Raw genomic sequence first — 72,089 nt, forward strand, 5'->3', positions numbered from 1 at the left:
TATTAACTTTATTTGTTTTAATTTTGTGTGTATGTGTGTGTGTAGTCTAGAGGGTTTTCTATATATAAGATCATGCCATCTGCAGAGACATCTTTACTTTTCACGTTAGAGTTTGCATAAATTTGATTTCTTTTTCTTGCCTAATTGCTCTGGCCTAATTGCTTCAGTACTCTGCTGAATAAAAGTGAGCACATTTGTCTTGTTTCTGACCATACAGAAAAAGCCTTTTACCTTTTTACTATTAAGTTCAATGTTAGCTGAGGGCTTGTCACATACTGCCTTTATCATTTTGAGGCATATTCCTTTTATATTCAATTTGTTGAGAGTTTTTCTCATAAAAGGATGCTGAATTTTGTTAGATGCCTTTTCTGCCTCTGTTGAGATGCTCAGAGGATTTTTACCCTTTATTCTGTTAATGTGCTGTTTTACATTGACTGATTAGCTATGTTGAACCATTCTTTTTTTTTTTATTAATTTATTTTTTCAGCGTAACAGTATTCATTGTTTTTGCACCACACCCAGTGCTCCATGCAATCCATGCCCTCTCTAATATCCATCACCTGGTTCCCCCAACCTCCCACCCCCCCCCCCTTTCAAAACCCTCAGATTGTTTTTCAGAGCCCATAGTCTCTCATGGTTCACCTTCCCTTCCAATTTCCCCCAACTCCCTTCTCCTAACTCCCCATGTCCACCATGCTATTTGTTATGCTCCACAAATAAGTGAAACCATATGATAATTGACTCTCTCTGCTTGACTTATTTCACTCAGCATAATCTCCTCCAGTCCCGTCCATGTTGCTACAAAAGTTGGGTATTCATCCTTTCTGATGGAGGCATAATGCTCCATAGTGTATATGGACCACATCTTCCTTATCCATTCGTCCGTTGAAGGGCATCTTGGGTCTTTCCACAGTTTGGCAACCGTGGCCATTGCTGCTATAAACATTGGGGTAGAGATGGCCCTTCTTTTCACTACATCTGTATCTTTGGGGTAAATACCCAGTAGTGAAACTTCAGGGTCATAGGGAAGTTCTATTTTTAATTTCTTGAGGAATCTCCACACTGTTTTCCGAAGAGGCTGCACCAACTTGCATTCCCACCAACAGGGAAGAGGGTTCCCCTTTCTCCACATCCCCTCCAACACATGTTGTTTCCTGTCTTGCTAATTTTGACCATTCTAACTGGTGTAAGGTGATATCTCAATGTGGTTTTAATTTGAATCTCTCTGATGGCTAGTGATGATGAACATTTTTTCATGTGTCTGATAGCCATTTGTATGTCTTCATTGGAGAAGTGTCTGTTCATATCTTCTGCCCATTTTTTTATATGATTATCTGTTTTGTGAGTGTTGAGTTTGAGGAGGTTCTTTATAGATCCTGGATATCAACCTTTTGTCTATACTGTCATTTGCAAATATCTTCTCCCATTCCGTGAGTTGCCTCTTTATTTTCTTGACTGTTTCCTTTGCTGTGCAGAAGCTTGTGATTTTGATGAAGTCCCAGAGGTTTATTTTGGCTTTTGTTTCCTTTGCCTTTGGAGACGTATCTTGAAAGAAGTTGCTGTGGCTGATATAGAAGAAATTACTGCCTATGTTCTCCTCTAGGATTCTGATGGATTCCTGTCTCACGTTGAGGTGTTTTATCCATTTTGAGTTTATCTTTGTGTACAGTGTAAGAGAATGGTTGAGTTTCATTCTTCTACATATAGCTGCCCAGTTTTCCCAGCACCATTTATTGAAGAGACTGTCTTTTTTCCAAATGGAATTGATTAGGGCCAAGCTAAAAGCGATGAGACAGGATGTTCACGATGTTAGGGCAGAGCTAAAAGCTACCAGGGCTGAGGTTCACAATGCTCTCAATGAGTTCCAATCTAATCTAAATTCTCTCAAAGAAGGGTAACTGAGACAGAAGATAGAATTAGTGATCTGGAGGACAAACAGATAGAGAGAAAGGATCAAGAGGAAGCCTGTAACAAACAGCTTAGAAACCACAAAAACAGAATCAGGGAAATAAATGATGCCATGAAACATTCCAATGTCAGAATTATTGGAATCCTTGAAGGGGAGGAGAAAGAAAGAAGTCTAAAAGATATAGTGGAACAAGTTCTTCATGAAAATTTTCCCAATCTCGCTAATGGAACCAGTGTTCATGTACTAGAGGCCGAACAGTCTACACCCAAGATTATAGATTCCAGAAAAACATCAAGACACCTGATAGTCAAATTGAGGAATCATAATTGTAGGTATAATCTCTTGAAAGCCGCTAGGACAAAGAGGCCCCTAACTTACAGAGGAAAGCCCATCAGAATAATGCCTGACCTGTCCACAGAGACCTGGCAAGCCAGAAAGGGCTGGCAAGATATATTCAGGGCACTAAATGAGAATAACATCAAGCCAAGAATACTTTATCCAGCAAGATTGACATTCAAAATGGATGGAGAGATAAAGAGTTTCCAAGACCCGCAAAGCTTAAAAGACTATGCAACCACCAAGCCAATACTGCAGGAAATATTAAGGGGGGTTCTATAAAAGAGGAAAAATCCCAAGAATATTATTGAACAGAAATATAGAGACAATCTACAGAAAGAAAGACTTCAAAGGTAACACGATGTCAATAAAAACGTATCTATTAATAATCACTCTCAATGTGAATGGCCTAAACGCACCCATAAAACAGCACAGGGTTGCAGACTGGATAAAATGACAGGACCCATCCATATGTCCACAAGAGACCCATTTTGAACCTAAAGATACACCCAGACTGAAACTGAAGGGATGGAGAAGCATTTTTCATGCCAATGGGCCTCAAAAGAAGGCTGGAGTAGTGATTCTCATATCAGATAAATTAGATTTTAAACTAAAGACTGTAGTCAGAGATACAGAAGGACACTACATAATCCTTAAAGGGACTATCCGCCAAGATGATCTAACAATTGTAAATATCTATGCCCCCAATATGGAAGCATCCAATTACATAAGAAAACTGTTAATCAAGATAAAGAGTCATATTGATATGAATACATTAATAGTAGGAGATCTTAACACGCCTCTCTCAGAAATAGACAGATCATCAAAGCAGAAAATCAATAAAGACACAAGAGCATTGAAGGACACATTGGACCAAATGGACCTCATTTATATATGTTGAACCATTCTTATATCCCAGGGTAAATGCCATATGATCATGATGCATGATTCTTCTGTGATGTTGAATTTAGTCTGCCAATATTTTGTTGAGATTTTTGAACCTATGTTCATCAGGAATATTGGACCTGTAATTTTCTTTTCTTATATTGTCCTTGTCTAGTTTTGGTATAAGGGTAATCCTGGCCTCACAAAATGAGTTCGAAGTGTTGCTTCTTCTGCAGATTTTCCACAGATATAGAAAGAACAATCCTAAAATTGATATGGAACCATGAAATAACCTGAGTAACTAAAGAAATCTTGAGCAAGAATAATGCAGCTGGATATATCATACATCCTGATTTCAAATTATATTACGAATCTAGAATAATCAAAAAGGTACAACATTGGCAGAAAAATAATCATATCAACCAATGGAATGGAATAGACAGCCCAGACATAAACCCAGGCATATATGATCAACTAACTTTTGAACAGAGATGCCAGAAATATATAACAGGAAAAGGATAACCTTCTCAATAAATGGTATTGGGAAGACTGGATATCCATGTGCAAAAGAATGAAATTAAATTATCTTCCATCATATACAAAATCAACTCAAAATTGATTAAAGACATAAACATGAGATCTTGAATTGTAAAAGAAAATATCGAGAGAAAAGCTCTTTGACATTGATTTGTTTTTCTCTTTTTAAAATTTGTTATATTTTTTTACGTTGCTCATGACAATGGTATTTTAGAATGACAAAGCACAGGCAACAAAAGCAAAAATATATAAGTGAGACTACATCAAACTAAAAAGTTTCTGTATAGCAAAGGTAACAAAATAACAAATCAACATAAAATAATAATCAACAAACTAAAAGGCCAACCAAAGGAATGGGAAAAAATATTTGCAAATCATAAATAAGGACTTAATATTCAAAATATAAAAGGAACTCATCAAACTTGACAGCAAAAGAACATATAAGTCAATTGAAAAAATGAGCAAACAACCCAAGTAGACAACTTTTTCCAAAGAATGCATATAAATGGTCAACAAGAATATGAGAAAAAGCTCATTATCATTAGTCATCAGAGACATGCAAATTATAACCACAATGATATACCACTTCACACCTCTTTAGGATGGCTGCTATAAAAATATCAAAAGATAGCAAGTGTTAAAGATAAGGAGAAACAGGAACCCTTAGACATTGTCAATTTGATTTGATACATCTGTTATGAAATACAGTATGAAATTCCCTCCAAAAAGGTACAGATATAACTACTGTATTATCCAGAAATCCTATTCTGAGTATATATTCAAAGGAAATAAAATCACTATCTCAAAGAGATACACATATTCACATATTCATTGCAGCATTATTCACAGTAACCAAGATATTGAGACAACTTAAGTGTTCAAAGTATTCATTAACGGATGAATGAATAATGGAAAACACACACACACACACACACACACACATAGAATATTATTCAGCCTTAAAAAAAGAAGGAAATTCTTCCATTTGCACATGGATGGAGCTGGAGTACAATATGCTAAATGAAATAAGCCAGACACAGAAAGACAAATACCGCATGATCCTACTTACATGCAGAATATAAAAAAGCCAAACTCATAGAAACAGAGAATATAATGGTGGTTACCAGGAAGAAGGAAGAGAAAGGAGCTGGTGGAGCAGAGAATATTTTTAGGGCAGTGAAACTATTCTGTAGAGTTCTATAACATTAGATACAAAACATAATCCATGTATCAAATACATAATGCCCAAATCAGAACTGTAAAACAGAAAGTAAACTATGAACTTTTAATTAAGAATAATGATTGCAGTCAAATGCTCTACCACTGAGCTATACCCCCAATTAAAAATAATGATTGATATTGGCTTATCAATTGTGACAAACATATCACTCTAACATAAGATAATAATAGAGGGAAATATGTGGGAGGGAGGAAGAAGTATATGAAAATTCTCTATATTTTCAACTTCTATAAACCTAAAATTGCTCTTGAAATATCTATTAAGTTTTTTAAAAAGAGGGGTCTGAGGCACAAAGAAATTAATATTCACAAGTGGAAATAATATTTACAAGAAATTAATACTAAAAGACATACTGAAGCCATTGCATTTTAAAGAAAGTAAGATCATTAGGAAATTGTGGTATTCTTGTAGGCAATGGGACAAAAATTGGTTCATGAGAATAAGCAGGGTTGTAAAACCCATCGAAGAAAGAGAAGGATGTCCCAGACACAGAGGAGAACATAAAATTTATTATTAAAACGATTAAATTCTAAAAAAAAATCATTTAGTTCTATATACTTTATTTTTTAATTTTTTTGAGTATAGTTGACACACAATGTTACACTAGTTTCAGGTGTACAACATAGTGGTTTGACAAGTTTATACATTATGCTATGCTCACCACAAGTGTAGCTATCATTTGTCACCATACAGTGCAATTATAATACCACTGACTATATTCCTTATGCTGTGCCTTTTGTTCCCATGCCTTATCCATTCCATAACTGGAAGACTCTATTTCCCACTTCCCCTCACCCATTTTGCTCATCCCCTCACCTCCCTTCCTACTGGCAACATTTGTTCTCTATATATAGGTCTGATTCTGCTTTTCATTTATTTATTCATTTGTTCTTTTAGAGTCCACATGAGTGAATTCATATGGTATTTGTCTTTCTCAGTCTCACTTATTTCACTCAGTATAACAACTTACCCTCTAAGTCTATTCATCTTGTTGTAAATGACATTATCTAATTATTTTTGTGGCTGCATAATATTCTTCTCTGTGTGTGTGTCTGTGTGTGTCTGTGAACCCCATCTTCTTTCTCCATCTGTCTAGCAATGGACACACCTTGGTTGCTTCTGTACCTTGGTTATTGTAAATGATGCTGCAGTTAGCATAGGGATGCATCTACCCTTTCTAATTAGTGCTTTCATTTTGTTTGGATTAATAACCAATGGAATTATTGCATCATGTGGTACTTCTATTTTTACTTTTGTGACAAAACTCCATACTGTTTTCCACAGTGGCTGCACCAATCTACATGCCCATCAACAGTATATGAGGGTTCCCTTTTCACCACATCCTTGCCAACATTTGCTAATTTCTGTCTTTTTTATTTTAGCCATTCTGATAGGTATAAGGTGATAGCTCACTGTGGTTTTGATTTGAATTTTCCAGATGATAAGTGATGCTGAGCATCTTTTCATGCGTCTCTTGGTCATCCATTGTCTTTGGGAAAATGTCTATTCTGGTCTTCAGCATATCTTTATTTTTGCTGTTGAGTTGTATAATTTTTTTTTTACATAATTTGGATATTAACCACTTGCCAGATATGTCCCAAAGAAAATGAATAGCTAAAGCAATCTTGAAAAAGAAAAACAAAGCTGGAGCTTTCACAATCCCAAATTTCAATGTACATTACAAAGCTGTAGCAATCAAAATAGTATCGTACTGGCACAAAAATAGACTCACTGATCACGGGACAGAATAGAGAGCTCAGAAATAAACCCACGCTTATACGGTCAATTAATCTATGACAAAGAAGGCAAGAATATACAATGGGGAAAAGAATGTGTTTAATATAAATGGTACTGGGAAAATTGGACAGCCACATGCAAAAGAGTGAAACTGGACCTTACAACATACACAAAAATAAACTCAAATATGGGACCTGAATCCATAAAAATCCTAGGAAACGTGGAGTAATTTCTCTGACATTGACCCTAGCAACATTTTTCTAGATATGTCTCCTGAGGCAAGGGAAGTAAAAACAAAACTAAACTAGTAGGACTTCATCAACATAAAACACTTTTGTACAGCGAAGGAAACCATCCACAAATCCAAAAGGCAATCCACTGAATGGGAGAAGATATCTGATTTGCTTTATTTTACGCATAGTTACGAAGCAATACACTCAGCCTAAAAATAAACCTGAATTTCAAAAGTATGCTTTGTTATTTTTTAGTCCCAATCTACTGGAACTGAATGTGTCAACAAAAAATTTTGCTCACTGTCTTTCTCCAGAGTAGATGTAGTACAAACATCTCAGGGTGTATACTATTTGGAATATTAGAACAAATTTTTGGTTTTTCCTATGTTCTCTTCTCTTGAGTGGATGGGATAGAATTTGAAGAGAACATCCATATATAAACATGGAAATAAAATGCATTACTGAGGAAGGTAATAACAATTTTTAAGGTGTTCATTAAATGTGTAGCTTCTACATAGGGGAAAGTTTGATATCAACACAGGTACCATAGACTGGTCATATGCTTGATTTAAATTAAACATTGAACTAAATAAATAGATGTGGAAATATAGGTTTAGTAAATATATTTGTATTCATTTTGGCCCTAACAATAGTACATTTAAAAATATTCACAAAATGAACACAATTAATGTGACTGCATTTTACCATTTGAATCAGATTAATGCTGGTTACACTAAAGAACATTTCTTGATCTAATGTAAAAATCAAACATGAGAGAAACTGCAGTCATCAATACTTTGCTATAATTATATTCCTTTAAGATATTAATAATATAAAATAACAAAATATTGTAAAATCAGGGACTCAGATGACAGCTAACATCATTTTCATTCAGTACTCTACTAGATATCCTAGCAATTGAAATAAGACCTATAAACTACAGACAAGGTGAACAATTTGGAAAGGAAGGAAATACTGTTGCTATCCATAGCTGATATGATTACTTACATTAAAAATAATCCATAAGATAAATTATTTAATTACAAAGAAAGTTCTAGCTCTGTTGCTAAATTAAAGATCAGTATGAAAATTTAATTATACTTTATATACCACCCACAGTTAGAAAATGTTATTAAAAATACATACCAATAACAATATTAGTACATAATATAAATTATCAGGAATGAGTCTATCAAAGCTATCAAGACCTTTATGTAAGTACTACAAAATTACTGTAAAATATATTAAAGGAAGCTTACATAAATATATGGTATTATATATGATTATTCCTGTATATTATATTATATTCTGTTACATATAGTTTATGAATAGGGAGATTCAATATACTAAAAACATTTCACCTCCCCAGATTCATTAAAAAAAATCAATGCAATCTCAATTAAAAAGGACATTTTTTGAACTTATCAATCTGATAATGAAACAGACATCAGGAATCTAAGGTCTGAGAATAGTAGAAACACTCCTATTATAGAAGAACTGGGAGGGGGGCCCTGGGTGGCTCAGTGGGTTAAAGCCTCTGCCTTCCGCTCAGGTCATGATCCCAGGGTCCTAGGATTAGCCCCACATCGGGCTCTCTGCTCGGCAGGAAGCCTGCTTCCCTTCCTCTCTCTCTCTGCCTACCTGTGATCTCTGTCTGTCAAATAAATAAATAAATCTTTATAAAAGAAGAAGAAAAGAAGAAGAAGAAGAAGAACCAGGAAGACAAACTCTTCTTGATTTCTAGAATTATGATAAAGTTGAATTTATAAAACATCTGTCTGATCTTAGCAGAGACAAAGAAAAAGGACCAGAAACCAGCACAGAAAGCTGAGAAATAGACCTAAATAAACTCAGAAGGCTAATATGTAAAGATCTGACACTGAAGAACAGGGAGTAGATTATATACCTTTTAATAATGCTGGGACAACCGATTATCTATACAGAAACAAGTTTTTGTTGTTGTTGTTGTTGTTTTTGTTGTTTTTGTTTTTTTTTTAAAGATTTTATTTATTTGTGAGAGAGAGAGAGAGCGCACAGGCAGACAGAGTGGCAGAGGGAGAAGCAGGCTCCCTGCGGAGCAAGGAGCCCGATGTGGGACTCAATCCCAGGACGCTGGGATCATGACCTGAGCCGAAGGCAGCCGCTTAACCAACTGAGCCACCCAGGTGTCCCTATACAGAAACAAGTTTTAAAAATTCCCCACTCTGCGTCTTTAATAAAGACCAATTCTAGATGGAACAAGGTGGGATTTATTTCATCTAGATTAGATAAATGTAAATGAAAAAAAACCACTCTGAAGCTAAGTATACAGGACATATTTAGCAATGCGGGTTGGGATGATTTTTTAAAGCATTATACAAAAATAAAAAACATTAAAAAAGATGTTTGATACATTGAAGAACTTCTTTTTATTAAAAATAAACAACATAGTAAGTGTAGAAAGACAAGCCCCAAACTGGGAGGTGATATTTGCAATACATTGAGTGAGAACGTTGAGTTCGGAATATAAAGAACCCTACAAACCAATGGGAATAAAGTCAGTCTACACCAAAAATGACGAAATGTTTTATAAATATGAGGAAAAAAACCCAAGAGGAAAAAAGACGCTCTGTTTTATTACTAATCAGGGAAATGTAAATTAAAACCACTTTTAGTTTCATTTCACCCACGAAAAATTGGTAATATTCAAAAAGTCAAACAATATTGGTTTATTAGTTGTGAGAAACGTACCACACTGACGTAACATTTTATAAAAGAGAAAATGGGAGGGGTGGAGTACAGAGCATTCTCTGTACTCTCTCTGCAATCTTCTTATTAATATAAAACTATTCTAACATAAGTAGTTTTTAAAAGTGGAGCAAAAAACCACCAATATGAAGGACATGAAGGCTTCCTTGTTTGATTCTATTTTCATTGAACATGAAACAGTTCAAACCATCACTTTGTCAGGGAAGCCTTTCCTGGCCTTGGAGGATTTCCACTTATTCTGTCATATCCTCTCATAGCACAGTATTTTCATGGTATACTTTCAGCTTCATATTTATTTCAGTAATCAATTGATTAATATTTGCTTTATCCACTAGATGGTAAGCGCCAAGAAATCAGACATAGTAGTTGCTATCCCTCACCATGAAAGCTTCAGGATCTGGCACAGACCCTACTTAATAAAGATCTGTGAATGAATGTAAGAACCCAGAAAAGGGAACAGAGTGATTTTAAGAGCAGAGGTTTTTGTCTTGTTCATTCAGACGTGTAGCAGCCGATGTTTCTAGGGAAGAGTACAAAGAGCTACAGAGAGAAAGTTTGTGCCTGTGCCAGATGAAGCAGGGCAAATGCTAAAATGATTTTCACAATTCTTTTGTCCCCTGTAGGTTAATTGACTTTTGGTATAGTCGCACTGATTGCCCTCAGACTAAAAAGTTGAAGCAAGAAATACCAGGTTCCAGGACATAGTCCTTGAGTGGGGAACTAATGCACAAGTAAGACACAGGTTTCCATTACATTCTTGGATAGATATTATTAATGGACAGGAAGCTATAACACTATAGCTTGTTGTCATCTCAAAACTAAAGGTTGTCACCTCCATAATCTTCGAGGAACCACCCTTAGGAAGCACAGTACCTATTTTTAGGATGCTTTATCCAAACATTCTAAAATTTCATTGATTAGCATTGGACTTTTTTTTTTTTTTTAAAGTGAGCACTGTATGTAAAATTAGAGTTCAAGAAACTCCTTTGTAGTGGACCTTAGGATGTAAACGGATGGAAATATAAATGTGTGATCCTAAAAAATACTATGTCTTGGTTTTGGTAGAAACTCTTTTTATCTACAGGCATGTTTGCAATTAAGTTGTATTTGAAGTCATTCTGGTGACTTCTCTTGCCGTTTATGGCTTTTAGTGTAATTCCGAAACATAAATCCATCCCCTCAACAGTACTTGAACAATCCTAAGAATTATTATGCATTTTCACTCTCTACTCATAAAAAAATGGAACATAAACAGCTACATTTTTTTATAATTCATAGTAACTACATGAGACTAGTATGCCTTTAAATTTAATCGGGATTCACTTTCTCCAGGACACCCTTGTTGGAAGGCAAGGAATTTGCATGTTTAGAAATGATACACTGTGCTAAAGCAGGAAGTGATGTTTTATGCCAGAAAATCATTCCAGAAGTGAACCGTTAAAGGCATTAGGGTCTGTAATACGAGTCATTGCCTGATGGATCTTTAAGCTTCAAAACCCTGTTTTAAAGTTGCGAAGGCAGTTTGTGGGTTTTCTTTTTCTAATCCTTGGACTTCAAAATGAATTCAGCTTCTTTGGGGGCTATTGAATTTGGAACTGTGTCCTGTTCCCGGGGCACACCTCAGTTCCTAAAGTGTCTGCACATACACACATGTGTGCATGACTCTCTGTGTTCCAGTAAAGATGCTGAGGATTTCTACTATTTGTGATAGTAGAAATCCAGGTCAACTCTGCTTTCAAATATGCACATGTAATCTTTTGAACAGGCATTGTTATTTGAGCATCACTGATTCAGAAAACATCAATTGAATGTTGCTGCAAAGCAAATCTTCTTGCTTTCTGTGTCCCATCAACCAGGAATGATTAGTTCTCCAGGTCTGCAGACTCTTAGAAATAGGATACAAATTCAAGGAGTAGGAATCTTCTTTTGAAATATAATCCCGATCACAAACCCATCTCTCCAGACAATATTTAGTTCAGTGGGGGTCTGTTAAATCTAGCTGTGTCTGCAAGGCTGCTCCAGGTTGAATTTCTGCTGCTTCGAAAAGAATTCCGATTAGCACTGATTTCCAATAACCTGAAAATCTATAACGCCTCCCTACAGGCTCAAGTCGAGGGTGGCAAACCTTGGTTAGCTTTTCTGCACCTGGCTTCTTTTAGAAGCCTAGAAAAGCATATTTCCATAGAGTGGGAAGAAAGCCAAATGCACCCTAAGCAAGTCATAAGGGTAAGGCTTACTATTTCCAGAGGATTGGAATTTTCTATGACCTGAAAATGAAAATCAAAATAACATCTGAGCATCCTCACGCGTTTGATAGTAACACTTGGCTAGTCTTTGATGGAATTGGGTCACTGCCCTTAAGGATTAACTCTAAAGTGGAGACAATATATATTCAAAGAACTTATATATCTTTTTTTTTTAATTTGTTTTTTTTGGGGGGGGTGCAGATTTCAGTGAAACTGAATCTATGGGAAATATAATTTTATTTCTCAGGCTTTGAAATCTAAATCCATACCTTATAAACTGAGTTCTTTAAAGTTTTAAAAATTGACAAGATTCTAAGAAATGAAATGCAGCTGAAACAAAACATCTCTCTTAATGCAGGCTTGGCCAAGGTAGTAGCAATCGATAACACCCAAATTTAAAAGCTTTCTTGACAATGTGTAGGACCTACATTTTATCTCTCTTATAAACTTGAGGTGCTATTTAATAATCCCTGTGCCAGCTTTAAAAATATCCATTAATATAGGATCAAAAGACTTTCTTGCTCTTATATATTTTTTACTTCCTTTCAACTATTTATTTTCCTTAAGAAATGTCTTGTGTTTCATCAGTGAATGTATTCTTGTCTGCTTTCCTCTAACAACACATTAACAATGAATTTATGACACATGAATAAATTCTAATGACTTCTTTGTTGTTGAATACTTTGACTTAAGTCATTTTATTTCAAAGACCATAATTTTCTGATACCAAACTAGGAAAAAAATGTTAAACTTTAAAAAAGAAAGATTTATGAAAATATATACAAAAAAAATCTTTTTTTTTTAAATTATTTTATTATTTTTTTTTATTTCCAGCATAACAGTATTCATTATTTTTGCACCACACCCCGTGCTCCATGCAATCCGTGCCCTCTATAATACCCACCACCTGGTACCCCAACCTCCCACCCCCCGTCCCTTCAAAACCCTCAGATTGTTTTTCAGAGTCCATAGTCTCTATGGAGGACATGGGGACTTAGAGTACAAAAAAAATCTTAATCCCGATCTAAACTGTAATATGTCCTGTGCACTGAAATCCAGACTCATTTTTCCAACTTCCAAATCATAATCTCCATACAAATGCAATTTATCATGTCTACAATAGAACTAGAGATTTCTAAGCCAATAGCTATTTACATTTACAACTCACTAAACGGAACCAGTATTCTTTGTTTGGAAATTTGGGGTATTGTTGTTGATTTCTCTTTGCTCTTTAGTCCTTCTCAAGTTCTGTCAAGTTTATTTTCAAAATGTATCAAGGTACCACCATCCCTCTAGGAGTGATGCAGTTCTCTTCCAGTTAGCATTTCTGCTTCTATCTCTTTTAGACTCCCCCTTATAATCCATAAAATCTGCAGGAGCCAAGTGGCCATTTAAAAATATAACTCAGATCATTTCTCTCCCCTAATTGAAATCGTGCACCACCTTCTCATTGTATGTGGAATAAGATCTACAGTCCTTAATCTGGACCCAGACAATTTCTCAGTCTACATCTTACCACAGTCCTCCTCAATAACCACTCTGCTGACCCCCCAAAAGTTTAGCTTCATTCTCAGCTGAGGGTTTGTGCTGCTGTTGCTTGGTGTCTAGAGCTCTCTTATCCCAGCATCATCCCAGGTGGTTACTCTGTAATTCACCCCACATAAAATAAACCCAGACTCAAGATTCAAATAAAAACCAGGGGTGCCTGGGTGGCTCAGTGGGCTAAGCCTCTGCCTTTGGCTCAGGTCATGATCTCAGGGTCCTGGCATCCAGCCCCACAACAGGCTCTCTGCTCAGCAGGCGGCCTGCTTCCCCTCTCTCTCTGCCTGCCTCTCTGCCTACTTGTGATCTCTCTCTCTGTGTCAAATAAATAAATAAAATTAAAATAAATAAATAAATACCACATGGAGATATCACCTTACACTAATTAGAGTGGCCAAAATTAATAGGACAGGAAACAAGTTGGAGAGGATGTGGAGAATGGGGAACCCTCTTACGCTGTTGATGGGAAAGCAAGTTGGTGCAGCCACTATGGAAAACAGTGTGGAGATTCCTCAAAAAGCTAAAAATACAGACCCTGCAATTGTACTACTGGGTATTTACCCCAAAGATACCGAGGTAATTAAAAAAAGGGTCATATGTACCCCAATGTTCATAGCAGCAATGGCCACAGTCACCAAACTGTGGAAAGAACCAAGATGCCCTTCAACAGATGAATGGATAAGGAAGATGTGGTCCATATACACTATGGAGTATGATGCCTCCATCAGAAAGAATGAATACCCAACTTTGTATCAACATGGACGGGACTGGAAGAGATTTATGCTGAGTGAAATAAGTCAAGCAGAGAGAATCAGTTATCATATGGTTTCACTTACTTGTGGAGCATAAGGAATAACACGGAGGATATTAGGAGAAGGAAAGGAAAAGTGAACTGGAGGAATTCGGAGGGAGAGAAGAATCATGAGAGACTGTGGACTCTGAGAAACAAACAGGGTTTTGGAGGGGAGGGGGATGGGGGATGGGTAAGCCTGGTGGTGGGTATCAAGGAGGGCACAGATTGTATGGAGCACTGGGTGTGGTGCATAAACAATGAATCTTGGAACACTGAAAAAAATTAAATTAAATTTAAAAAAAAAAAAAAAAGCCCAGACTCCTTCCCTGTCCCCCTCAATCACATCTTTCTGTTATATATTCCTCAGCACATTGCTGGCTTTCTAAAATTATGTTGTTGTTTTGTTTATGTGTTTATTTGCCATTTCCTTTCAGCCCTTGGAATGTTTTCCTTTTAGCCTCATTAGAACAGAATTTGTTTTTCTAGTCCACTGTAAATATGATATCCATGTGCCTAGCACAGGGTCTGACATATTAAACAATAAAAACATGCTTGCTAAATACATGATGAACTAATAGGATACCTTGTCTTTAATCCCAAGAGCAAGTGCTACATATAAAGGCCCTTAATTAATTTCAGAATTCACGATTCTGATTTGAGTAAATTCACAGTAACTTAAGACAATTTTCAATTAGCTTATGGGTGAACATTTTCTTTCTTTTTTTTTTTTAAGATTTTATTTATTTATTTGACAGAGAGAGAGATCACAAGTAGGCAGAGAGGCAGGCAGAGAGAGAGAAAGGGGGAAACAGGCTCCCTGCTGAGCAGAGATCCTGATGCGGGACTCAATCTCAGGAGATCATGACCTGAGCCAAAGGCAGAGGCTTAACCCACTGAGCCACCCAGGCGCCCCTGGGTGAACATTTTCTTAAACACTCTTTCTCCTGCTTGAAAACACTAATAAGTTTGAGTTCTCAAAATAACTCCCCCTCAAAATGAAAATTTAAGTAACAAGGTATTATAATGCTTACATAGTTTTGTTTTGTTTTGTTGTTTTTTGTTTTTTTTTAACAAAACAAGGATAGCATTAGATTCTGAACTTTCTTTATAAACCGAGAATTTCAGGTACTTAAGTTAATATCCATTAACTTAATGCCCACATTTCCCAATTTTTATTTTGTGGAAAATCTTTGTTGCCCTGCGTGTCTGGTTTCTGTCTGGAAGCTTGCAGAAAGCCCCCACTGGTGGTGAGAGGTGATGAGCCAGTCCACAGCCAGGTGACTAGACATCTAATGGTGGCCTCCACCAACCAGAAATAAGACATAGCTACACTAACAGAGTTTTGTATTTCCACTACACCAAAGAAATCAAAATACATTTTATTATCTGAAAATAAAACTCATATGGAAAAAAGTTTACAATAGAGAAAACTGGATATTGATTTGGTTTAAATATTGCCAATCAGGCTCTTTAAAACAGATATTATCAATAAATACCACAAACTAGGACTGTCACTGCTTTAGAAGATTGTATCTTATTCTTTGTTTCCTCCAGTCTACTGATTCAGGATTCACAGATGAAAGTTCCTAAGTTCTTAAACGTATATTGGAACAGGGCCATTTATGTTTCAGTGGCTGAGATATTGAAAGGGAGGGAGATTGTATGGGAGCAGGGGGCACATAGGAACTCTGTACTTTCCACTCTATTTTGCTGAAGCTCCAAAACTGCTCTAGAAAATGAAGACTACTAAAAATAATAATAAAATAAATAATAAATAAAATTCAAAATTAAAAAATAGATAAATAAATCTTGCAGATCAGTTAGATTTGAAGAAATAGCTTATGGCATATTGGAAAATACTACCGCCTCATACACACACATACACATAGACACACAGATATCTCTAATTTTCATGCCAAATTTAGCCTCTACCAGGACACTAAATTCTTACAAAACAAACAGAAGTTGGGTTCCAATTTCCAATTGATTCATACACGTACACTCCATTCTCTGCACCATTTATTCTTGAGATATATGTCTCAATGTCATTTATACCTGTGTTTTATTTCACGTAAAACTAATTCTTTTTACTAATTCTTTTTACTCTTCTTAGACTGAACAGATATCATGATTGCTTCTTACTCTGACTATTAAAAGACTAGCTTTCTGATTTTTTTCCATATCCTTTTTTAAAATTATAGACAGAAGACAGCAAATTTTTCATTTACACAAGATTTTTTCTTTAAGTAAGCTTCTTCTAACTATTACTGGGCCAAGACTCCAAGCTCTACTGTCTGTGTAACTTTTTTTTTTCCTTAAAAATGAGAGTTCCCTTTAATAGGCCATTTAGCTTACCCATAGAAAGTATTAGAATTTAAACTGTTGAACAAAAAGTAACTTTTTCAGAGAAGACTGACTGTAATATTACTTATGTTTGATCACCAAGGTGTTTTCTTAGGATTTTCATATCTGTATAAAGAGGCTAAAATAAAGTTTTCTCAAAGAAAAAATTAATGGGTAAAAATATTTCATAAGGAGGTGCTTTTATAAAATCTACTTGTATCATGAGAACAAAAGAATAAATCTTTACATAAAGAAAACATGTTAAATGTTTTAAACTCATTAAATTCATATCATACCTATTATAATCAGGCCAAGAAGGAAACTCACATGTTCCCTTGAGTGGATTGATTTTCTTATGATATTTAAATGAATGGGTGGTGTTTTATAGTCATAAATAACATCAAAGTGTACTATTCATGTCCTGGGATTAAAGTTCTGCTGTTAGTGTGAAGTTAATCATCTTCACAATTATATAATCAAATGAAGAACTTTGAGTATTTTTATATAGGGAGAAGAAAAACCCCTAAGGCTCCTTTTCTTCACACTTGTGAAAAGAATATCTGTGAAGAAAAGAAAAGGAACTTTTTAACTACACATCCTTAGGGAACCCTTTGGACACCATGGGCATTTAAGAATCACAGTGAAAATGAAGAAATTAAAATATCCTGGATCATAGACATGGGTTTTTCTTGAGGGTTAAATTGCTAAAGGAGGATAAAACCAAAGACAAGCAAAAATTAGTTAGGATAAGGGATCCTTACATTCCACAATATATCAACCATACATAGACTATATATTTCTACTTTTCTGATTTAGAAAAATGATGACTAAAAGGGGGGGAAAAATAAGTCTTTGTCATTTCCTCTCCTTCTGGATGATTAAGGGGAAAATAAAGCATAAAGTTGACTTAAAGGCTCATTTCCCATTCAGAGTTAATTCATTCTTCAGATAAGAAGGAACCGCTTTCATATTCAGTTCATAAAGTAAATGTCCTGGTGATACCAAATTAAAAAAAAGGTATATTGGATACTATGAATTATTCACAGGACATTCTAGAGTGCTGAAGAACACACTATTGAGTCAGCTTTAATATTGCAATCCACTGCAGTAAACAAGCATCCTTTGTCTATATAACTATGTGACCAATAACTTATCTTTAACAAAAGAATTTTCTCTAATTTAAAACTATTACTCTAATTTAAAAATTGAGGATTAGGCTGATCTCTCTAAACATTTAAAAAAAAAAAAAAAAGCAAATTACCAATCTGCTTGAACCATGTATTAAATTCTCTCTTCAATTTAATGCATACTCTGTTTAACATAGGATGTAACAAACATGGCCCTTTATCAAACCTACTTAAAGGTACAGAATCTGAAGCCAGGAGCAGTTGAGCTTGTCTACATGAAAACAGTATCTTTTGAATTCTTTCATTCCCATGTGCTCATCTTTTAAAAGAGTATTCGCTTAATTAAAATTTTAAGAACTGGGTAAAAAGAACAGTTACATAAGTACTCTGAACATTGACTTTGCCGCTGTTAATTCTTTGGGGTCAGATTCATTTCCAAGCAGGCTGAGACCCAGGGCAGGAGGCCTATTTGCATGCACCACTACAACACTAACCCTCTTTTCCTTCACTCCTTGTATTGTTCTTGCTCCCTAGACTCTTAAGTACCTTGCCAGCTGATTTGCAACCCAAAGAAAAGAAAGTGAAGAATTGTGAAGAGATGTATCACTAACAGGGTAACTAACCAGGAAGCGACTAGATACACTTGCAAAGGTGACCCTCTGTTGGGCAGTGAAGAAGTTCCATCTCCTAGCCCAGTGTTGCAGCGCCTCCCTTAACATCAGATGGAAGCATATGGTGGGAAATTGCCCAGGATTTCAAAAGATCTGTGCTTCCAGAACACAGCTAGTGATGCCTGGAAGAAGAGCCAAGTGAGACCTAGCTGGTGAGTCTCTTTGAAGACACCAACTCGTGTGCTGTCCATGCCAGTCATGTAAGGTTCATCCCAAAGACCTTCAGCTAGAGAATGTGCTTAATTAAGACCCACCATGATGGGGAACATTCCATTATTAAAATGAAACAAAAGAAAACAAACCAGAAACTAAAACAATGTATTTTCCTCTCATATCAGTAAGATTTTTATCGTTGTTCAGAGCCAAAGGATAACTAACTGTATGTATGATAACAAGTAGGAAAATAGGAGAGAGAATCATATATTGTGATTTTTTTCATTTAATTTATGTATGCATTTTTAATATAAATGTGGAGCCACAAAGCACTAGGATAAGTCAAAAATATCTTAGTAAATAAGATTGAGCAGTTCAACTTCAATAAAATTAGAAATAAGCCTGTTAAATTTGGGGAGAACAATGTCAGCATGTGGATTTTTAAAAGCAACCTAAATTTCTTATCGACTAATTAAATGGTGTTTGTAGTTATGTTTATCATTAGTAAATTGCATCTATTCATTCTACTATTCTGAGTAGTCCTACACAGAAATACATATTTTTGAGGTTTGTTTATCATCTATGCCCCTCCATTATTAAAATACATTGGACTACCAAAATACTTACTCCATACAAATACCCTATCAGGGCAATACATAATATACAATTATTACACTTCAATAGTTTGCTCACCTCTTTTGTCCTCTCCCCAATTCTCTGATTCCCAGATTTAATTCACAGTATATCTGCACAGTTCAAAACAATGCAGAGATAGGGAAACTGGTGGCTGATTCACCTAATATTTATTAAAACCATATGAACAGTACCCCACATCCGTAGTTGTAACAAAGAAAAATACACACACACACACACACACACACACACACACACACACAAATAATTTCAAAACTATGCTTAGCATAAGAGTTTTAGTCTCAAAAAAGAAAAACAAAGAGTTTTGCACTCAAAAGTTTACTTAATTTTTAGGGGCACCTGGGTGGCTCAGTTGGTTAAACATCTGCCTATGGCTCTGGTCTTGATCCCAGGGCCCCGGGAACAAGACCCACTTCATATTCTCTGCTCAGTGGAGAGGCTGCTTCTCTCTCTCCCTCTGCCTACTGTTCCGGCTTCTTGTGCTCTCTGTCAAACAAATAACATCTTAAAAAAAAAATTTTACTTATTTTTTAACAATATATTGTTACACAAAAATAGAGTTATATGTTGTTAAGTGCAAAATTAATTACATATATATGGTATTCAGAAGTAAGTGCTACTTTCTTGATAGGACTGGAAAAGAAATTTTTTTTTTTTTTGCAAAGCGATAAAGTACAAAAAGAGTTAAAAGTAAAGCATAGATTAAATAATTTTAATGTTTTTAAGATGAAGGATTTTTGCAACTCTTAACAAAAAAGGCAGCTCATCGTAGGGAATAATCAAACATTGGTTAATGGGATGTTTATGCTGTTAACATAATGGAACACTGGTTAAAAGGGAAATTGATGAGATGATACTTTAGTATGGACTAAAATTAGTTAAAAGGAATTTAATTTATTTTATAGTTATTTATATCCCTCCTTATTACATAAAAATGAAGTCTTTAATCTTGGATGTTCTACACAATAGACCGGAGACAGAAAGAGATTGTGGAACCAAAAAAACCCAAAAAATGCTAGAAGATAAAATTCACTTTACCCATGCCAGAGTTCTGGGTAAGATTCTCAACAGCAACAGTTATCATGGGAAGAGTAAAGCATTAATGAAGCCAAGTTTTACCAAGGGACAACTGACTCGACCGGAAGACTGGGCAGATATGAGAAACAAAAGAGAAAAATGAGCCAGGGATGGTGCTGAAGTTTCAAGCGTGCGTGATGATCTGTGGGAAGATAGTTCTATTGGCAGATGGGAAGTCATCCGGAAAGCCAGCTTAAAAAGGAACATGATGAATTATGTCTGAGATATGCTTGGCTTGAAAGAACAATGGAAAATCCAAGGGGATCATAGCACAATATTATCTCTGAGTTGCAATGGCCTTTAAACACTATAAGGCTCTATCCTCATCTGATACATAAATCCCTTTAAACATGATCCCTAACAAATTGTCATTCAACGCGTGTTTGACATTCCTTTAATGACAGGAAAATTCCCTATTTTCCTATCAATTGAATGTTTTTTGCCAAGTCAATTTTTATAAATGTCCTTCTTGTACCAATCCAAAAAAATGTGACTTCTTAAAATGCTAGGCTTTGGTGCTGGCTGTTCCCTGTGGAAACACAAAATAAATTTAATCCTTCTTTCACAAAATGGTCCTTCAAATAATTGAAGGCACTTTTCATGTCCCATTGAACTCTCTTCTCTAGGTTAAACAGCATTTGATGTGCTTTCAATCCTTTCACCATGTCTTTCTTTAAAGTATAGGGTGTAGAACTAAACCAAGATTTCAGAGAAAGAATAGAGTTAAGTGTTAAAAAAAAAAAAAAAAATTAGAACTGCTCCTTATGAAGATTCCTGAAGCTATGACACAGCAAAGATTTCTTGAGGGGAAAACCAAACAAACAGACACCAGGAAGCAGAGCAGAGGGCAGGAGGTTAAACCTTGGTAAATGACACAGAGAAGTAAAGGGAGGAGAATAAACAATCTGGGCAAAAGAGGGTAGGTAGGCACAAAGAAAGCCAAGGCAGGGCAGAGCCAGCCAACTAAAGAGGAGAGTTTCATGATGGTTGGAGTTTTTAAAAAATACAAACAGCTACAGAGGAACTGATGGTAAAAAAGATAGCTAAGCAAAGGTCATTGAGCCCTTTATTAATTAACCTATAAGTGGTGGGTTTTAGAACAATTCTGTTCAAGGAATCCAGATAGTAGAAGCTGAAATTATCAGAGTATTGGAAATTTTTGGCCATAAAGGAATGAGAAAGATAATGAAATGACTAGAATAATCCTGTTCATGTTTCACATTCCATATCAAAGGGCACTTGTTCAGAGCAATAGAAAAGCCCTCATACCCCTCTCCATAGTCAACTAGGATCCTTTCTTTGTGCTTCTAGAACTCTTGCATGGTAACCTATTTATAGATTTACTTGTCATTCTGCACATTTCTTGCTCCTTCTCTGTTTCCACTAGATTACAAATTGTTCAGTGACAGAAACTTGTTCTTAACAATCTCGGTGTCCTCAACATTCAGTGAAATGCCAGGCACATAGCAAAGAGTCTATAAATATGTGTTGAATCACAAAATGAAGGATCTCTGATCCAAGAAGTTCAAGGGAAGTTTTACTGGACACTCTAGGCACTCTGCCCAGCTTGACGCAGATCTCATGTCCTGTTCCTTTGTGAACTAGGGTCAATGGTCCCACATTACTCATGCTTGGAGAGCAGGAGTACATAGAATTTACATCCCCCATGGGTAATCCTTACCCTTTGAGAGCAGGTGCAGGAGCAAGAAAGACCTGAGCCATGGCCTCTTGAAGAAGTAACTCTGAGGCATTGGTTACACTACCATTTCCTTGAAGAATTAAACCAGAACTACCAGCTGTGGGATTTTGAGTGAAGTCACATCCAAGCTTGGCCTCTACCACTCCCTTGTCTTGCTTCCCCAACTTCTTAATAGTTGGTTTATACCATAAATATTTTCTCAATACCTCACTTGGACATCATTTCTTGTTCCAGATCTGCATCTGGTAAACCTGACCTAACAGAATCCCTTTTAAGACAGTTTATAACTAGTTACATTTAAGAGCAGTGTAGGTGGGTCCAACTGAGATAAATGTCCAAATTAAATATGCCATTGTGTAATCTTTGCATCAAAAAGAGTTGCAATTAAAGCCAATTACAAGGTTAAATCTTGAGGAAAAGGCTTTCCACCGAATATCCCAAGCACTGATTTTAAAACAGGAAAAAATAAAAGAAAGAATGAACGAAAGAAAAGAAAAGAAAAGAAATTGTTAATTAGTAGGAATATACCCTGTCATTGTTTGGGAATTTTGAAGGATATGAAAATTTCCCTGGAAAGACTCTCAGCATCAATTAAATAATCCCTTACATTCTGGTTCTCCCCAGGCCACAGAGGTTTAAGGATCCCCGGCCAATCATCATTAACCAAACTGTTATCTCTATATGGATTTGTACACCTTCAAAGCCAGTCACATCTCCCATACTTCCATGTGCTCTCTAAATGCTTCCAGAGGGTCGTCTGGAATATATTTGTCATCAGCTCATTTCCTAAATCCTTAAACTTTGCTCTGAACTTTCTCATCTTTTTTTTTTTTTTTTCCTCATCCCTAAAATGTAGGTATCTCTGGAGGCTGTTGTCACCTCTGAAGCCCACTAAAATGATCATCTACACTCTCTGCTTTTAAAAACATAAGCTCCTCTGAAGCTTGTGGCTCCAGAATAGACTCATCAGACCCTTCCTTGTATTATCTCTATTTCTCTGTTCCTTTATTTATTTTTATAAAAGAAAATGGTCCCTCAGCACTTTACGTAAGCTCTAGATCTACTCCAGTTTCTCCTAGTACAATTTTTAATAGTAGAATTTCTACTGCAGTAAAGAACTTAACTATACACCGTGCTTCTTGAACTTCCAGTAACCCTGTTCACCTATCCATACTAATACATTCGGTAAAGCTGATAATCTTGCTTCTCAGTTCACTGAGAATACTGAAACCATCCACTGAAATATCTCTCCTCCAACTCCCATACACCTACCATGGTTCTGTATAATACAATGACTTCGATCATGCCAAATCTAGTTAGCCATGTTTTGCTCTCCTCTAACTTCAACTTGCAGGAGTATCTAACCTCGTATATCACCCCTCCTTTTTAGAATGCCTTTCTCACTTGTCATTCAATTTACTCACAGATTATTCTAAATTCATTGGCTGATGCTACTCATTTTTTTTTGTCACCTCCTTGCTCTTTCATCTTTATGTTAGAGTACCATTAGGGCAGAATGCTAGACAATAATCTCCTACCTTATTCATTCAGTTGCATGACTTTCCATTAATAACTCACAGATATATACCGCTAGTCATGAACTTTCTCCCATATATCCTTAGTCTACCTGATATCCTCAATTGAATATCTAATAACCATTTCAACTCCAATACATTGTCTTAGTTGAACTAAAAAAATTTCAATATTTTCATAATAGTTTAATATTATTCATAATTGAATATTATAGTACATCATTACTCTAATTCTTATAGAAAGCTTTTTATTCTCTGAAGATTTTCTTTAATTTTTTAAAATTATAAAATATAACATATATTCAGTAAGTTACACAAAACAATGGATATTGCAAGCAATCATTTATCCAACCAACACCAAAGATACAAATTTCTTTGTGAGCCCTGCTTCTACTGTCCATACATTTTGGTATGCTGTGCTTTTAATGTTATTTATTTCCAAGTATATTCTAATTTCCTTTAAAATTTATTTTCTAATCCATTGGTTAGTTGTGTCTTCTTTAATTTCCACATTATTTATGAACTTCCCAATTTTCTTTCTAATTTCACACCACTGTAATCAGAGTATACAATTTGTATGAATTGAATCTTTTTAAAAATGTATTGAGCATCATTTTTTAAATGGTCCAGCATACTGTCCATACTAGAAAATTTTCCATATTTGCTTGAGAAGAATGTGTATTCCACTGCTGTTAGATGGAATGTTCAACAAATGTCTATTTTCTGAATGATGTCCCTTAAATTGTATTCCCTGTGAGACGATAAGAATTTTAGTTTTTATTCAGTCTGACAATTTCTGCCTTTTGTTTGGCTATGTAACCCATTCACTTTTAATGTTATTATTGATAGGAGTAGGTGTGACATCTCGTATCTTTATTACTATTTCTCCCATGACTTTTTGTGCCTATAGTATTCCTTTGGCACTTTTTTTTTTTTTTTTGGTAGGAATTAAATTATTTCTAGTGTAACATTTTAATTCTTTTGACTTTTTCACCCTATATTTTTGAGTTATTTTCTTAGTGCATCCTTGATGGCTTACCATAGTAATTTAATTTATGGAGTCTACATAAAATATATACTAATTAAATTCCAGTAAGATATGGAAATTTTATACGTGTATAGTTTTACTCCCACTTATACATTTTTGTGCTTATTTTGTTCCATATATTACATCATAAAATCACATAACTTGCTAATAACAGGGCAAGAAGAAACATTTGTTTATGTAGAGTTATATTCAAATCATTCAAAGCCATCTTTTTCAGATTATGTATCCTTACTTTCACATCTTTAAATTCTCATTAACTTTGCAGCATATCTCACCCTATTTATTTCTTAGTCCTATTCCCAATATAATCTAATTTGTTGTCGGGTGGCCAATTATCCCGGAAATTGAAGGGCATTTCCTTCTGAGCACATGCTATATTGTTGATTTTTCTAAATTTCCATCTTGGTAAGCCACTCCAAATATACTAAAAACACTGGGGGCACTGACAGATATTTATTTTCTCATGCCAAATCTGTTTTATTTTCACATGTGGTAAGTACTGCCAATGAAAATTAGCCATGAGTTGTTATTTCTTTATTTCTTACACAAGCATCAATATTATTCTAATCCTACCTAATTAGTTTCAATTTGTCACTCAGGATAAAAGCATTATAAACATTCATTTAGAGGTTATTATGTTTCCTACTGAAAGCTAGGCAATAATATGCTTAATTTTATGAAATAAAGACTGAATTTATACACATCTCATTTTTATGAAATAATTACTACTACTATCACCACCACCATCACCACTACTAGTCATCTTTGTAATCATCGAGATTATTTCGCTAAATCAGTGCTAAATCATTAGCACATTCCTAGACCATTCCCATAAGATATATATTTAATGTACTATTTGACCAAAACTAAGACAATTTTAAATGTCCAATAGAATATTAGTTTCTAAAATAACATAAATTATTTCATGGAAAATAAACATACTTAACAGGAATAATATTAGAAATAAGTAAATATAGTGATGTCCTATATTAAAGTCACCCTATAAAATTCATGGAATATTGTAAATATAGTCTTCAAGATCTTCAAGACCCCAAATGTAGCTAAAATGGTCTAGAATAAATGCTTAGACTATATTCCTAAACAAGTAGGTGGAGATCATGGAAAAATGTTCTTTAAAAAAAAATCCACATTTATTTCATTGTTAATTGAAATATTGACAGGAATAGATCACCTCCTGTTTTAATTCCTTTAATAGCTCCCCTATAAAAATACAGGGTGAAATTCAAACTTTTTAAAGTAGCAAAACCTTTCACCACCTGGATTCCCCTTCTTAAGGGAACCCACTGTCAATGTTCCCGTCATAAAATATTACTCACCTGGCTAAATACCATCTTTCATCACACCACTGTCATAATCTCCATGTGGGAAAAACCTCATCCAAGATTTTCATCTTTTCTACTTAGTGAACTCAAATATATTTTTCAAGATCCTTCCAGGCTTTTTATCCATTTATTTTAAAATGTTTATTTAATGCCTACACTATCTTAGGTATTATGCTGGGGTACACAGCTAAAGGGTGAATTCATGTTCTTAATAAACAATGATCTATTGACAGTGGTAAATAAAGGCAAATAATTTCAGTATAATATATGTGTTCTAAGTTTTTTATATACTAACAGTAAAATGGGAGCTCTGATGAGGGGCTTGTTCACTACCCTAGAAGCTCACGGAAGCTTCCAGGAAGAGATGATGTCTGGTGCCATGTTTTAAAGGGAGTGAAGTGCTGAACTAAGACGAGAAAGAAGTGGCAGATTTGAAAATCATTCTCCTGGCACAGTTTTGAAAATCATGGCACAGTTGACAGTTCTGTTTACTTAGCCACTAATGCATCATGAATGAATAAAGTATCTTTATTCATGCATCATTAATGAATAAATTATGCATACAACATACTTTTTTAGAGTAACCCTCACAGTGTAATTCAACTATTGATGTATGCTCCTGTCACCCTACAACACATAGTTGTGTCCTTTTGAAATTACCTTTAAAAAAAAATCCTACTGATTAATATTGGCACTGTCACATAGAATACATAGTAAATATTTATGAATGTATATGATTGAGACCCATGGAATACTCACTTCAACAGTAAAGTAACTTCCAATGTCAAAATATGAAATCTTCACTTTGAAATGTGGGGAGGATAGACTACAACCGGATAGCACATCACTTTTTGTACTATTTCATTGTTAACATTTCCCGTTCATTAATATGAAAGGAGGATGACCAGTGTTAAAGCTAGAAAACCCCTTGAGCAATGCTGTGAAAACAGTGTTGTTCTCTGTCACTGGAGTTTTCTGATCATAGGAAATATCACAGGTAACAAGAGAAATCAATAAGCAGGAGAGTAAGAAGAATACTCTAAGGACACAGAAATGAAGTAATAAAAACTGTTTTCTTTTAGGAAAAGCCCATGTCGCAACAGGAAAAGCAGTTGCTTGTCATCGTATGCGGACAGACTTTCTTTTCTAAGCGAAAGACTTAAGGATATAGTAGATCAAAATATAGTTAGAAATACAGTTAGAAAAATTAATTGCCAGATTCCATTCCATAAATAATAGCTTGATTCACTCTAGAACCCAAAGAAACAAACAGCAACAATGTTTTTTTGCAGTGTTGCTTACCTTTTAGCCCATAAAAGAGAGAGAAAAGGCTGATATTATAAATGAACTAAAGATAGCAGAATTAAAATTTTAATGAAATAGCCTTTCTAATTCTAAGACTATTTAGAAAGTCTCCTTTCCTACAGGTTTCAATTTTAAATGGAAATAATAGCTTCTCATTTTAAAATATACACTCTTTTAAAAATATCAATTCACATATGTGGTAAGTTCTAATTGCATTTGAAATTAGGTAGTTTCTTTGTGATGTAGAAATATGACTAAGAAATTGACTTCCAATCTTAAGTCCTTGGAGCAAAGCTCACTCATTACCCAGAAAATGCAAGTCCTCAATAACTATTTTGATATATTTATATTGTTTTTTGCTATATAAGGGATACATTCTATGTAGAAAATTTGAACCATTCATCAAAATGATAAAATGTATAAAACCATTCAATCCTAATCACACCTCTAGAGATAACCACTATAATAATTTTGGTATTTTTTTTCTATTTTCACTTTATTCTTTTGCAACTAATAATCTCTATTTTGATTGTTTCAAGGGTTAATTTTAAATTTTAAGTTGCATAATCAACACATTATTCATAAATATACTCTCCTAAACAATATGAGTCTTAGAATAATAAAATGTGATCAATCTTTTCCAAATTACATATTATGATTATGCAAGCTTATAATTTTAAAATGTTTTTGCCCTTCAAATTATATATATCTATATCTGTAGATATATAGATATATATATATATTTAAAATGTGGGACTTAACCACACATTTGCCAATTTGATTACTCATCATTCCATCTCAGACCTGGGACAATTTTCCTTCTTCCTGAGGACATGTTTTCAAAGTGCATTTATTAAAGATTATTTGGTAGTAAAATATCTCTCTGCTTTTGTCTTTTTTTTTTTTTAAGATTTTATTTGTTTCTTTGACAGACAGAGAGAGATCACAAGTAGGCAGGGAGGCAGGCAGAGAGAGGAGGAGAAGCAGGCTCCCCTCCGAACAGAGAGCCCGATGTGGGGCTCAATGCCAGGACCCTGAGACCATGACCTGAGCTGAAGGCAGAGGCTTAACCCTCTCAACCACCCAGGTACCCTTTCTATGCTTTTGTCTTAAAATACCACATATCATTTTGGTTCTTTTAAAATATGTGGGTATTCTTTTCATTTATCATTAAAATAACATTTTTAACTTCTGCACAGTGAAAGAAACCATCAGTGAAATGAAAAGGGAACTACTGAACAGGAGAAAACATCTGTAAATCATATATCTGATAAGAGATTAATATCCAAAATATATAAAGAACCCATATAACTCAATAGCACAAAAAAACAAATTTAAAAATGGGCGGGGGGGGGGGTAGTGCCTGGGTGGCTCAGTGGGTTAAAGCCTCTGCCTTCGGCTCAGGTCGTGATCCCAGGGTCCTGGGATCTAGCCCTGCATCGGGCTCTCTGCTCCGTGGGGAGCCTGCTTCCTCCTCTCTCTCTGCCTGCCTCTCTGCCTACTTGTGATCTTTGTCAAATAAATAAATAAATAATAATAATTTTTAAAATGAGCAGTGAATCTGAATAGACATGTTTCCAAAGAAGACATACAGAGAGCCAACAGGTACATGAAAAAATGCTCAGTATCACTAGTCATCAGGGAAATGCAAATCAAAACTAAGAGATATCACCTCACACCTGCTACAGTGACTACCACCAAAAATACAAAAAATAACAAGTGTTGCCAAGGTGGTGCACTACTGGTGGCAAATGTAAATTGGTATAGCCACTATGAGGAAAAATGATGGCGAGTGAGCACAATGTGTGAAGGCAGTCAAAACGTTCAGATTCCAGTTATAAAATAAATAAATAAATCATGAAATCCAACAGATTGGTGACCATAGTCAATAATACTGTACTACATATTTGGAAGTTGCTAGAAGGGTAGATCTTAAAAGTTCTCATCACAAGAAAAAAAATTTCTGGTACTATGTAAGGCGATGTGTTAACTATAGTTATTGTGGGGATCATTTTGCAAGATATCACGATGCATACACCTGAGACTAATATAATGTTATGTGCTAATTATACTTCAATAAAAAATATAACCATTCTCTTCAGCGTTTTGAAGGTACTCTTCTGTTGATATCTGGCTTCTGCTGTTGTTTAGAAATTACCTGGATTCTAATTGCTCTCATTTTTAGGTATTACATTCATTCAGGTGGTCAGTTTCTTGTAAATTGGATCATTAGTGGGTGCTACGCCACTTTTCCAAATTATCCGGATGGTGTATACATTGGGAACCTGTAAAGCAGTAAGAGTCCAGTCTCCATTCTCCTGAGAAAACAGCTCCGGATGTTTCTCCCAACCTCATCAATTGTTAGAACCAGATCTAAGCAAGGGTATCATTCTTCTGCGTTAAGGTGCTTTCATGAAAATAGTATGGTTTCCAATCCAATTTCACTGATGAAGGTCCTTTCCATTTGCTATATCCCCAACACTATTTTTTTTTTTAAGATTTTATTTATTTATTTGCCAGACAGGGATCACAAATAGCCAGAGAGGTGGGCGGGGGAGTGGGGGAGGAGGCTTCCCGCTGAGCAGAAAGTCCAATGCGGGGCTCGATTCCAGGACCCTGGGATCATGACCTGAGCCGAAGGCAGAGGCTTTAACCCACTGAGCCACCCAGGTGCCCCCCAACACTATTTTTATTTTTATATATTACCTGTTTTGATCCATATACCCTCTCCCGTCCCCCCATAATCAGGGTTACCAGATCAGGTGTATTGCTTAGCTTAAGGATAATAACAGAAGTTTTGCTAATGCTTCTTCTTAGCCCACACTCCAGACAGACACCATAGAATCTGACAGGTAAAGACTAGGAAGACTCATAGGAGTCTGCCACAGTCTGAGAGGTGGAGTGAAGTTATGACCTAATCCAAAGTACCTCACACAAAGCTCACTGCAAATATAATGGTATCATATAGGGAGTTTTGTTTACCCAAGAAAATAATTTATCCCATATCCTGAGAACATCAGGTCAGGAAAAAATAAAAGGAAAATCTTGTAAGTTTGTAGAGATACACAGCTATTTATTTGCCTTCTCAATATCTTATCGTCTCCTAATCCTAGAAAATCTCCCAGCATAGTCGTCTCACAATCACTCTAAGGACACATGTTATATAAAATATCTAGGCTGATCCCTAAAGTCTCCTGGACCAGAGGTTTGGACTAATGAGTGTTTGGGTGGCTTGGCCCGACGGGGGGACAGAGAAGGAGGCATGGTTGCGCAATGCTCCTTGCTCATCGTGCATGTCAGTAGCAGCAAATGCCCAGCTTGATCAGAAGTATTATGGCCAAAATGGCTGAATGGGAGAATCCACTGTTCCAAACTTCCCATTGTTTTCTTCAAAGTTGTTCCTGCTACAGGATAGGTGAATCTAAGAGCATAATCCTAGTTAACACTCATTTGTAGCTTCCAGAGGTCTCTGATAAAGATCCAATATAATGATTTGCTAATTTCATCCAGGCTCTTGTTCTTGGGTACTTTTACTTCCAGCCATTCCTAAGTGATTGTTTTTCCCTTGCTGTTGAATGCAGCTTCTTATCACTTTAGTCATTTCGTCGGGTACAACAAAAATGTGCTATGACTCCGCTCATTAGCACATGGCTGAACACCCACAAGCCTGCTCATTTCAAGAAATCAAGGACCTGGCTCTGGGGATCTGACGAAGGCCTCTGCCCTAGCATTCCTGCTCCCCAGAGCCCTTCCCCAGCTATGCGTGATTGTGGGCATCTACATGACCACTTTATTCCTCCTCTGAATTCATACAGGACTTTCCATTAATAAGGGCTTCATTCAAGAGTGTTCTTTATTGTCTAGTTATTTAGAGTTCATTTGTCCGACAACATAGCAAGATGTTTGGGTGAGAGGTAAAGGTATTTTGGATGAGGAAAATGAGCTTCTAATCTCTGGGCACTTTGTTTTTTGACAGGGGCTGTGACATAGCTACTTTTTTTCATCTTTGGAGTAATGTCCAGAATTGCCAGCAGCCCACGTAATTCTCAGACATTTCAAAGACTGGGCTCAGCTTTGGTTTTAGCTGGATGTATAAGTCAGACTCTCTTGGTCACACAGGTGATTCTGTTTTTTACTCCTTTGCCCTCTTTCCTCTGAGAGGGCAATTCTCACAATATCATCATGTATTTCCCTAACTTGGCTTCTAATGGTTATTAAGTTCCAGTCCTATTTTACTAGATTATGGGAAGAGGCTGGTGGCAAAACAGTAAATGTACATTGGCTCCCATTACGAGAGAATGTAAATCGTCATGGTATGATTTAGAAATTTGGACTGAAAATCAGTGTGCTGGTGGGCCTGTAACAGCATACGATACCTCCTTGGCCTCCTGCACTTCCTGCGTAGTCGCTTTCATATCGGGCGCAGCTGAAGCAATCAATGAAACTACTTAGTTTAATCCTGGACTGTCAACTGTTCACCTCCAGGAACCACCTGCCTTAAGAACTGGCCAAGTGAGAGATAATGAGTTACAGGCCTGCTGCTTAATCATTTCCTTTCGAACAGTCAAATCATATCATCATATCCACAGAGTTGGAGAATACAGGCTCATACGCGAACTGCTAATATGAAAACAAGCATTATATTGACAACATCAGGCCTTCCACTTATGTAATAAGGATTCTAAAGACGTTGATTGTATGAGCAAGACAGGGCACCAGAAGTTAAAGGAAAAGAAAAAAAAAAAAAAGCATTTCTCTCTCTCTTTAACTTTATATACATACTTTCTACATATGATGAGGTATTATCTCTGTAGCCAGGAATAGAATAGATTGTTAGTTCATTTTCTTAAACAAGAATTCTTAATCTATACTCTCACCAAAGTATTATCTCTGTCTGGGCTAAATATAAGTTTCAATCTTCTTCATTTCCTTCTAACTTGCATTGGCAAATTTATTACTAAAAAGTAAAGTATTTTATTTTATTATATTTTTAAATCCAACTTAAAATAGAGCTTGATAAATAGAAACCATTTCTTGGCTCTATTAAAGTATAAAGACTTACCTCAAAGAAAAATGCTTTTTCTTTTTTTTTTTCCCCCAGCAGGAAGAAGAAATGTACTTCTCTACCCAAACATACTTATGGTTTCACATTGGTGACAATTTTATGAGACTAACGTGATCTAATATTCTAAGCCCCTTGCAGCTTAATGAATTGACTGAAAACAAAAACCTGACACCAGATCTTTACTACTCCAGGTGCCCGGGAAGTATTTGAGGGCCAGATGTTTGTAAGTAATGTGATTTTGTAGTTATTATCTCTGGGGCTGGGAAAAGAGGTAAATTCAGTTTGGTTCATTTTTGTTTCAATGTTCTTTTACTTTTCACTCTTCTACACAGTGTCAGTATCGTTCACATTTTTTAAGGAGTGGTAAAATAATATCTCATTAACTTAGTGTCTTTGGCTTCTGCAGACATTCCTTTTATAGATCTGCCTTTGTTGTTTTGATCCAGAAAGCATTAAATTTAAAGATGTATGCTCTATTGCATCATAAATAAAACAGTCAGGAGGGAGAGCCCACTTTAAACATCTCTGCTGTCGGGTCATTTTCCCATGAAGAAATCAGGAGAAAGTCAGACATTTGTTTGGCATAACTAATTTTATCTTCAAGTGGGAGGCTGCAGGACCCCAAGTATCTTTGCGCTCTATTCTTCAAAAGCAATGGAGTGTTATCCCCTTTCATTCAGCGCTTTTGCTTCCATATGATCAGTTCCTAATTGTTCTTTTATAGAAAAAATAGAATTTTGATCATAGAACGAAGCTGATTTTCACTGAACTTTTTATTGCCTTTCACTCTTTTAGTCTGGCTAAGATTTAAAATGAAGAATCCTTTACTGAATGTTAAGAGTACTCCAGTACAAGTGTAGATAGATATAAAATGAATGTGTATATATACCCAAAGGAAGCATTTTATTTTGCTCCAAAATAAAATTTGGGGGTTTTTCCAATGTACTTAAGACACCCTGAGAATAAAGATTTTTTTTTTTCAATGTTTTTAAAGCCACGGCTATACTAGAAGAAAAGATGTAGGTGATGTTTGATGCGGCTGCTTTTCTCTGACGTCCGCATTTGAAAATGAACATATGCGTGTGCAGAGACAGGACACTTTTGAAATGTCAGATAGACAATCTCAAGGGTCTAGAGTCAAGAGCCACACTTGCATTAAATGGAAAATCCGAGGCATGTGTGATCTAGATAATGAATTTGGAGCCTTGACTAATATTACCACAATGCTTCAGTGATTTGATCTCTTTGGGGTAGCCAACAAGTTGAATTTTGCTAGTTTCTATAGTGAGCAACATGAAAGGAAGATAGCCATCCTCACGTGGGTCTCTCTAGAGAGGAAACTAGTGCTGCCAACATAAAGTTAACCAACATAAACTTCCCGTACCGCTATTATTAGGATAATATGTATCCCTGCATTTTCCATATAATCTTTACCATAATTCTCCTTTTTGCAATTGTTTTCTGGGCCTGCGTAATGAAATGGGCAGGGACAATTTAGGTCTCTACAGGGAGTTTCATTCATACTGGCAAGGGCCAGTATGTTGAACACAGCTGTTGGACTAGACCTGCAAGTGTCATATAAGTTTCAGTTTCTAAATAGTTTCAGTTTCTTCCTTTTTTTTTTTTAAGATTTTATTTATTTATTTATTTATTTATTTATTTATTTTTTTATTTGACAGAGAGAGAGAACACAAGCAGGCTGAGTGGCATACAGACAGAGAGGGAGAAGCGGACTCCCCGCAGGGGAGGGAGCCCTACACAGGACTCCATCCCAGGACCCTGGGATCATGACCTGAGCTGAAGGCAGATGCTTAATGGATCAAGCTCCCGAGACAACCCAAATAGTTTTAGTTTCTAAGGTATAGATACTCTTCCGATAATATAGCTATGCTGTTCAGTCAAAATCAAAATACACTTATTCAGTCTCCATGAGACTGAATTGGGGGGATTTTATGACGCTATTTTAAACTACTTCAACTACGCACATGAGAGGAATTTTTTTTTTTAAGATTTTATTTATTTATTTGACAGAGAGAGATCACAAGTAGGCAGAGAGGCAGGCAGAGTGAGAGGGGAGAAGCAGGCTCCCTGCTGAGCAGAGAGCCCGATGCGGGGCTCGATCCCAGGACCCTGGGACCATGACCTGAGCTGAAGGCAGAGGCTTTAACCCACTGAGCCACCCAGGCGCCCCCGTGAGAGGAATTTTTAAAAGATGATGGACAAATTCATGACAGAGGGGAACATATTAAGATAATTAAATGAATAAATAATTTATCTGATCATCTCTCTTGCAGGTAAAAAATATGTGTGTGTGTGTGTGTGTGTGTACCATTTGACTCACTCCCAAATGTTAGTTTAAAATTTTCATATACTTTTTGCTTGAAAAGCAAAATTGGTTCTTTATACTCCATGATGCTTAAGTGTTGCTTGCCTAAATAGTAAGATGTGTTGCTCCAATGACCAGGAAATAATATCATTAAGGTATTTTGGATTTTCACTGAGGGCCCGAAAGAATAATCCTTGTCAGTGAGAATGGGACAAGGGCATCCAAAGCTCAGAACTGACCGCGGCATGACTTGTGAAAGCGGGCGGAGCCCTGACCCACGATTCCTAAAATCTGTTTCTTCTCGCCCAGCCTCCTTTCGCCGGGGTCACGAGCCGGGGTGAGTGTGAAAGTGCAGAGTCTTCCAAATGCTGCGCTTCTGTTATCCAGTCTTCTCAGGATCCCCAGAAATCAAAATGCAGTAGCAAACTCGGGAAAACCCTGCCTTACCACTTTCTTCCCAAACCAAAATTGAAAAATTTCAAATATGTAGGTAAAGAAATGTCATTCTCTTGGATGCTGATGAGGACTTAGAACTCTGAATCTTATGGAGTTTGCCCCTCTCTCTGATCTTCTGGTGCACTGAGAAGTGTTTTTTTTGTTCGTGTTGTTTTTATTTGTTTGTATTTTTTTTTATCTATACTAGTCTAGGACTTTCATGTACTTACCTCTAAACAGGGAGAAAAGTTCTTTTCCATTAAAAGACTGATTTCTCTTTGAAGTACAGCTCCAGTCAAATCACGTATATTAAAAAAACACATGCACACATCAAAGCCTCAGCCAGGATTGGTACAGAATGTCTAGTTTGATGTTGAGAGCTACCATGGATTAAAAATCCCAGATAACAGAAGGTGTAGGTTTAACTCCATGTATGTTTTAAGTAATCCACACACATGTAAATAACATGGATCTGTATTTTTCGACGTACAACCTTTCCATTCACCAAGAAATGTGAATAAATAGTGTGATAATCTATGATTAACTCATTCCTATAATTTCTTTTCAGTTTGTAGGTTTTCACTAATATATTTTACCAGATTATTATTTAAATAGCAATCCATCTTTCCTTTTTGTTCCCAAATCCACTGTATCCTTTCATTTTTATACTTCCAACCAATTTATAACCAGTAAGATGAATAAATATTATTTAAAAATCTAGAAGATGTTTTGATCCATCAAGAGAGAGACTCTGATGCTTTGTTTACAGAACTGGATTTACACTACAAAGTTTTGTGTTATGCAAATATATGATATCTGATCCTCACTCTTTGCTACAATGTACTTTGGCTATCCTCTTAATTTCCTTTCACCTTTTCATCCTGTGTTTGGCCCCTAAATAGTAGAATTCCTGAAGTCTCCATTCCGAGCTGTCAGAATCCTTCTGGAAACTTTCTTCCAGGTGGTCTTATCCATTCCTAGGGCTAGAGTGAAGTCAACCTGTCAAATCCCCAAACTTAAACTGTGGTCCAGTTGCCTCGTTTGAGCTTGACTTATATACCTGATATCCAAAAGGCAAAACAGACAAACAAATAAACAAAACCCAAAACAAACAGAAAAAGAAAGAAAGAAAAAAGAAAGAAAGGAAGGAAGGAAAAGAAAGACAGTAGGCAAACAAACATATAAAACCCACTGCAAACTGGCCACTTCATCTTCTTGGGTAAATCTCTCTCTAGCCTTTACCAGATGAGTAAGGGGCACCACTGTCCAACCAGGCACTTTACTGGGATATTTGGAAGTTGCTGCTCATACTTTTCTTTCCTCTGCCATGACAATAATCCATTGCCCAGCACTGTCAAACCAATTCCACAATTTGGCTCATATCCCTATTCTGCTGCCAGTGCCTCGTGCAGACCCCCACGGGCTCTCGCCAGGCTGCAGTCAACAGCGTCCTTGCTCCCTACCTCACTCTTGCTTCTTCCGTTCAGCCTGTCTGTTCCCTGACTGATCTTTGAAGTGAATACTCGGGATGAAGACCCTCTAAGACGCCTGCCTGACCTGACCTTTGCAAACCTCCCTCCCTCTTCTTACAGTTCTCTATGGCTTCCTCACCAAGTTCCAGTCACAAAAAAATCGTTATTTAGTTTCACCAGGAGCGTTCTCACCTCAAGGTCTCCACTTCATACCCTGGCACAAGGGTGCCTGAGATGCATTTCCTGGATCCTTCAGTAGAAGACCTACAGTTCCTACCCAACACTCAGTTCTCAGATTAAAAATCACTTTGCCAAGAACACTTTCCCAATAACCATTCTAAACATGGACCTCTTATTTCTGTGTTCTCAGAGGACCAGCATTTAAAAAAAATAATAATAATTTTTCCTATTTAGCTATCTAGCTCTCTATCATCTTTTAACCTAAAACTGATCTATGCTTTAGCTTATTCTAGTTTCAACACAGGCTGTCCTCCTCTCCTTTTAAAAGAGCACAGAGGAGAAGGCATTGCCCTCAAGATTTATGCTGCCTCGTTCAGAAAGATGACTTCCTATGAGAAAAAGAGAAGTGAGACTGGAAGTCATTCTTAATAATCTATGCTCTATATGAGGGAACGAGGCAAAACTAATTCTTTTGGAGATTAAACATGGAAGAAAATGAACTGAACTGGAAGATGGAGATCGGGGAGGTCTGCGCCGGACGAGCAGTTTCCTCATATAGCAAATTACACAATGAAAAGGGCCTTGTGCAACCCGTGCCACCAAAGATTTTGTTCTCAATTTCAGAAGCCAAAATACTTTATGTTCCTCCATTATAGATTTGTTTTCTTGTTAAATAATGTATAAAGTATGCCATGAAGCAAATATGTATCTTGAGAGTTAAGGAAAAAAATAAGTGCAGAAAAGAAATAATGAAAGTGGAATTAAAGAAAATGCAAAGTGAAAAACACAGTTAGATTAAGTAGTACAAGTTAGAAAAATATTAATGAAATGTGGACAACTGACAAAGGTATTAAAAGGAACATTACAAAAGAGAAAGAGAAGGCATGGCAACTTAGAAGTTATTTTAAAAATACCATTAAAGAGAATGCATCTCAGTACAGTCTCTCAGCCTCAGCACTACTGACATTCTGAGTTGGATAATTCCTTACAGGTGGGCACTGGAGGGGGGCAGATTTGGCCTGTGCATTTTAAATCATTGAGCAGCATCCCTGGCTTTTACCCATTAGATGCCAGTATCAATCCTCTCCCAGGTGGCAACAACTGAAATTATTTTCCCACATTGTCGAATGTCTCAAGGAGAACAAAATCACTGCCCTTCCCACCCCTTCTCACTGAGAGCCACTGGTTTTGTGTAATTTCATGTGAAGGGAACATGACTTTGTATGAAAGCAGCCATTTTTAAATCATAGCTTAACAGTGAAATCTTAGATAATTCACTTAATCAACATATATCTAAAATCTTCTTCAGAAAAATAGAGATGTGTACACTGCCTACTTCACAGATCATATTACTCAAATGAAAATGATGACAAAGGAGAAAAAGAAAAATCAAAACCATGGGTTAGAAGACCTTATAAACGCAGATAAAAAGATCAAACATAATTGTTCTACTGCAGTTTCAAAAATTGTACTCTGATCTTTCGGCAGCCAAAGTGAAAAGAAAGATGATTATTTGCACAATTCTTTAACAGACAGGAGACAGAAAACCAGTTCCTCTCAGAACCATGAGTTCTCTTAGCACCTTCCTCTGAGACGTTCCTGACTACACAGATGACAAGGAAGGACATAGAGGACAGAGCCCGCACATTTCACTGCAAGTGTACTTGTGATTTTGATACAGTTGTCTAGATGCAATGTTCTCCCATAAAAGCTCTGGGAATGACATTAAAACATAATCTAGTGAAGGTGACTGTGTGATCAACTCAGGAGATAAAGTGTCGTTTGATCTACGGCTATGATATAGAGTATCAAGATTTGGCCGTACAGCCTTCAAGATTTTAGTAAGTATTACTTTTTTTCACTCTGGCTTTTTATAAGAGCTTGATATCAATCATTTTGAGATATTTTGAATGAGGTTTTATTATACAAATAAACTTCATAACTGAGCAATTAAAATTATTTTTTACCCTTTCCCACTCAAGTATATGAGACTTTACCATCTGAAACGCAAGACTTTTTCTGCAATTGGGGCAGGGTATCTATATGCTTGGGCTGAGCAATGGGAGTTGGGCATATAGTAGGTAGGAAAAGTGGTGAGCACAAACATATAAAAATTTAATCCAGAGAGCCAGACTAGTACCTTGAAAAGTTATTTGATAAATTTCTTTAATTCTACATTACCATTACAATGTTTATGAGTTTTGCCAATTTTATCTTTCTTCAGTATTCTCTTGGAATATAATCATATTTTTAATTACTGTATTTCTCCCATACTTAATCTTCCTAAGCTAATCTTTTCATATCAGTAAAACCGACAAACCAGAGGAAAGATTTCTGTGTGTTGATTTTGAAAACAATGCAATGACCTCTCCATAGCAAACACAAAAGCTCAGTCCACTGAAAGGCAAGAAATATTTCTTCTGTTCTGTTGTTTTATTTGGTAATGAATTCCTTATTAACAGTGTTTATGAAATCATTAAAATAATACTGTCTGCTGGGCCATTAGTGCTAAGGTTTAGTAAACATCTGAGGCATGACGGGTTAACAGTTAAGCTTCCTCGCTCCTAATACAAGATAGCCTTTGCTTCCTCTCCACACCATCAATTAATAAAAACAAAATAGTCCTTCTTCAATACAGTGAGTCCCAAAGGTCCCTATATAGGCCAGTTAGTTTAAAGACTACAAGTCTGTGTAAATCTATACACAAAGCAAAGGGATTGGCCCAGAAAGGGGGCAGTGTGAAAAATTTCCTAGAAATATAACACTGAGGCCCACTAAATATTAAATAAAGGAGAGATAACATGTGGGAAGTTGGCTATCAGCCAGGGAGAAATATATTCATAATTAGGAAGTCAGTAACCACGCGCCTAAGGGGATCGACATAAGTTATTTAATTGTTTCAGAACGAAAAGCACATTGCCATGTATGTATTCCTTGCAGAGTAATAAAATTATTCTTTTTGTTCTTTTTAATAGTTGAGGAACACTGATATGGCAAAAATGTTAAGTTTCCCAGATTAAGTATAAGTATTCCTTCCTGGTGTACATGTAATTCCTATTTGTTATCTGGTTATCAGATCACTTACATAATTTCACATGCAATTTAAGATGCTGGTCAGAAATCCCTGTGGCAAATTTTGGCAAAAGAAGGTGAAAAAGTTGAAAAATAAAGATCTTCCAACATGTGGGTTTCTCTTTTTATGAAGGCTGATGTGGCTGGCTTGGCACCTTGTTAAGCAAATCAGTGCTAATTGCTAACACTTTAGCAAATTAAAGAGGCGTGAGAGGGCAGTGGACAGTCTGGCAGAAAGGCAATAGTTCTGGAAGAGGCGACTAAAACCTCACGGGTCCAACTCAGTCCCGTTATAATGAGGGGCATCTCCTGGGTAAGCCAGTAAAGAAGGCAATTCTGTGCGGGCTTTCCCAGGAAGGAAATGAACAAAATCCTTCTAAGAACTCTTGGAGTGTATCACTTTCTGTATCAGGTCCAACCGATTACGTTCCCACAAAAGGAAGTTTGAGGAGCAGTGAAACTTACAGGTGGATTGCCCTGAGCCCGCTAGTTTATGAAGACGAATGAGAGATGACTACAGAGGGTAGAAAAGATAACATGAGAATGCATTCAAAGTGGGGAAATCATAGCCAGCTCTCTAAAATCACATCATAGTAGGTTCAAGATGAGAATTATCCATCCAGAGTTCCTTTTGCCGATCAACCCCAGTGTTCGCGTAAGAAAAATGAAACTTACTGGGGTCACAAATGTGCCATCACATACTGCTGGCGACTGAGATGGGGCTAGGGTCATCATTTCTCTCTTTCCTCGCCTCTCCACTGCAGCCCGATACAGCCAGATGCCGGCGAACACAGCATGCACACGTGAGAACAGCGAGGGTGAGCCAACGCATACAACGGGTTTTATGCTCAACTCGGGAATGATTCTCAGACATGTGCGGTGCACAGAGGACTGAAGAGCTCTGGAGACATCGGCATCAGAAAGTGGTTCGAAGTGCAGGCATGAAGCTTTGGATGAAGATTGGGGTTAGAAAGGAGAATTTTGGTCTCCTACAGAGCAATTTTCTGCATCCAAATAGATAAAACTTTCGCGAAAGAGGAGTGCGCCGATGACCATGACCTGTCTAGAGCAATTAGAGAAGCAGAGGAGTGGCAGGAGCGAGCAGTGCAGCACACCACGGACAGAGATGGAGACGCTGTCGAGTCTGGCAAAGAAAGGGGAAATATGCAAATGGGAAAGCCCAAGGCTCAGCCCAGAAATGGTTCCTGTGGACCCTGAAGGGAGGTGTTTCAGAGTTGAGCTCTCCAAACCGAGAGCACAATAGTGTAGGAGATGAACTGGAGGCCATCAGTGAGTGTGTTTTTTGGACTTTCTAATCAGTCCTGAAGGTCTGCCTGTATGAGTGTGTGTGTGTGTGTGTGTGTCTGTGTGTTTTAAATTGAGCAGAAGGACACCTACAAAAGGGTGCATCAACACCTTTTTCAAGAAAGATCTTAAACCCTAGCAAAACACAAACAAAACCAAAATAGTTATGACTTATCCTCTAACCATGCAGAGCCTCCCCATCACGTAACTCTCAGAGTTACCATTCACCAATGCAGTGATGTAAATGTTATTACCTAAGAATTTGGCAAAGTGCCTGCCTTGATTTTTCCATAAAAATTATATCAAACACATAGAAAATGCATTAGAGCAATAAGGAACAGCAATACATGTATATAAACATGCATGCATGAACCATTTTATCATTTCACTAAATTGTTATGAAATGTAGGCACGAACTTGCATTAGGATATGGGATGTCCCTGTGATGGCTTTTTCAGAATTGTAAAGAACAGCTATGCCAGAGCTATGAAAGGAAAATAGGTCCCTTACTTTACTATGGTTTCAGTCAGATTTGTTTTCCAAAATCAAATTTGCAAATCACTGTAATAAATAAAGAGCAAAACAAACAAATAAAAACAAGAGGATTAGAAAATCAGACTAAAGCTCTCTTTTTATTATGTTTATTTCACATTTCAACCACTTTATAAGAGTTAGAAATATATAATGAAGGTTAATTTGAAATTTGTACTATGTAAGAAGGGAAAACTGTTAACTAATAACCATTCGACTTAAGACATATTACTATCTGTTCAAGGTCAGTTTTGCTCACCCTTGGCTATACATTTGAATTACTGAGGAGTTTTGAAAACACTAATTCTATCCCTTGAGATACTGACTGAATTGGTGTGAGATGTGACCCGAGCACTAGTATTATTAAAAGCTCCCTGGAATTACTTTAATGTGTAGCCAAGTTTGAGAACAACTCTTCTAGGCCAAAATATCATCTGGTAGTCAGCTTCTTTTATGAAAAAGATTAAGCTTGTTCAGAAGAGTTGGCAAAGGGCATCCCAACAAGAGGCTTAAATTGAAATTTGAGGGTAGAAAGCAGGCTTGGGGACACAGTGGATGATCCCTGGCACCCCACTCAACACTGGACCAGTACCTAAACCAAAATCGAACATTCCAAGTGCTGATTTCTTATTGTTGTTAATTTTTAAAGCAAGATTAGAAACATGTTCTATTGTACCCACAGCCTTCAGAAAGGGTCCCCTATGTGATCAAGTTTCACAAATGGGAAGGATTGTAACTGAGTCACCAGGCATCAGAACCTAAACACCTCTGCTCAGATCCCTAAATTTGGTTTCATATATTCTGTTGGGGTGGTCAGCACAGTAAAAAAAAAAAAAAAAAAAAAAAATACTCCAGGATCATCTGTGAGCCAGTGTGTCAAATTATTTTCATCCAAAAGTAGCTGTATCTGCATAGTCACTCTCTATTTTAAGGCATATCCAGTTTGAAAACCAACTGGCATATGAAAAGTGGCTTGGCAAACAGGCAATCAGAAAAAGTAATACTCTCTGTGGAAGGGCCATGAGTATCTGGTAACCTGAAGAAAGGACACTTCCAACTCTAGAGATGTTTAGTCCAAAGAAGATTCTACTTCCTCCAGTCCTGTAGAATCACAGAATCATCTCTTTAAAATGTTGCTTAAATACTGCTAGTCTTTCCTATCCTGGCTCTACGTTGACTGCTACAATGTTCAGCACAAAATGTGCAATCTTATTAAAGCTAGGTACCTTAACCTCATTCCAATCCTTGTGGTCACAACTTCCATGCAGGACATCTTGGCCATCTTCAGTACACTGCAGGCTCTCTCACCCAGTGGCTAAGAGCATGTGCTCTGCAATCTTGTTGGCTGAGTTTACATTCTGATCCCACCATTCACCAGCTTGATTAATTACCTTTCTTAACCTTCAGTTGTCTCATCTATAAAATGCAAACAATAATGATACCAATCTCCTATATCACTCATGAGGACTACATAATGCATTCATTGCAAATAACATAGTGTTTGGCACTGACAGTAAAACTATTCATTATAATTATTAATAATTTTGCCAAAGCATCATCAGCAACATATTTTATTTCACTCCTACCACATGTTACTTAATTAGAAGAGTAAGAATATTTTAGAAGGGACAGTGGGTGAGGGGCAGAAGCACCTCTGAAAGGCAGCTCCTAATCCATAGAAATATAAAACTCAGACAAAAGAACCTCTTCCTTACAGGTCAAGATACTTCTGACTAAGATCAAAACATATCTACTTGGGGATCATGATACCTTTCTATTTAATGGTTAGCTCTCCTTCTGTTTTAGTGTCTAACTAGTGGTGTTATTTTTCCTAGTTCTTATTAAAAGGATTTCAAAGCATGTAATCCAAAAAGAACATTTTTTGAAAAACAGAAATATCTAAAATAGTCACCAACTAGAACACACATAAAAATAATATATTAATGACAAATATTAGCATAAGTAATCACTGATCACAAATGATTGGTATGATATACATATTCAAAAATAAATAATATTAGATATATTAACGGTAAAATCACTTTAATTTTGTGGTACAATCACCAACTTCAAGTGATTGTCAAATAGAAATATACCTGACAAGAGGAGAAAAGAAACCACCAGCTTCCCAACAAAAGGGAAAGTTTGACATGGTTTTGATCAGAGTTAGTATTAATGAAAGATTAATCACCTTAAAGATTATTAATGCCTAAAAGTGAAGAATTTTCTTTAACCTCTTTTTGCCTTTCTATCCTTTAATGTAGGTGTTAATGAGTATTGAAATGGACAAAAGGCAAGGAAAGGTGTAAGCAAAAAGGGGCACTGAGTCTTCATCCTTGAATAATCCAACATGGTCTTCACATCCTGCCCCATTTGGGCACCTTAGAAAACAGAAATTCTGTGCCAGGAATTTTCCATGGCTATTTCTACAGAGAAGTTAACATTCACAAAGTAAAATGTCGCTTAGGCATTTTATAAGATGATCTCTAGGAAAGTCAACATTCTTATGTGTCATATCTTGTGAGAGAAGAACAAGCCGTTCTTCTCAGTAAAATAAGCAGAGCTTTGTAGAAACTTCGTATTTGTCCTTCAGTTCCTAACTACCCTCGCGCCTTCAACACTCAAGATCTCAATGTTGCTTCTGGTCCTCCAGACACCTGAGTCATCCCTGCCAACACATAACAGGTGTCCTTCCTGCCTGTGACTCTGAGCTCCCTCCTGCTGCTTCTGTCCTGCACTGACTTCCTGTTCCCGGACAGTATCATTGCTACTGATAACCTATGTGTCACCTCCACAATGTGTAAGACTTTATGTTGTTTTTGGACACCTTGTTTCCTGAAAACAAATTTCATATCTTCTAGGCTTCTATGATACCTTTGGGTTTTTGTTTTTGTTTTGTGGGGGTTTTCTTGTTTTTGTTCTTGTTGTCTTATTTAAATTCATTTATCCAACATACAGGACATCATTTGTTCAGATGTAGTGATCAATGGTTCATCAGTTGCATGTAACAGCCAGTGCTCATCATATCCCATGTCCTCCTTAATGCTTGTCACCCAGTTACCTTATCCCCCTGCCCACCTCTGCTTCCACAACCCTCAGTTTGTTTCCCAGAGTCAAGAGTCTCTCATGATTTGTCTCCCTCTCTGATTTCTTCTCATTCTGTTTTCCCTCCCTTCCCCTATGATCCTCTGTGTTATTTCTTAAATTTCATACTTAAATTTCACTCATACATGAGTGAAACCACATGATGATTGTCTTTCTCTGATGTCCACAAGAGCCAAACTCCAGGAAACTCTGATTGCATTCTATGGTAATGAGAGTCACTGGATAGATGTATTACCCTTGGTCTTCTGAATGGCCCATTTTGTGCCAGGAACACAACATCCACATCTCAGCGATGGTATCCTTCCTTCTGGAAGTGCCAACCACTGGGACTGCACTAGCCATCGAGCTAGTGACCAACGTGAGCCATGTAGACTCAAGGCCCAGAGTGCCTCATGATGCTAGTCTTGCAATTATCCCACAGACCCTAGAGCACTTTGTAGATCCTGTTATTTCACTCTGTGGTGGCAAGTAGGGAGGGAATAGATTTCACTGGATATACTGAGACTGGGAGTAACAGGACAGAAAATCAAATTTCAGGGGTCTGGCACATATGGGTCTCAGTTTATTCTTGTAATCTGTGACCATGGGTAACTACATGCCTGGTAGGCCTCCACTTCCTTGGATGCCCACTTTACAGAGCTGTTGTGAAGGTTAACTGAAATAAGGGAGGTAGGGTGCTTCATTAGTCCTGAAACCTATAATGGATGCTGAGTAATGTCAGTAGCAGATGTGAGCATCTTTTATCAACCCTCCCTACCCCTTCACTATGACTTTGTACTCCTCACCTTCCTAAAAAAAAAGTGAAGTGATTTTGTTGTTGTTGTTGTTCACTTTTTATTTTATCAGAAACGTCTTTTGACTACCATCCTTAGCTATGGCAATGCTATCAAATACTACCAAGGAAATTAATACCCACTAAAAACAAAACAACAACAAACCTCTATTTTGTTCATATCTGGGTCTCACTAGCAGAAATAAATTAATACCTAAATACAAATAAATAAAAAGTGAATTATGTTAAGCCTTATCAATCCCAAACTGCATCCATTAAATCTACACCATATTAGCTAGAATAAACTAAAAATCTTTGCAATCATGTTTAAATTAAGACATTAGAAGATATACTGCAAATACTCAGATGGAATTTCACTGCCCTCAGTAGAGCCAGAAATACATTTTGCTACAATTTTCAATTATGTACAATAAAAACTAAAATATTTGTAAGCAATCTTAAAGACCAAGCATAAATTAAAAACCCATTTATAGCTAATGGCATTCATCCCCTCCTCCCAAAAAAAGGATATGAAATGAACAAAACAGCATGCCTCAACTATTTTCCACTTCTTAAATTTCTAGTCCTGGTTAACCTACATCCCAGTCCAAACTTCACAAGACAACTGAAGCATCTTAAATTTGGAGACTATAAAGAATAGTAAAGACACAATGTGTTTGTACCTAGTCAAGGAGGAGGCTCCCTGGATACGAAGGCATCCTGAAAGGAAAGATTGTTAGACATTTATAAGTTTGTTTGTTCTGTCCTAGTTACTACTGTTGTTTTCAAAATATTCTTGTCTTTCCATCTTCCTACCCCCTTTTGGATGGGCAAGCCATGTGGCTCCTTCTGTCCAATGCCTCATTAGCTATATGAAAGTGCCTATTAAGGCCAACACATTTAACTGCTACTGCAAGAACCTTCCAGGATTTCCCTTAGGAACTATGACTGTTATGATTTCTGCTCTCTAAGCCTGGGTCCCTGAATGTCAGCATGGGATCTACCCTACTGACTAGCAGTGGGCTTGTGTGAGTTGAAAAAAAGCCTTTATTGTTTAAAGTACAGAGAGTTGGAGAGACCAGGGAGATTGTGCTCTCTATCTCTCCCCTCCCTCTCTCTCATATTTCTTTAACTGGGAACTTTAGAGGACAACCCCCTCCTTCCCATCACTCATCCCACCACCCTTGACAACAGACTGCTACCAAGGTAAAAAAGAAGTCTGGCTCTGAGAAATCACAGTGTTGAGAAATCTATCAGAGAAGCTATGGAGGTACAAAGAATTCTATGACATGATACAAAAGCCAGGGCTGGCCAAGAAAGAAATGCCAGAAAGCAAATCATTAGGTCAGGGCAAACAGGGAAACAGGGAACACAGTAAAATTGCACTTAAGGAGAGAAAATATCCAGAACATATTTTATTCAAAAGCCTGTTAGCTTTAAAAATTATAAAGTAAGCAACAAACCATTGAATAAAATATGTTCTACCTTCCTACCCTGACAAATAAGCATTCATATGGACAAAACATACACAGCTATGTTTTCTGCTTGACAAAAATTTTGAAAAATATTAAAGTTGAATGCATCTATTTTGTACATCTCTCAGTTCTGTTGATGAGAGCTGGCTATGATGAGAATAAAGACAAAGATAATTCATAAATAACTATGTATGTATTCCATGAAATCTACTTGCATTGATTTCAATCTACAGAACCACTCATTTTCTTGTAATGATCAATGTGTATTTTTGTTATGCTGAGAATAATGATCCAGGAGAGGGTTCAATCAACTCTGACCCACAACACTTGTTTTTGCACAGCCCTTAAGCTAAGATTTTTTTTTTTGTATTTTAAGTGATTGAAAATACTTAAAAGAAGAATATTTCATAAAAAATATATGATATTCAAATTTCAGTACCTGTAAGTTAAGTTTTATTGTAATCAGAGAAGCCTACTCACTTATGTATCAACTGTAGCTGTTTTCCTTCTAAGATAGCAGAGCTGAAGAGCTGGGACCGAGGAAGGCATGGCCACAAGTCTACAATAGTTACCATCTCATACTTTACAGTGAAGTTTGCTAACCCCTGATCTAAAGGATCAAAAATTAAAATGTAAATGCAAATATAAAAATGCATATGTATTTTTTTAGAAAACTATAAATAAATATAACTTTAAAATTGAATAATCATTTTATATCTTCAAAATGGTTTCTTAAATTATTTATTAAAATTAAATGATAAAACACAAATTATATTAACTTGTATCAAAATCTAATAAGAAATTTTAATCTGGCCAAAATGTTACCCATTCTTTTAAATGTAATTAAATTATGTTACATATTTCCATTAAAATGAAACCATATTCATTAAAAGCAATTCTAGTATTTTATATCCATTTAGTTGCCAAGGTAAATAACCAGGAACGTATTTCCATCACATTGTGTCTAGACCTATATAAGAGTAATATGTAATGTTTTGGATTTCCGACCAGCCTTGACAGCCACATTCAATTGTTCAGTTAATGGAAATTCTGCTCTAATCATTTATATCTCCAACAAAATTAGAACAAAAAGAGAAGCAAGTAAATGGATTTGAAAACAGACCAGTTACAGAAAAATCTATTGCATTCCTCGTATCAAAGAGAAATGATTTGAGCAGTTAAATTTGTCTTTCCTCTCACCTAAATATATCACCATTTGAACTCTTCCCTTGCTCTGAGTCAGTGTTTCTTTCAAAAGACACTTTCTACAGTTAGCAGTTGTGCCCACCACAAACCTTCATGGTCTTCCTACAAAGTCACCTTTTATTGTAAAGATAGATTACTGAACAGTGTCAGTAATCAGAGAAGGGTTGATGGATAGATTAAGTAAGAAAGAGATCCCTGTGTGCTACAGGAAATGTGTCCCTGCTCTTTGTGGCTTGTCGGGCAGGCGTCTGTTTGCTTGATTGAGTCCAAGGGTGTTAGAGTTGTTCCAGTTTGGTTAGGGCCAAAGGGAATGAATATCTGGACACTGTCGTCCACCTCTCCAAGGGATAAGGACATACACGTGCTCTATCACTGATGCTAGAAACCATAAACATTTCCAATCTGATTAAATATTAGTTCTGGGAAGATTTAATTTGGCTCCTTGACAGTAGTGATGGCTTTTCTTTTGAGTCTGGTATGAGGATAGTCAGAACGCAGCTTTCCACGGAAACGTGGCTTTCTACTTTTAGAAGACGGACATATAATAACCCATTCACCCCATGTCCCCAGTTGTTTGACACCTGACATTCCCTGAAACTCCTGTTTAAAAAAAAAGTCCCCTCAAATGTACACTATCTTGCAACAAAGAATACTTTGCAATGCTTGCACAATTGAAAAAAAAAAAAAAAAAGGAAGGAAGGAAGGAAGCAAAAATGGATATGGTGGGCTGAATTATACCCTCCCTCTCAAATTTACATGTTGAAGTTTGAACCCCCAGTGTCCTAGAATGTGACCATGATCATATATGGAATCAGGATCTTGGCAGAGATAAAGTGAAGTCCTGGAAGTAGGCCCTAACACAGCCTGATCAGAATCTTTATAAGAAGTGGAAGTTTGAACACAGAAACATACAATGAGAATCTTTATAAGAAGTGGAAGTTTGAACACAGAAACATACAATGAGAATCTTTATAAGAAGTGGAAGTTTGAACACAGAAACATACAATGGGAGAAGACAGTCATCTACAAGCCATGGAGAGAGATCTGGAACAGAGCCTTCCCTCACAGCCCTCAAATGAACCAACTGCAACAACACCTTGATCTTAGACCCTGGGATCATGACCCAAGCTGCAGGCAGAAGCTTAACTGGCTGGGTGAACCAGGCACCGCCCCCCACCCTTTTTATTAAAGAGTCAAAATTTCTTGAAATCTTTGTCAAAAGTTTTGGACATCATCTTAAAAACAATGGCAAGTCATCAAAAACTTGTGAGTCAAAGGTATTAACCTTTTCACATTTTACATTACGTGTTCATCCAAATCTGTGTAATGACTGATTTAAATCCTGTTGATCTACTTGTTGTATTATTTGGATACTTTTGAACATTCCTCACAAATTGTCTAGTTTTCAGGGTGCTGAATGATTGAGCATCCAGCGGTAAAAATTTCTCAATTTATCTAATTTTAACTACAAATAACATCAATATTATTGGACCTCAAAAATAATATTTCATGAAATTTTCCATGAATTCAAGGACAATAGCTATAATTTGTAATACAAATAAACATCCATCTTTTTTCTAAAAGTGTTTGAGAATAGGGTTCCTGTTTCTTATAGCTGGGCATTTCACATGGATTCAGAGAAATTTGAATTAAGTTCTGCTGCTTTATTTTTTCTTTATAGGTTAAAAATAATATTCTATTGAATTTTGCCTTTTCTTAGAATCAGGGAAAAATTCAATCTATTAAGTTAACTATATTGCTGTATTTTCAAAAGATAGCTCACATGCAGTGTTTTCTAACTTTATCATGATATGCCATTGTTCGTATTTATTTTAACTTACATCAAGTCTATTGTAATTCATTCTTATTCTTGAAAACCTACATTCAACACCCAAGACTGCAGAGCTAATCCATGAACTTCTAAATGAGCAAACTAATCACATCTCTAGGGTATTCAATTTACCTTTGTCCTCCCATTTAATTGACAATAGATGTTATAGTATTTTGTATCTTGTCTATCAAGACAGAAACCATCTCCCTAAGTAACTGCTCTGAACTTGAAGATGACAAAGATAAAGTGACTCCTGAGAGGTAAATTTACAATAATGATATAGAAATCAGCTATGAAATAAGTTACTATTTCTCCACAGTTTCAGTTTTCAAAAGTTACTCCTGCTATCTCCACAAAAGCATGGCATTGGATCAGTATTTTAGCTCATTTCAGTGGGAAACTGCAGGAAAATAACTCCTGTTCACAGAAGACTTGCAGAAAAATTCAATTTTTCAGGTGATTCATATAATTCTAACTCTCAAAATATAGTTCTGGGGTAAAAAACTGAAATTACTAATTTTAAGTTTATATATATATATGGATATATATATATATATACATATTATATAAAAATATCCAGTCCATCTCTCTGTAATGTAGATGCACTAAACACATTATTAAAATGTTTACACTACATTTTGCTTATTTCTGCATGCCTACGGCCTTGGCTCCACATCTCAATGAACACCAACAAACAATATTCCAAGAAAGCCAGCAAGGGGTTTATTTTTACCACTTTCCCACGAAAACAGTAATGTAATTCTGAACAAGTGCTGGGCAGAAGTACATGCTGTGTTTTCCAACTGAAGCAACAATTAAATCTATGTTACAACAGATAACCAATTAAAAATAAGCATTTCTAAGAATCTTGTTTGAAACTGGGAATCCATGAAAGAGATTATCATTTAAAATATTAGCCCAGGTGCAATGAGTTCATATTATAGGACACTCTCTGAAGAACAACTAGGCCTTAAGAAAATCACTTGGTAGAGGCAGGAAAAATACAAGAAAATAAAGAACAAAGAAAAATAAAGAAACAGCTGGATAGAGATGGGAAAAAAATTAAGAGAGGAAGGAAGGAAGGGAGAAAAGGAGGGAGGAAGGGAGGAAGAAGATATTCAACAAAGACGAAACCACAGTGCACGGATAACCTGCAAGTGAAGATACTGGTAAAGTTGGATTTAGCAGTAATTTATTTAAGAAATGTATTCTCAACGCCAACCATGTGCAGTGCCCTGAGTTCTTCATACAGAACTCTCTCACACACCTGACCGTCTAATTGGGAAGACCCACATAAGCCAAAACTCTGCTTCTCAAAAGTGGTCTTTAACCACCTGCATCAGAATTAGGAGGGTTGCTTATTTAAGAAGCAGATCAGAGCCCCAGTGCCCAGTCTAGATCTACTGAATTTCATTCTGATCCCCTCCCCAAATCTAATACAAATACCCATTTTATTTAAATCCCCTAGTTGTTACAGATGATGGGTGTTGAATTCTGAGAAGTCTTCACGAAGAGCACATAAAGTAATTGAGGAAGGTACAGGAAAAAACACATCAGAGATCATAGACAAATGACCCCAAGAAGAGAATCCCCAAAGTCCCTGACTCTGTAGGAGTTACCCCTAGGAGGCCCTGCATAGCACAACAGTAGCTTCCGTGAGGACAACATTTAAAGTTAAGAAAAGTGCTAATGCAAGTTATTTATCACCAGATCTACGTGAATTCAAGATAATAAAAAGTCATTTATTTCATGTTGTCGACATTCAGAGTTTTCCCAAAGAAAACAAGACTACGAATTCTCCTTAATGAAAATCATCCCTACAGTCTGTGTGAACTGAGCAGGTTTCAGAGATCTTCTATCAAGGGGGCTGAGGATATCTTTTTCTGACTATCTACCAAGAAATCTCCAAATTGATTTCTTGTTAAAGGTAATATCCACACCATCGGTTTTAGTAATCTTTTTTCAAACAGCGTTCCTATTTCCAAAATAGTATCATTTTCCCCCATAAGGCCCTAGGGATTTGGAAAAGGGTTAAAGATTTAATAAATTAGTTTCAGGATATAGTAATAGCATAGAGAAATATTTTAGGGAAACCTTATGTATATTCTACATTTATAAATGTGCCTGGTTCCTGGACCAGGAATAAAACCTATACAAAGAAAAGAATCTTGAATCAACTAATCCAGAAACCGTATTCTCTAGGGATTGAGACTACATATATGTTCTTAAATACATGTTTCTTCTTGTATCATTAATTCTACTAAACAGGATTGGGAATGTCCTGTGGATAGAAATGTTAATTTTTTTTTTTTTTTCAAGGAGATGAATACTAATCACCAAATAAGAATCCCTTACACAGATTAAATTACCTACTGCCCTACTTCCAACAAAGTCAAGAAAAAGCATATTAGAATTGCAAAGCAACAACAACAACAACAAAAATCACTAACACATAAATCAAAAGGTTGATCCAATCGACATCTCAAAACTATTACAAATCAAAAATGCTTATCCCTCTGGTAGGACAATTCTAGAACAGATAAGTGACTTGTGTACCTGAGAAGACAAATCCCACTTATCTCTAAAAGTAGGATAGCAATACCAAGCTTCCTCTCGCATTTATGTGAAAACAATCAATGTACTTTCTTACTGATTGCCTCTCTAGGTGAAAAGAGTTTCCCAGGCCTTCAACTTTTTTGATTATGGAAGTCATTTTTTTCCCATATATCCTGAGAGAATGCCAATTGTTCATTATAGTTCACAATGTCAATAAAACAGCATTGTGCCAGTAGCCGTAGACACAGAGTTCCTTGACTATCCATAAATAAATAAACAAATAAATAAATAAAGTTCATGTGAAAAAAATCTAGTAAACTGAGAACACTTCGAGATCATTCAAGCAGAAAACCACGTTATGGAGGGCAAGTTCAATAACAAAGAGAGACAAGCGCCTGTAGAACTTTCCTTCTTCGTGACTGGGAGGAGGTCCTGCAGATGACACCCTCCCCCCAGGTTCACGGAGTATTCCTCCTGAAACACTGTGGGCCAGACAAGGGAAGAAGGGAAGAAATCTTGTTTTTGTGTTTTGCTGTTTTATAACTTTTATCTCTTCCTACAGAGAAATATGTTGAAGGAATACAGATTCCTTGGAAGGCAAATGACATAACTTCTACTGACTGTTTTGCTGTAATTTTTTCTATTCCAAAATAATCTTTGAACTAATGATTCAAAAAATTCGTAGTTTTCTTTGCCTCTAACATTAAAGAGTTCTCCCTAAGATCCAGTCCACCCAAATCTTGCTAATCACAAGTTGAACACTAAAAGCTGCATTAATTTAAAATCTGAATAGTTCTCAGTCTGTATGCATATTTACTCTTCATTATTATTCATTATTGATCTTTGGAATTTGTCTAGATTAATAACAGGGTGAAAAATAATACAAAAGTCTTCATTTAAATAAGCAAGGGGCAGTATATGTTCTATCTTATGGTCTGCTTTTCTCAAAGGCTTCAGGAAATAATATACATGTTCTATAATAGGAAAATGTTTAAATAAATTTGACACATTCATAAACTTCAATATTACACAGCCTTTAAATTTACTAATAATTTTAGTGGCATAGGTAAATGCTTACAAAATAATGAAACTATGAACTATTATGTATATTATATATCATATTATATATTAATACATATTTTTTATGCTACATATTGAGAAAATAAAAAAGAAGTAACAGAAGAGACTATTAATGAGTAGTCTCATTATGAGAAAATATTCCACAGTTAGTCTGTGGGTATGGCTGTGTAATTCCATTATATACTTAAAACCACTGAATTGTACATTTTAAATACATGGAAATTATAGTATATGAATAGCATCTCAATAAATATCTTAAAAATTCCAGAAGAGATTATTTTAAATAATTTTATTAAAGTATAATTTACATAAAATACCTATTTTAGGTATATAGTTTGATAAACTCTAACAAATGTTTATATTAATAAAATCATGAAAAAGAAGACTTTCCTTTGTTCAAAGTATTATCCTTATACCCCTTTCTAGTCAATTTGTTTTTTTAATCCTCAATTTCAGGAAAATGTTGGTCAGCTTTGTCACTACAGATTAGATCATTTTCTTTGGAGTTTCATATAAATGGAATCACACAATATGCATTCTTCTGCTTGGCTCAGCATCACGTTTTTGAGACTACATGCATCTGTTTTTGCTTCCGTACACTGATGATTCATAATCCATTCATCTCTTGATGAATTTTGGGGATGTTTGCAGATCTCTAGTATTAGGCCATTGTGAACAAAGTTACCATAAACATTCATACATATACATATATGGCTATATATTTTTATCTTTCTTGGGTAACTACTAAAAAGTAGAATTATTGGACTATGTGGTAGTTTTGTTTTTTAACTTTTTATGTAACTGTCAAACTTTTCCAAAGTAGTTATTCCACCACAAATCTCATTAGCCATATCTGGGCATTCTTTTTGAGTCACACTTTCTCCAACCCTTGAAAATGTCATTATTTATAATATTAGTCATCTAGAGAACTGTGTGATTCCAGAGAATCTAGTGATTTTTGTGTGTGTGGTCTTAATTTATATATTGCCATGAATAATAATGATATACACAAATACTATACTCTCTCTTATAATGATGAATATAATTGTCATTTCCAGACATTCTTGAATTTTCATTTGTGGAGTATCTGTTCACATGTTTTTGTTGGGTTATATCTTATAATTAGTAGGTTAATTAGTAGAAATTGCAACGCAGCTGTGGGATATCTGGTCAACAGACAGCATCCAGAGAGGATGCCTTAGCTCAGAGAGTTACCTCGTGTGAAGTCACACTATTTCTATGAAAGTTTCTTTACAAATCTTGCCTTCCTCTCTTCTTTTAAAGGAAGTGATTCCTGACTGACATTCCAACCCCCATCTCAGCATCTGCTACTAGAAAACCCAACCTACCATATGGTCTAAATATACTTCCTGTTTTATGCAGTTTTTCTTGTGTTTCTTTTGTTTTTTTCTTTATTTACAGCTGCATGAGTGACAACAAAATTAGGTGTTGTTTCTTCATAACTGGTTCTAATAGTTGAAAATCCTAAATCACTAAGAACATTGGGTAACCTTAGTATGCCAGATCCTAACTGAAAATATGTTCTTTACCCGTAAATGATGGGATTTAACCAGCTATGAACGAGTTTCAGTTTCCAAAATTTAAATAGCATAAAAACTGTAATAGCCTCTTTATAACACTTTGAAAACCTTGATTTAATTTTTTATTCAAGTAATAATCAGAGAACTCCTTCAATTGCATAGACTCCTTACCCTGGAAAGTAAATTAATTTAGGCTTTGACTATAACAAAAAGAAACAAACAAAAAAAGCTTTGCTGTTCTTTGCTTTATTTTTTGACAAAGCTCCAGCCTGAACTCTGGCTGACGCCTGTGCTTAGACCCCATTTCTCTTTATATGCTGAGAACGCAGCTTGGCAGTCTATCATCTACTTCCTAAGCCTGCTTCTCTAGCCTAATTTCTGTCTCTGGATTTTGCTTTACTCTTTTCTCCTCCTTGATAATTCCTTGGCTCAGGGCACCTGGGTGGCTCAGTCGGTTAAGCTTGTCTGCCTCAGGCTCAGGTCATGATCCCAGGGTCTGGGAATAGAGCCCTGCTCAGCAGGGAGTCTGCTTCTCTCTCTCTCTCTCCCTCTGCTTCTCCCCCAGCTTATACTCTCTTTCTCTCTCCCTCACTTTCTCTCTCATTCACTCTTCCTCTCTCAAATAAATAAATAAAATCTTACAAACAAATAATAAACAATAAGTCCTTGGCTCAATTCCTGGGTCCAATCCTGGTTCAGACTCCAGTTTTCCATAAGTTAGTAGTTCTGTTATCCACACAAAATGACAGTGAGCATTTATACCAGGAAAGATTATAGTCTTATTATATCATTTACACAGTCACACACGTATGCAGAAAGACAGATTTGAAAGAACTTAGTCACCAAAGATTATATATCGTATGTGCAGTATTGTTGTATATTAATTAAGTAAATGTTCCTCTACCTCGAGCATTATTTAATCTTACTAAACTTACTTTAATTGGTTCTCTAGCTCCAAGCACATCCTCTCCTTCATAATTAATGTCCACTCTTTGCAGCAAATTAATGACCACAATTGCAACAAAATCCAGGCCATAAAACCACAGAGAGCAGGACAGTGAAGATCAAAGAAGGTTCCAGAGCCCACGAGGCAAAAAGAAGAAATATAAAACAATTGTCAAAATTCCAATCACTGTGAACAGAAAACGCTGATAAACAAAGTCCCAAGGGTTCCCAAGATTTCTAATCACAACTACACATATAAACATATAATTACCCATACAAACACACGTTCACACATGCACACACACACAGATAAGTACACATAAATACATACACGCATTCTGTTATCTCTTTAATATCAAGGAAACAAGTTTCCTGAATTAGCTGGAAAGAAAATAGGATATTCAGAGGTGTCAAGGAGAATAATAAATAGGAGAAAAATGTATCTTGCATTTAAACACACTTTTTGTTCCATCTAGAGGAATATAAGAAAAATATAGAGAGAAAGAGAGAAATACAGATACTCTTCATGCAATGACCTTTTATAAGCGCACAAAGAGTTCTCAGCACCACCATTATTCCCTGAGTGAGGGTCTTTGGCACTAAATTACCATCTGAAATTCTCCTTTCCTTTATCCTCCCTCTGCTGAACCTCAGAGGGAATCTGGGTACTGCTGACACGGCAGGTATAATGCAGTCAGTAAAAATGCTTCACAACAAGCACTCTTACCATTGACCTTCATCCCCTGCTTTGGAGGGGAAGCATCTGGCAGCTTTGTATTACAATATGGGCAAAGCATTGTGCACAGCCCTAGGACTTCTCTCCTTCCTGTCAGAAACCCCCCTTAGCAAAAATTAATGAAAGAGGAAATGGGGCATGAGGCCTAACTATTCTGTTCTCTCTCAAACTGAGGATTTAGGGCTTTGAGTCATATTAAGCATAAGCATCTTAAAGAGACATTTCCTGTCATATATCATCATTTTAGTGGAACAGATTTTCATAGGGAATACAATCTAATTAGCCAATTAAAAGAGTTACTTTATGTATATGCCACAATATGGGGTAGACAGTGTTTTAATAGAAAAACTGCTCCTTTTCTACTATCATTTGCATATAAACCAAGTATTCCATTTCCTTGACTTCTGAAGTGTTATTAGTGAGCCCATGGCTTTGCTATGTAGATTTCTGAAATTTGAGATTTTATCATTAAAAAGTTCCCCCAAATACTAGGGCCATTCAAACTCAAATTCTGAAAACTCCATGTTCTTAAATCCCTTCTGCAAAAGCTGAGGACCCCTAGGGGAAACCATTAATCTGGAGACAAAATGTGTCCATGGAACCAAAAAGGACTTGAGCTACTGCGGAAGCTGGTAGGAGAAAAGGTAAGGTGATCAAACATACATTTTGTTAAAAGGAGAGCTTATGATCTGCTGATTACCTCTGCCAGAAGCATTATTTAGTCTTACCAAATTTACTTGAATTGGTTCTTAATTGAATTGTTCAGTGTTGGAAAGCAATTCTTTATGAGTCTTCTGCATGGCTGTATGTCTTGTAAGCCAAGCACTGACAGCTTTGTTCCAGACTATTTTTACAATGTTGTTTGTATAGCAAACAGCCTTTGGAAATAGAGTTAGTATACCCTTCCATAGCAAAGGGTGGATATTTTTATACTCTAACATGATGAAAGATAATCTCTCCCTGCAGAGCTAAGAACAATCAGGTGTATGCTATTTATAAAAAAATTGAAATCCTGACCCTCAGAGTTCTTCTCCTGTAATGTAATTTTGTGCAAGCATCCTCTGGTCCTTGTCTTATTTGCCATGTGAACTGCGGCTCAAGAAACGGTCATGAATATGCTGATACTCTCACTACTACTATGGCTGTGAGTAATAAGCACTCAGTCTCCTTTGACCTGGGTTTTGTGTCTTCAATCAGCATCCATGAAACTAGAGAATACTGTTTGCTTGAAAGAATAAAATCACAAAACTTTCCATTTTCTGGACAGATTTAATGATGAAGATGGGATATTAACAGGCATGGCTTTTTAAAAAAGGAAATATGAGGGTCTTAGGGGCCAGTTAATGAGATCTGAGGGAAGTCCTTGGGAATTGGTACTAAACATTTTGACAAAACTGTGTCATCTAGTGGTAAATAAATGGTCCTTTCTTTCTTTCTTTCTTTCTTTTTCTTTCTTTCTTTCTTTCTTTATTATAAAGAGGGGTACTTTATTATAAAGAGGGGAAGTGGTTACAAGTGGAGTGCCAGAGGGCTGCCCAAACTATGGTTCACACTCCTCTGGGTAGAGAACTTCCTCACTAATTTGCCCTATTGGCTAATAAACCCAGACAAAATTCAGGGACCTGGTTTAAATTCCCTGCAAAGTACTTAAGCCCTCTGGCAGTCAAGGAAAAAGTGTTATCTCCTCAGCAGTTGTAACAACTAATCCTAAGAGTTGTACTAGATGGGCAGAAGGTTCTTCTTCCTTTTGGACAATAGTTACAAAGACATGCTTCCACACCAAGCATAAAATGGAAAAAAATTGCGACAGTTATGAGCAGAAATCAAGTGAATCGTCAGAATTTTGTCTGGGCCATTGGTGAAACAAGGAGATGAGGCACACAACACTTAGAAACAGTGGAATGAGATGGAATGGAATGGAATGGAATGGAATGGAATGGAATGGAATGGTATGGAAGGGAATGAAATGGAAACAGATGGGTTGTCTTACAGTTCCTACATCTATGATGTCTGTCATAGCTATTTTAGATACGTTCAGAGAAGACAATAAGCAGTCTCAGAGCTTTTTGCCGAAGGTCTTGTTGTAAGGGAGCTTTGTCCCTATCTAGAAGATTTCCCTGGGACAGACAAACTTTTGCAGGAAACCATTGTTGAAGCACTAATTAGTATTCAGAGACTCTTAACTGCTCTAGATTGAGTTTTCTGATAAAGGTGAACCATTATAGAATAGAAACTGACACACACAAAAATCTAGATGAATTATTGAAATTATCCTTCGCATTCTGGAAAATTTCTCTCACCTGCAGAGAGAATTTAAGCAACGTCATCTTCATAATGGGGCAGCAGGTGCTTTGGATTATGGAGGACTCCTCAAAGAAAAGCACCCTATGTGATCCAAGACTGACTTAGTCAGAAGGCACAAAACCCTGTGACACCATCCAAAAAAGTAATGTAGCTATAAATGTTGAGTCAAGGTCTTTTAAGTCCAAAAGAGATGGTATCAGCTAGGAAGCTCTAACAGTCCAATACAGGGCAATAGGCAAGCCTACTGGAAGTTTGTTTGGTTGACCATGAGCTGCCACCACCCTGCGTAAAACAAAATGGGAAGGCTTGTTAAATGGGATGATGCCACTTTCTAAGTGTCACCAATGCCTCCCATGCTTTTCACCGTGATCTCAGTTATTTTAAGGACAATACAGATAACTAAAAGAAGTGCTAACATTCCCATTACTCCAAGAGGGATCAAAGATGATACACCTCCTCCTAAGTATGCTGGAGGACTTGGAGGTGGAGAGAGAATCAGACTTTTATGGTTTTGATGGATATGCATGCCCAAATCACAATCTTCTCCAGACCATAGGAGAAAAACACACCCATATTTAACTAATAGAGTTTGAGTGAGGTGGGGAAGAGAAGTGAACATGACCATGTGGTGGGATGCTTTGGGCCAATTAAATGTCATGTTATTTCTCCACTTAAAAGTAGGGCAAGAACCGACGTTAAATGCATATTCTTCCACAGTACATAAGTGACAGGGGAGACTCTCCAGTCAGGAAAAGACTGGAAAATTGTAACATGTAAATCATTTCTCTAAATCATCCTTTCATTTGCAATTGATGATTGGTCAGCATTAAGCATGAATGTCTCCACCCTCTGATGTTCAAAGGTTATATTCAAAGCTTTCACTATACACACAACATCTTATTGTTTAGCAAATCAGAATAATCAGTCTCAACAGCCCTGATGGTGACAATATCATAATCCCACATACAAGGACATAATAAACCCTGAAAAATTTCAGACCTGCCTGACAAATTAAATGTCTTGGGACTAAATGAACAGATTCAAAACATTTGATCCTCTGGCAGTCAAGGAAAAACATGTCTCATTAGCCCTTGCCACAACATAGGAGGCCAGTATCTTCTGGAATTCTGGGTACCAGAGACAATATGTGCTTAACATTGACATTCTTGAGACACCTGGGTGGCTCAGTTGATTAAGCATCCAACTCTTGATTTAAGCTCAGGCCCTGTTCTCAGGGTCATGAGATCAAGCCTCATGTTGGGCTCTGAGCTGAGCATGGAGCCTGCTTCAGATTCTCACTCTTCCTCACTATCTGCCCCTCCCCAATTCACCCCCTCCACTTGTGTGAGCACACATACATGCGTGCTCTCTCTCTCTAAAATAAAATAAAATAAAATAAAAATTTTTAAAAAACCACTGACATTCTTCTTGCTTTTTCATATTGATCAATGCACAAATCAGCATCGTTTGTGTGGACCCAAAGCAACAGTCTGCATTGGAAGTGATCCAGGAAACTATGACACACACTCTGTCTTTATGCCTCCACAAAGCACTAATGACATCTTTGAACCCTGTCTCTATGACTGACACCTCTGTCAACTGGACATTTGTCAAAGAGGGAAGCCTCAATGTAGAGGCAGCCTCTGGATAACAGCCTCATCCCTTCCACTACAGGATTGCCAGGATTAATCCTTTTGAAAGCAGTTATTGTCTTGCCATTGGGTTCTTGTTGAAACTGAATGCCTAATCTTGGGTAACTTGGACTTAACAACTAAGAAGGTAGGAAGGACACAACAGGCCTCACATTTTAAATAGAAATGTTATAGTCAACAACACAACTGGCACTGGCCCCCATATATCCACTTTACTTGAAAAGTGGCAACAACCACTTTGGGAGCAGTTTAATCCCCCACACCACTGTCTTATAGAAAGATGCTGTATTCATGGGGCTCTTAATTCATAGAGGTTCCCCTAAATGTCTGGGCCTGGTCCACTGATGGTTTGGCTAAGCCAAAAACTAATGGCAACCCCTGGGCTTCTGCATCTGTTCAACCTCAATGTTAGCAGTGAAGAACAGAAAATGGCATGGTCACTCTACCCAATGGACAGAACTCATGGAATTTTCATAACTCTGGCCTATGCTCACCTTGATGAAACTTGCTATAATTTCATTGGGGCTTAGGGATTTGAAAATAGCCAAGTGTTTGGTCTGCCACTTGGAAAACTACAGACTGGCAGATTAATACTCTGCTAGTTGGGGCCATGAACTGCAGAAACTAATCACAGCTACTGATCAAACCATCTGGATTCTTCATGCAAATGCCCAAGTTAAATGCCCTTTATCTGATGAAACCAACTGAACTCAAGCTGCTGTTTCAGCCTGTATCACACAAAAATACTACCATTTCTCCCTGAGCACAGCCACACATCCTCCATCAAAGACTATTTCTGATGCAGAGATACTGCTTTACACCAGACTCTTGACTTCTAGAAATGGCTGACCCCTTTGTCTCACACTGAGGGAGGCCACACTACCTAAGGTTCTGCCCTTGACTGACCTCAGCAGATTTACCACATCGTACTATAGACTTCTTCTCAGTATTGTCAGCAATGTCTTACCACAGCTGACACCTTTGTTTAGTTTATGGTGTTCCTGGTTGGTCCAATCAGCCAACTCAAGTCACACAATGGTGGCTCATGAAACTAATCTGGGTCATATGTCTGTCATAACAAAACATTTGCAATGCAATAATGATGCACATTTTATCACAAAATGCATGCAGCAATGGACTTTCCATTCTCCCAAATATCAATAGTTACCTCTACATCTATGTAAGCAACTAGCATTGTTGCTATTTTCACAATAGTGATTCTATTATTTGCATAAGGATATACCACTTTGGTTTTCATTTGCATGTCCCTAATGGCTTACAATGTTAAACATCTTTCCATGACCTTATTTGTCATCTATATATGCTCTTAAGTGATATGTTTGTTTGTGATTTTTGCCCCTTTTTAAATGAAATACTTCGTTTTTTTCCTCCTGAGTTTTGAGATCTGATAAAGATCTTATATATATGGGTTTCAAATAATTTCTCCCACTATACCTCGTGTTTCCATCTTCACTGGGTCTTTCTGAGAGGACATTTTTAAAATTTTTTGAAGTTCAATTTATTTTTTTTCTCTCTCCTTTTTTCACTCATGCTTTTGATGTCAGTTATAAAAGCTCTTTACATAGTCTTAGACTCTGAAGGTTTTCTCCTATTTTTTAACCGACATTTTATTATTTTAGATGCCCAACTATTTGAGCACCACTTATTGAAAAGACTATCCTTAACAATGAATTGCTTTTGCACCTTTGTCAAAAATCAGTTTTGTATATTTGTGTTGGTCTACTTCTAAGTTCTATGTGTTTCTTCTCTTCCTATATTTTTTTAAAAGATTTTTATTTATTTATTTATTTGACAGAGAGAGATCACAAGTAGGCAGAGACACAGGCAGAGAGAGAAAGAGAGGAGGAAGCAGGCTCTCTGCTGAGCAGAGAGCCTGATGCGGGACTCGATCCCAGGACCCTGAGATCATGACCTGAGCCGAAGGCGGCGGCTTAACCCACTGAGCCACCCAGGCACCCCTCTTCCTATATTTTTAAGCTGTGTTGCTGGTGCCTACACATTTAGAATTGTTATGACTTGCTGGTAGATTCTTTTATGATTATTTTATGTCTGTCTATGTCCCACTGATTTGTTCTAAAGTAGACTTTGACCATAATTTGATTTCATCTTCCTTAAACTTAATAGCTGCTGTCGTCTTTCCCGGATACCCTTCAATCTCATGTCATTATACTTTTATCTGAAGTAAATTATACAGTAGTCAATATTTATACAAATACAAATTTGTATGTTTTTGTATAATATGTCTACTGTTGCTTGACAGGATTTCAAATAATTAAAACATAAGTGTGTATATGTAAATTTTAAGTGATTCAAAAAGAATCAGTATTTCTCCAACAGCATAACTGCATTATTGATGTATATTACCACATGATCTGATTGATTTTTCTTAGTCCTACATAGATCATTCTTATTCTAATCAAGTCTACATTGAAGAAGTATGGTTACTAGGATACTTGGTATCTTATTAGGATAACACAGGAGCACACCAAAAACTACCAGCCTACTCTTAGTAAGTGAACAATGAAGATAGAAGCCAGGTAGGCTGTAGCTGAAAAAGCCACAGGTCAGACCTGATATTCTAGTTAACAGGAATTATTAATATTAGCTCCAGAAGAAATAATAATAATATTTGTATAATAATCTAGAGCCTGGAAATCATGTTCCTAAATTAACTTCTTAAATCTCTCCACTAAAATCTTACATTATTAACATTTTACAGCTCTAGGAAAATTAATCTCAGAGATATTAACTGATCTGTTATGTCACATCAGACCATAAACTAAGTCCCAGCTGGAATGCAGATCTACTGAAAGCCAAATCTACACTGATATCTATCTATATCTAGATATCTAGAGAGAAGAGAGAATTTCCTGCCTTTGGATTCTTTCTCCCTGCTTTGCTAAATAAAGGTGATCAAGGGTTTCCACTAGATTCATAAATGTCCTCCTTGAAACAAGGTGAAAAAATATAATTTGGTACATCATTCTTAATATTACTCAATATGTGAATAAGCAAAATCAAAATAAAAAGCAATGAGCATTATTTGTGAATAAATTCTTGGAGATAACAAGCTTTATGTATCTTAATAGCTTCAACTCAAAGATGGTGGTTAAAGAAAAAAAAAGTTTATTAAAAGTATTTCAGCGTAATTACAAAGCCTCACATTGCTAGGCTTATGTCTTTGTTCCAATGGAGAAGGGACAATTTCAAGTATTTGAAAGTGAAAATTTACCCTCTTGATCAGGAATATGATCGACCTGTACCTTTCACATTACCTTGATTATTAAATGGTTAAAAAAGGAAAATAACTTAAAATGCTTTTTGAGAGGAGGATCGTACAGAGAAGTTGCATTGTTTAGCTAAAAACAAACAAAAACTTGGCATGTTCTTAAATATTTAGCTTATAAAAACTAGTGAATTCATGAAACTATTGTATTCTCTAAAACTGACATTATCACCTGACAAAAGCTTTCACTAACCTAAGAAGTTTAAAAAATTCTGTTCCACCCCAAAATTAATATTTTTACATCATATCAGAATTGTTCCTACAGTATGGTTTGACATGTGCACAAATTCTATGAATGTACAAAACATGTAAAAATCAACTGTGCGTTCATGAGATATTACTATTATCTCATCATTACATAATGATGCCTTAATTTTAAGTGTATTTGCCCTTCAAAGTAGAATGTGAACATTTTCAAAGTTATCACAATTCAAATGTTAGAAGCAGGCAGTGTTTTCCCATCTTAAAGCAATAGTTTAGATGAGGATGTCTTATCACTATTAACAAAACATCTGTTGGAGGCTCAGCAATTAAGACAAATAGTTTCCTCTCTAATTCTTTGAATGTGAAATGAACACTCGGTTATTAAGAGCAGCTCAGGCCATGACAGATAAGAAGCTGACAGAGGAGGAAGATGCTGAGCGTGGGCAAAAGCGTCCTACCACTACTGAGCAGCTGAGAGGAACCCTCTATCTTTGACAGTGAGGTAAGGGTCAAGGCAAAACAGATCCAAGCATCACTAAGGGACTGCTTCCAGAAGGAAACAATTCTCTCTCTCAAGAGGAAAATGAGCTGATGCGGCACTTTTTCTGTTTCTCAGTAAACTCTGAGTAACCCCACAATGATGGATATACTAGTGATGACATAAACCCTTCTGAACTTAATGTCCCATTTGAGGTGATCCTCTTTTAGGCTTAACGATCCAAAAATATATTTCGCACATTCTTCAGCCTAAATCACCATCTGATTAAATTTTATCAATGATGTCATTCAATTATTTCAAACAATTTAAATCTTTTTTTCTAATAATTTAATACATGATGGTTTTTAAAGATAATCTCTCCTAAAATACCTCATTGAAATTTTCTCCAAGAGTTGCTCTGTTAGCACAGTGAAAACCAGGATTCATTCTGTGATCTCATGACAGAGAAATGAGCTAGATTTTTTGGCATATCCATACCAAACTGTTGAAAAGTCTTTGGGAGTTGTAATGCAGATCTAAGTTGGCAGTTTAAAATCTTCTGACCTCTTTGTGACTCTCCTGAAGTGAACTCCTTCAATGAGACCAATGACAAGAGAAATGGTCCATGCTGAATTGATACTAAGGCTCACCTCTTTTCAATTCTTTTTTCAGTAGTCTCAGAGGAGGGAAAGGATCAGACATGCTCCCTTAATTTCGTTTCCTGGCAATTAACTCCCAGAATAACACCAAATAATTACAACCATAACACTGCAGAGAAAGTTAGAGTAGCAGTAAATGTTGCTAAGCTGTGAACTTTGACAAACAAGCCCCTGTAAACGGGCAAGGCTGAAGGCTCTGCACCTGGTAACATCCTCTGTCTGCACTGATTCTCGGAAGATGGGAAGACAGCTCATCCTGCTGAAGGAAATCTAACTGTTTGAAGTATGACACTGTGTTTTGGAAGTAGAGGACAGAAAAATGACACATAGGAAGAATCCATGTAGAGTGAAACCAGCAGGACTTCAAGTTAAATATCTATTCATTTATCAATCTATTTCTTTATTCATCTTATTTTCTTTGAAGAAGGCAGAGGAAAAAATGAATAATCTTCTTGTGTTGTTCTCCCCAAGGGTATACAGCAGAGGGGCCCTGAGTTCTGGCTTTGTGCTATGTAAGTACAAAGTGAAACTCTCTGTTTACCAAATTGATGGCTGAGTATGTCTAGGTCCCCAGTGGAGCTCAGACACCCAGAAGCAGGTCAGTCAGAGGAACTGACTCCAACCACACAAGGACATATAGTGTGTCCTACAGTATGTAGGACAGTATGTAGGACACATACTGTAGGACACAAGGAGTCTATATTCTTTATTGGTGAGACCCTAAATCTGATAAGTGTTTTAACTTCAGCCTTGCTCCATTCCCTTTCAAATTATTCCTCTCCCTTTCCTCAGTGAATGTTCCCCTTTTACCCATAATCTCCCCACCCCAGCAACTCTGACCTTGCTTCAGATCATGTTGATGACCGAACTCTGCAGGCTGTGAATGTCCTATTACCAAGACCTTTCTCGGTTTTAACCATTCTTACACTAAATTTCATTCTATTAAGGCAATGAATAAAACAATTAATAGATAAAATTTGAGGTAAGCTTTTAAAGAATTCATATATACCTTCTCTACTTTATCTTTTCACTTCACAAGCAGATATACTACCTTAACACAAAAGAGAGGATAACTGGATCTCTCCAGGGTGATGCTAGAGATACTTGGGATTTTAAGCCCAGAATCATGCAATGGCTCCAGAGGTCATGCTTTTCACCATCATGCCAGGTGGCATAGGAGAGAAGAGTTTTGGCACGAGTCAATGGTGATAGTGTTTCCTTAGGAAGACTTGAGATGGAGTAATTTCTGTGGGCTCAAACTGCAAGACAATCTGGAGATCTCTGTGCCTTTGCAGAAATTGCAAAATAATTCAATTTAAGAGATTTTTTTGTTAAAGGCGTTTTTGTTTCTCTTCTAATAAAAGCAAGATCTTTCTAAATCTTAGGTCTTAAAAAAAAAAAAAATCTTAGGATCTAATAGTCTCATATAGTTTGGGGATGGTCATTCAGCAAAACATTCCCAAGAGCTCCAGGCTTCAAATGAAGAGTGAAAGGGGCAGTCACATAGGAGAAAAGCCCTTTCAGTTGGGAGAGGATGGTACCTATGTCTCAGGGCATATAATAAACACATGCAGGTGTGTCTTTCTAATCATGGAAGAAACAGATACTATCAATTTGACTACTTGGGCCCCTGTCTTGTCATTCAAAAACACACACAAAAAATAAAATTCAAAAAAACATTTAAAAAAATCAGAAACAGGGGCGCCTGGGTGGCTCAGTGGTTTAAAGCCTCTGCCTTGGGCTCAGGTCATGATCCCGGTGTCCTGGGATGGAGCCCTACGTCAGGGTCTTTGCTCAGCGGGGAGCCTGCTTCCTCCTCTCTCTCTGCCTGACTCTCTGCCTACTTGTATTCTCTGTCAAGTAAATAAATAAAATCTTTAAAAAAAAATCAGAAGCAGCAATCTAATAGCCATGATAATTGGAAAATGGCTTAATAATTAAAAAATAAGACAGTGAGAGAGCGAGGAAAAAAAAAAACCTAGGATTTACCTTGACATAAATAAAAAGAAAATTCACTAGAAATGCATCTATAAGCACAGGGGGGTGATATATACTCCCAGGATTTTTAAATGATAATAGATTGGTAAGAAAAAGTAAATGTAATAGAGATGTGAGGAAAATAATTACTTGGATATGGATATCTGTATACTCTGGAATATAACCTAGTTTTAAATATGATGTGCTAATTATAGTCATTTTCTTATTTGCTTGTTTTGATAGGGTGTTTATCTATTGATAGTGAAAATATGATTAATATTATAAATACCTTGATCTTTGACACAGTTAACAGGTCTGTGAGAAACCAGATTTTCAGAACATGAGGCTAAAACCCAGACAAAGGCATCCACCGTCATGTATTAAGTAAAAATATACAAGTTTCACATTAAATCTTGGACAGTACCAATCTATGTAGTATTATTAAATATCACAGTATCTCTTTAAACATGATGTAAACTCGGTCTATATTTACCTAAATTCTACAACATGCTTCTTTTTAAAAAAAAATATTTTATTGATTTATTTGACTGAGCGAGAGAGATCACAAGTAGGCAGAGAGGCAGGCAGAGAACGAGGGGGAAGCAGGCTCCCTGCTGAGCAGAGAGTCCAACATGGGGCTCGATTCCCGGATCCCAAGATCATGACCTGAGCAGAAGGCAGAGGCCCAACCCACTGAGCCACCCAGGCACCCCTCTACAACGTGTTTCTTAATCCAAATTTCCATTAGTTGTTTTTAAAAAGAGTCAATTGATAATAGAGACATAGGTTGGGGAAAAGTGCCAGCAATCCCAAGTAAATTAACTTGAGAATGACTCCTTAGATACACTGCTGAATCCATGTCCCCAAAAGTGCAGGATATATACAAACAAAAGAAAACATTAAATCACAGTAAGGCAGTCTCTTGACCTAACATTCTTCTAACCCCAAAGTTTTATTGAGTTCTAAATATCCCTAGGAATGTAAGCCTTTTTAACCTCTTGATATAGGCCTGGTATGGAGTCACAGACATTAAAAAAAAAAAAAAAAAAAAAAAAAACACACCTGGAAAAGACACTCCAATACTGAAAATACTTTAAAAATAAATAATTCAAAATTTTTATGTAATTTACCCAACATGTATAAAATTGATCCTTTTGTAAAATAACTCAAACTCCTTGAAACTTGTGTTCTCCGTTCTTTCTCCTTCCAAATGTGTAATATATGGATATATGTATGTGTGTATGGTATCCACTCTGAATGTGTATCTGATATATCTACGATCTATTTATTGAACTCTCTATAAATGTATGTAGGTGTATATGCAGATATATGTGCTAGTCTGTATATGCAGACTAACACTTATATGTGCGCGTGCGCATGCGCATGCGTACACACACACACACACATCTAGCGTATTCAGCAGCTGCCTTAGGCCAAAAATGTTCACCTATTCTCTCAGTACCCTCTCTCTCTTCATTACATAGATCAATTTAAACTATCATGCTTCTTTAACTGTTTCCCTAATTTACTCATTAACAGCACTTCTTTCTAATTTGGAGGGTGAGAATTGTAAAGATGAAGAAAGAATTTAATTTCTTTCCTTCTGTCCATTAGGTACTACTTCTTAATCAAGTATTTGTGACTCTATCCAACATTTGTAATAGATTCCACTCCCTAATCATTCACAATCCAATCAAATCCCACTTTTCTATGTCTTTTCTACCCCATTGGAGTTGGTCTTTCTCTTGGATTCCTGCACTGATAGGGCCCAATGCAAGATCATTCTTCCTAATGAGTGAGACACTTTTGGGGTAATACCAGGTCTTCCTACTCCCTCTTACCTCTGGTACAGGAATCTAAACAGATAGCCTTCAAAATAAGATACAGCCTCTCTATATTTTCTATTGTCTATGTACAGGAGTTGACAAGGAATTGACTTTCTTCCTAGAGTTAAGAGTGATCCCAGTTCTCTTGAGGTAAGACCACACTTTACTGGTTTATACTTATCACAGAGATGAGTCAAGAGGAAGTCTCAACAGCTGAAAACAAGACTCCTCCCATCTCCCAGGCCTCTGAGAGTCCATTTTTAGGGTCTATAACATGGTCTGAATCTATTCTACTTGACCCACCCTTCTATTCTCACATTTATAGCTTGCAAACACTGACTTCCCAGCTCAAATGGTTGTCCCTCTTCATTCCATGTATACAGTTCTCAAGAAGGTTGAGACTCCTCACACAAACATGGCTCATATTCCACTCCCTCCTTTGCCCTATCATAACTCCTGAAATCTCTCCATTGTACCATTTGTCAACAATCTCATGGATCATCACGTCCCCATCACTTGTGTGTAATTGTAGCTACTATGATTGTGGCTTTCTTCAACCCTACTTTTCTTGTAACTCTTGATTATTTCAGTACATAAGTAGATAATTGTCCTATCTCTCTAATTTCTACATCTGTGATGATCATGCCCTTTACTTCTCCTCTGCCACTCACTCCAATGGCTATATTCTAGACCAGTGGTTCTCAATCTGGAGACAATTTGCTTCTCCAGGAAATATTTGGGCATGTCTGGATACATTATTGGTACTCACAACTGAGTCTGGAAGGGAGGTGGGTTGCTCCTGACATTTAATGAGAAGAGTTTAGTGAGCATCCTGCTAAATATTCTACATTGCACATGGTAGCCTACACACACACAAACACACGCAAAATTATCTATCCCAAAGTGTTGATAAGTGCTGAGATTGAGAGACCCTGCACTAGAACTTTTCGTTAATTACCAGTAAGTGTAAACTCTGCAACATCAATTTAAAACATGTTACATTCAGACCATCTCCTGCTAACTTCTTAGCTTATTTCATCACATATTCCAACTCTAATAATTCTTCAACTTCACCTGGACTAAAATTTACAGAGTCAGCCTGATTTGCCTTTTTACTTTATACATCTGATGTTTATTTTCTCATCTCATACAAAATAAATTCTATGGACAAATATTAAAAATCAATTCCTTGTATATATGCCTGTCACCTTTGCTCTTCACTGGCTTTACTGAACTTCGATAAGAGACCCATTCTTTGACAAATCCATAACCCTAATATTTTTACATTTTTAGTACAATATATTTGTTGTTATGACACAAGTGGTGCTAAACACAGCTACAAGTGCACCTGCGGAGCTAAACACAGCTAGAGAAAAACACAAATCTATTTTGCCTGGCATTTTTTAAATCTGGGAGGTTGAATCTTAATGGCCAAGAATTATGCCATGTCTCCTAGTCCATTTATTCTGTCACTCTCCTAGATAGATAATTCATGTTTTTCTTCCTTTTTACTCATCAAACACCCATTCCATCTCCACAATCTCATATTTATATAATGGCATATTTGCTACTTTTCTATAAAATTGAATAATTAGAAGAGGACTTCCATAAACACCCACTACAGTGTTCACCTGTAGCCATACTCATATGATTTGTTTTTGCTCCTATTATTAGAGGTAAGTGCCCATTTCCCATCTAAGATAAAATCCCTATGTAGGCACCAGAGGTTTCCCACATGCTAATTCAATAACCACCTAATATCAGACTCTACTCTCTCCCACACCCTGACTTGTATGTTCTCTGCTGTGTCATTCTCATAAGCACATATAAAATTTGTAATCTCATCCCCCACCCACACAAAAATAAAACAAATCCCTTTTGGTTCTTCCCTTTTCAGCCATTCCAATATTTTACTGTGTCCCTTTTTAGTAAAACTTCCTTCTACATCCACTTTCCCCAACTATTCAGAAAGGGTTCAAATGCTTTAAGAAATCAGTGCTTTTGAGACTTAGATAAAATGTAGGTCTAACTTGTGGTTTCCCCATTTCTTAAAGTTCTTCCATTTCCATAAACTCACATAGGACATATTTTAATTCTCCACATAGTATTTTCTGGTGAAAACAGAATGTTTGAAAAATTATAATTTTTATCTCAGGGACTTCTGTTTTCCTCTATTTCTACTGTATTAGACTAAAAACCACTCACACATCATGTCTGAACAGCCTCAATCTCTTGGCATGACAGTTATGATAATGGAAACACTTGCTCCTAGGCTCAGAATTAATTTGCTAAATTTCAGGTGCAGATGAACATTTGACTATGGGTCCATATGTGGAGGTAAGAACACACAAAATAAAAGTAACCTGAATAAAGCTGAATACCTTGAGAGCTAATCCATATACAGAGTTATAATAACTAGTGTGACAACTTATATAAAGACAGAGACATATCTCCTGAAAATCTTTTAAAGAATGGCAGTGGTGAATGGAATTCCATAATAATTGAGTAGATGGAACTTTTTTCATCTTCTCTTTTTTTTCATGCTTTTCACCTTCATTTCTGTGTGTGCAGGTATGTATTCCTACACCCTCAAAATCTTCCCCCAAATCATCCCTCATGTTCTTAAAAATTCATCCAGAAAAGAACACTTTGCTCCCACTTCCTCTCCTGTACTAACATATTTTTATATAAAACAAGTTAGTTTACTAAGCTGTCTTCAATATTTTTATTTACCTGCCACCAATATTTGGTATTCAAAGGGATAATGCAAGATTAATCCAACAAAAATATATATATCCCCAATATCATCCCAAAACACAAGACAAGCATGACTGTCCCCTAGATTAAACACCAATTCTTCATCAAGCAAGTGGTGCCAATCATTTCTCATT

This window comes from Mustela erminea, chromosome 13 (assembly GCF_009829155.1).
Source record: "Mustela erminea isolate mMusErm1 chromosome 13, mMusErm1.Pri, whole genome shotgun sequence".
In the NCBI taxonomy this organism is placed as follows: domain Eukaryota; kingdom Metazoa; phylum Chordata; class Mammalia; order Carnivora; family Mustelidae; genus Mustela; species Mustela erminea.